Source organism: Pleurodeles waltl, chromosome 7 (assembly GCF_031143425.1).
Source record: "Pleurodeles waltl isolate 20211129_DDA chromosome 7, aPleWal1.hap1.20221129, whole genome shotgun sequence".
NCBI lineage: Eukaryota > Metazoa > Chordata > Amphibia > Caudata > Salamandridae > Pleurodeles > Pleurodeles waltl.
Window position 1 is genome coordinate 1,015,366,516 of NC_090446.1, and position 72,089 is coordinate 1,015,438,604.

General features: G+C 44.6%; 1 protein-coding gene across 1 annotated transcript; it reads right to left on the reverse strand.

Moving 5' to 3' along the window:
- Window positions 1-13,724: 13,724 nt before the first annotated feature.
- On the reverse strand, window positions 13,725-30,132 carry KCNJ2 (potassium inwardly rectifying channel subfamily J member 2). Its single transcript, XM_069199833.1, has 2 exons — window positions 29,997-30,132; window positions 13,725-19,846 (listed from the first exon to the last, which is right to left on the reverse strand). The coding sequence occupies exon 2, from the start codon at window positions 19,629-19,631 to the stop codon at window positions 18,342-18,344; it is 1,290 nt and encodes a 429-aa protein (XP_069055934.1). The 5' UTR covers window positions 19,632-19,846; window positions 29,997-30,132; the 3' UTR covers window positions 13,725-18,341.
- Window positions 30,133-72,089: the final 41,957 nt, after the last annotated feature.

Genomic DNA, 72,089 nt, shown 5'->3' on the forward strand with positions numbered 1-72,089 from the left:
TACCGCACCCTCGCACTCACTCTCTAGCAATTTCACTTTATCCACCATTTGCCAATCAAGAGCCAAATGAGAAAGGCAATCAGCTTGTACATTCTTCCAACCAGGAATGAACTCAACATTGTAATCATATTCTTGTAGACGTGAAGCTAATCTTGCCAGTCTCGCTGACCCCTTACCAGTCCCACCAGGTGACAAAATTTTAAGCAAAGGCTTATGATCAGTATGCAACATGATGTTCCTACCCCATACATATGTGCAAAAGTATTCCACACCCCATGCTGCAGCTAAAGTCTCTCGTTCAATAACTGCATAACGTCTCTCTGCAGTCGTTAACGTGCGAGAAGCAAAGGCAACAGTTTTCTCAACAGATCCGTGCAACTGTGACAAGATGGCACCAATGCCCAGTGCGCTTGCATCAACAGTGACAATCGTTTTTTTCCTTGTGTCGAATGACACTAAAACACCCGCACCACACACCTCATCTTTGATCATTTGGAAACATTGACTCTGTGCCACTCCCACTCAAAACTTGCTCCCTTGCGCAAGAGCACCTTTAAACATTCAGTTTTGCTGGCAAAGTCTTTGACAAACTTGGAGTAATATTCAACAAGCCCCAAAAATTATCGTAATTGGTCTTTGTCCTTAGGAGCTGTCGCCGACCTAATAGCATTTAGTAAGTCTTTCTTTGGTTTAACACTCTCCTGTGATATTGAATGTCCGAGATACTCCACCTCCTTCATCAAGAACTGACACTTTTCCTGACGTAATGTCAAACCAGACTCCAAAAGTCTGTCCAACACCCTCTTCAATGTGATATTATGATTTTCAATAGTGTTGCCAAAAACAAGAATGTCATATTGAAAAAAGAGTACATTTTCCAAACCTTTAAAAATATGACTCATCATCCTCTGAAATACATTGGCAGCAGATGCCAATCCAAAAGGCATCCGGGTAAACTGGTACGTGCCCTCCATGGTGATAAAAGCTGTGAGAGCCTTAGGCAAAGGATGAAGTCTTATTTGATGGTAAGCGTGCTTGAGATCTAACTCAGAAAAGTATTTGGCATCTTTCATAAGTAAGATCAACTCATTGATGTTAGGCAAAGGAAAGTTGTCAGTTTTAATGTTCTGGTTCAAACCTCTCAAGTCCACACAGAGTCTCAAATTTCCATCTCTTTTTTTCGAAATGACAACAGGCAACAACCATTCTGAGGCCTCTACAGGTTCGATGACACCGCTGTGAGCATTTCATTTAGAAGTTCCTTAACTCCTCCCCTTACTGACACTGGCACCTTTCTGACTTTGTGCTGAACAGGAAGAACACTAGGTTTCAGTTTAATTTCATGCATATAGTCTCTTAACTCCCCCATTTCATCTCTAAATACCTCCCTGGCACCTTCCAGGATATCAGCTACCGAAACATCATCAATAACAGTAACGGGACTAGGAGCACATGGATTGATGACAATGCACAGATCATATTGATGTTGCCAACCCAAAATTGGTGGTCCAGATTCTGCCACATAGACTTTGCCTACTACTTTCCTTCCCTTAAATCCTATTTCTGTGAGCATGTATCCAATTATATCTATTTATTCACCCTGATAACCCCCAGGATTGATGTCTTTCGGCAACAATCTGGTTGACTGCCACTTCTGAAGGAACAAATCCTTAGGAACAATGGCATAAAGTGAACCAGAATCTATCATCAAATTTACGGGCACATTCTTTACAATAAATTCAGCTTTAGGCCTCTGTATCCTCTTCACTCGTACTGCAGCATTATCAAACTCAGACACACATAGTACCCTCTCTAGCTTGTCATTCATGAATATGCTACCACTTGCATCTGCGACAGTGGCCACTTTCCCTTTAACATGTTTCTTCTCTCTACACATTCTTGCAAAGTGCCCTTTGCGTCCACACCTCCGACACACTTTTCCTTGTGCAAAACAATTTTTGAAATTCAGAAGTGTGAAATTTACTACCACACTTGCCACATACCCTGCTGTTAATCTTGCTGGAATTGAAGGATGTGTTAACAACCTTGTCACGCAGCGATTTATTCAAAACAGCAACATCACCCTTAACCAATGATACCTCCTCAATTTCCTTGACCCCTCTCCTGTCCATCTGCTTCATACACAGCTCCGACTCTTCTACAACTTTTGCAATTTCTATGGCATCTTTCAATTTTGGATCTTTCGCTGCCCACAAACTTTCTTGCATATTCTTGCTCCTACACTGTACTATGAGTTGGTCTCTAATTAGTTCCTCAGTCATCGCTCCACACCTACATTTAACAGAAAGCTCTCTTAAACGAGCAACAAATTCATCAATAGACTCGCCCTCTCTCTGAGGTTGCGTGTAAAATGTATACCTTTGCATGACCACATTTTCCACTTTAGCGAACCTTACTTCCAATCTCTGCCTAGCCTCCAAAAAAACATTGTCTATAGACTGCCCATCCTGATCAACCGACTTTGGCAAGTATATGAAAACATGTTGTCCCTCATTACCCAAGGGACTAAGTAAAATGGCTTTCTTCCTGTTGGAAGAGAACCCCAAACCATCTAAAGCTTCTAGGTAATTATCAAAAATATCAATCCACTCTTCCCACGGTATTGGTGGATTCCCAGGTTGGGCTAAGAACAGAGGTGGCAAATGTATTGCAGAGGTTGTGATCTCCATAGTCTTGATGTAAACACAAACACAAGAAATGAATCAAATATACAGAGTGTCCATTAGAATAATAAATACACAAAATACCAAGGTAAACAATATTTCTAAAAAAACAGATGCATCCATCACCGTCAAAAAGAAGAAGAAACTGAATAATGTCATTTTCAGCGACCATAGAAAGATCCAGGTGTGCCCATCACCGTAATAGGCACCTTCATTAGAATCCTGTTGATTCATTAGCCATCCACGCAGCAGACGTGCGCTGAACTCGATTTTTGATGAGCGTTTTCCTGCACTTGAAAATGGCCACAGTAGACATTCACCAAATGTTACTTGTGTGCCATTAGTCTTAATGGGAATTCTTCCAACTTTCCAAGATGGCCGCCGGAAACATGAATCACGTACACTTGACGTTGACACAGCAACGCTTGCACCAAGGCGTTGCTAAGAAACCGGACCCAGAGGCAACTGCGCAGATGGTCGTAAACAAAACGCGGTACACCAGACAACGTACACCAATAAAGTGTAGCGATCAAATCATGACCAGCGATAAAGTTTAAACGAGCGTCATGCAGATAATGTCCTTAAACGCCTCTACAGACTGCTCTTACTGTGGGTCCCATGCGTCTGCGTTGGAAGAGCTGAGTCGCTTTCTGACCCTCGTCGCCATAAAAATGTTGTGAAGATGGTTCGCCAACACAAAGCTTCAAGGAATGAACGTAGTTTATTGGTGAGCTCTTCCAAGCGCGATGCTCTCTCTTTCCCGATCAGCAAGCCAACTGCCGGGAAAGCGAACACTGCACCCGTGCTCTAGAAGCTTGGCTTGAGGCTGAACAAGAAAGCAGCCACGAGCCACATCACAACACAATACAGGTTGACATATCATGTACTGTACATGGCAGCCTTGCATATCCTACAATGGCTTGATAAAAAGTGTAGACTGAACTCTTCCATCCTAGAAGAGGCAGCAGAAAAAATATGAAAAATAAGTGCTAAAAACAGGCTTTGCTAAAATGAGGCATAAAGCACTTTTATAAAAGGCACAAACCAGGGAACTAAGCTAATGTTGCTCAACCCAGGTACAAAGGATCCCAATGACAGAACCACTGCCAAGGGATAGGGTGGAGAAATCTTTACAAATATATACAAAAAGCACAGCAAGACCATCATTTTAAAATGGGCCACTCACCCCAGGGCATTCAAGGGCAGATGGCAAAACTGCTGCAGAACCTTGTTCATCCTGTTAGGCAGTTTGGTTATGTTAAGGCTCCAGGCCAAATCTGCGAGGTGTGAAATATAGACACCTAAATATTTGAAGAACAGGCAGTACATCAAGATTACAGATCACCAGGAACAGCTGCCCTCATCCCCAGCAATAGGTATCAATAAGGATTTAGATTCACTGGCCCAGAGGCCTCCATATAAACATTAGAGTTACAGACAGCGTGGACCTGAGGTCTGCAGGTTTTCAGAGAACAGGAAGATGTCATCAGCATATAGCGCTATATGCTCCTCGGATCCCCCCTGTCCCCGGACCATTCCCAAACCCATGTGTCACACCAAATGAGGAGTGCCAAGGGCTCAATTGCCAAGGCAAATAAAAGAGGGGAGAGGGGGCAACCCTGGCGAGTGCCTCTACCAGTCAGGAAGGTAAGAGGGTAGTTGAGTTGGCATAGCGGAGACCCTCAAGCCTATGAAAGTGAGGCCACAGTCCTACCCTCCACAGCACCGCTTCCAAGAAGGACCAATCAAAGGTATCAAAGGCCTATTCAAAATCTATGAGGAGCACTGCTGCAGGGCATCAGAGGCAGTGGGCCTGGAAGAGAGCCACCTGAATCCTTCCGATACAGTGTTGAGTGTTCTTGTTTGGCATAAATCCTCACTGATTTGGGTGAACCAAGTACGGTAGGTTGTGGTAGAGCCAATTAGCTAAAACTTTTGCAAACACCTTAACATCTTCATTAATAGGAGAGATAAGCCTGTATGAGTATCACCTATCCAATGGCTGACCCGGTTTAGGGATTACAACAGTAGTTTCCATGTCCAACTCCAGGGGAAACAACCCGTTCCACCATCTCAGTGTACAGTGCTAGCTGGTGGAGGAGCAGGAAAGGCCTAATTCACTGGACATACTCAATCAGAAATAAGTCAGGGTCCGAGGTTTCCCTGGAGCCATGGCAGAGAGCATCTCACCAATCTCCTCATCTGTGATTGGCTGATCAGGATTCCTTAGTCGGTGGTGGGGGGGATCAAGGGCAGTGGAATATCCTACAACACCTGGTGTGCAAACCCCTAAGGTGCCGGGATGCCCTTGTGTATAGCACACAATAGTAGTCTACAAAGACCTATACCATCTCTGAGGCATCCCACGGCATCACAAATCGAGGGCACCACTATGGAAGTAATTTTTTTAGTGCCAGCCACTACAAGGGCTTCCTGGATTTAGCCCCTTGCTCTTATACATGCTGCTTTGATGCCCTCCAGCACTGTCTGACCCATTCTAGTGAAGTCTGCCATAAGCTAGACCTCCCAAGCATCAACCAGCAGTTTAGGTCAGCAGCGTGTCGTTGATGCAGCCCTCACTCCAAGGAAAGGATGTTAGCTTCCAGACCCATTGTCTGTGACAGTTTGTGCACCTCCTTACCCTGGACATACCCCTTGATCAGCACCGTAAGTTTGGGCTTGCTGGCCACCCAGAGAGTGTCACCAGAGGCCACTGTGTTCTGGTTCACCTCAAAATAAGAGCAGATCTCTGTTTCAACAAAGTCAGAGCAATCTTTATCAGTGAGGTACCAGACAATAATACATTACGTGGGTCACCGCAGGGGCCCAACCAGAGACCGAGGGAGGGCATGGTCCGATATATCACTGGGAAGGATCCCATTCTCCATAAGTTAGAGGGCATCCGTTGTTGAAAGTCAAATCTGATTGATGCGTGGCACGGTCCTGTGTGCTACTGAAGTGTAGGCACTTCATCGCGGTGCCACTTTCTCCATGTATCACAAAGCCCCATAGAGTCCACCCAGGAGGAAAGCAGCAGGGAGAACACTTGCCAGCACAGCCAGAGAGGGTCAGAGATGTCTTGTATGGAATCAGGAACTGCATTGAAGTCACCCACTGACAGCATGACACCCTGAGGAAAGGGTCAGCAGAATTTTGATAAAACAAAAACGATGCCTGCCAGAAAATGAAAATATTAAGTTGGTGTATTGCTGCTCAACCTCTAGAGACTGTATCTACCTACAAGTATTTAGGTGTTATTTTTGATAAACAAAAAGGATCATTCAAACCGCAGAGCGATGTCCTGAACAGAAAGGGCCTCACCCTAGCTCTGTCTTTAAAGAATCTTAAAAGGAAAGTTTCCAGCCCTAGATTAGCACCATTGCATCTTGTCATTTAGGCAAAGTTGATTCCAACAATACCTTTTGGCAGTGAAGCGCTAGGAGGAAGGGATGTACCACCGCTTGAGGGGGTTGTGTCTAGGGCCAATAAAATAATTTTCTGCCTCCCTAAATATACCTCTCCTGCTCAGATTAGGCTGGATTTTGGCCTCCAAAGACAATACTTCACCAGAAAAGGCGTGTATATCAACAGTTGCTATAAAATAAAGAATGCTGATTCTAATGCAATATGGTCTTAACTGGCAACTCGAAGAGGCTCGCTTGCTCGAGCCTATCTTAATGAGTCTCTAATGCAGCTCGGCTTACATGACTTTTGGGTGACATCGGCAACTTACTCCAGGTTCAAAAAGGCAGTAAATAAAACTATCAAATATGTTTCTCTGTTGAAGGACAAGGCAGCAGTGGCAAACAGAACCCATGGCTGGGTCGTGCTGCAAGGTTACAACAAAGCCGAACCACAACCCTATTTCTTCATAGGCCGTTCCAACTTAATAAAAGAAAATTTCTTGAGGTATCAACTGGGCATTCTACCCTCACTCCCACACCTACCCCCATGGAAACGCACTTTGCACATAACAAACTGTTGGTTATGTGAAAAAGGAAAAGAAGACTTACTGCACCTCATATGTATTTGTAAGGAATTACTGGCAGATAGGAAAGTAATGCCGTGACCCCTCTTTAATCAAAGAGGAATCCAATCATATATGTAGGCAGTTCTGTCTTGTTGCTTACCTATGGACATCCAACTGAACTGCTGCTTCGTGAGATACTTTATCAAGGTCGAAAAGAAACTAATGGCACTGCAAAACTGCAATCGATAAGCATATATTAGGAATGGGTGTATACCTGGACACTCAAGTTTGAAACAGGAAACATCATGAATACCCACCCCGATCCAATAATTAAGTATATCTTTTAAAAAGGTCGTTTTAAGTGTTGTGCTGATAGCTTTGCATTTAAGCATCTCTGAACAGTTCTCCTATAAGGCAATCTGTAAAGCTACTGTTCTTACACCCGTGGAGTATTCCCACTCCAGCATCTATAAGAATGCTCCTTTAATTATTTGCAGTGGCACTACCAACTTTGATTTTGAGAATATTGCTCTGTGGTTTCAGTTCATATGTTGATGCAAATACACGGTCTATTGACATAAAAAAATGAAATAATGCATGTAAAAAAAATAATGTGAATACCTTGTGGTAAGGTGTATGGATCAGCGTCCTCCATCTTGATCATCTAGGCCATTCAAGCTTGGGAATTAGTGCTAATTTTACGGCCTTACAAGCTTGGAAGGGTCTGGCTTGGTAGTAAAGTAGGCGTGGCTTTATGTTTATATATCGTAGCCTCTGCACGCTTAGTTGTGCTTTGCTTTGCACATAATGCTTGCACATTGCACTTTCCATACTGGGTTGTGTGCCCGATAGACTGTAAATGGTTGGAACCATCTATTTCTGTATTTTAAACCGCTCTGTTGCTGCAGTGTTTGCCTTATTTTAGCCTTTTGAATGCATGATTTTAAGATTATTGATTTGTGTCTGTTTATGGTTTTAATTAACTAATAAACTAAACTTGAACCACATACCACCCCTGGGGTCTTCATGGGAAGCAGACACCACCAACGGGAACCCCCTGTATAGTAAGATGGCCACTCCTTAGGAGGCCTGAGAAAATCCGGCATGGTACAATCTATCATAACTGAAGCAATCCAGAAAGGGGCAATGCATGCACAACAGTTGAGTTTCTTGAAGCATGAGAACTGCTGGTTGGAATTGCTTCACATATCTGAGAATGGTTGATTGCTTAATACAATCTAGCAGGCAGTTAACATTCCAAGATAAGACCTTAACTGGCATCAACAAGAAGAAAAAACAAGTAGGGGGTCTCAGCCCCCAAATAGGAATGCTTGGGGGGCCCTTTGAGACTCAACCACATGTACCCACAATCAAACAGAGTCTAGAGCTACCCTAATGCTCCTAACAGCCCCAATATAGACGATCCTAGTGCCTGTCAGCAAGTATTGGCATATCATACAGTATGTCTACAACAAGATTTCTATAAGAAAACCTGAAACATTATAGAGAAAAGATCTATATAGAGGAAGGCTAAACTATCTATGTCTCAGTGCCTTGTCCAGTCACAGAGCCAGGATCACCCAGTTGGATCGTCAGATCTTCATGGGGCTATGTATGTGCCTCTAACCTTGGACCAGAAAAGGTCTGGAGTGTCCAATAGCAGGGTATCCTGGACAGCGGTGTCACTCTCAGCATCTCCAAAATTGGGGCTCAGCGAGGTCTTTCTCCCACAAGGGTGGGATTGAGTCTTCAGAGATGAAAGCATTCTTCTTTCTGGAGGGCTTAGGAGAGAGAAGACGGGTGCCTCACCCTGTCAGAGATATGACCCCTCAGGCTGCTGAAGTGCATGCCTTTCCATCACCCACTCCCAAGCCTCTTACAGGGAATTAAAAAAAATAGTAGAGTTGAATACCAGTTTCAACTGTGCAGGGAAAAGGAGCATGTATTGCAAATTGAGAGCCCAGAGTTTTCGATTCACATCCTTGAAAGAGAGACTACACTGCTGGACTGCCCAGGTATGATAAGGGAAGATCATAATCCTCACATTTGAAAGCTTAGGTCCTGGTGCTCCCTGGCTTCTCAGAGGATAGCATACCATTCGTGATGGATGAAGAGGGGCTCAGGGAGGGGCAAAGAGCCAGAGACTGCTGTGCCCTCTCACTACAAACCATGGGGACAGTGTATCAGCAGGAATCCTTGACCTCAGCCAGTCCTCCAACAACCAGTTCCATGCCAGAAATCTCCACATCTTCCAGAAATCCAACAAACGGAGGTTGTTCCTCCTTGACCAGTTTTCTGCATCTTCAGCTCGCTTTTCAAGTGATGCCATGGTGGAAAGCAATTTGGAGACCTGGAGCTTGAATGTAGCTACCTCAGCCTCCATTGAGGATACTCAGGTTTCAGCCTCAGTCACCCAACCAGCAACATTCCGGAGGTCCTGGCACAGCCTCACCCTCTGGACCTCACCCTCTATAGTTTCAACTGCCCCTCAGGTTTTATATACTGGTCGCTCTTCGTCAGGGCCGGCATCAGCAGAGGTGGCTTGTCCCATCCCATCTTTGACTGAATGATCATGGATGTAGCAAGGAAGTATGCATGTCACCACCCATGGCACGCTTACCTCAGTGGGACAGCATGAGCAGCCAGAGCAGCCAAAGGTCTGCTTGTGTAGCAAATCAAGCGGTCAGAGGAATATCACTGAGGGCAGGTGTTATGACTGCTGCCAATGGAGCATCATCCACCGGAAGCTTCTACATCGCAGGCAGGCAGGGTCTTGGTGGAGTCAGAGTGCCTCCAAGGCAGATGTTAAGCCACCCCAGAAAAAGCAGTCCAAGGGAGGAGGGGCCCCACAGCAGTGCAGCCCCACTTGGGAAGTTGAGCCAGACCCCAGCAGCAATCGCGTCCTTCTCAGCTGGTCAAAAGGCAACTCCAGCAACAGCTCTGATGTTAGGGAAGGAAGGTGGGCCCTCAAACACAATCCCCGGTACCCAGTCCAAACAGAATCTACAGCAGCACACAACCAGTTGGGCTTCAGAAGAACCCCCCTCGAATCAGTTACTTGCACCCATAGTTATTAGTCCTCCAACTACAGCACAAGTAGACAACAATGGCAGCTGGAGTCTCCGGTAATGGGGTTGGGGCCTCAAGCAGGCCCTTTCATGGACGGAGAGTGGGCAGGAAGAGGGGAGCCCAAGCACAGTCTGTCCAAGGCCCACTGCCCCTACCTCATGGGTGCTGGTTTAGTTCTCCGGGTCCTAGCATCTCCATCTGATCCAAATCTTGTGCAGATGGCACATGCCCTTATGCACTGTAGTGTCTTACTTGACTCTGGGCCTATCAGGCCCCAGGTCCCACCCACACCACAATAGAGAGAGTCAGCAGCACTTCTTCACACCATCTCCAACTCCTGCCAAACCCGGACTGGGCCTCTGGTCTTGGAACAGTACCACTTTAGAGCTTCGGATGAAGGATCGTCACAGGCCTGCTGCTCTTTTTGGTTCAAGTCTACAGCACTGCAGGACTTGGGAGAGGAGAGAACAAAAACCTGCTCTCAGGAAAGGGATGCAGGAGGATTCTTGTGGGGGCTGCTGGAGCAGCTCTAGAACACAGCCACCTTCTTGGCGACTGAAGCCATGCTCATTTTACACTTGGAGGACCCTACCTCTCACTGACTCCAGGCCACACACTTTACAGAGTCCCAGCCACTCCACTGCTGCTTCTGCAAGACATATTTCAAAAATAGAGCCCATGAAGGCTCTTTGTCCCTTTTGCTAGATTCTGCTTCTGCCACCTGGTCACCAGTCTTTAACGCACTAACACATGCAAACCCAGGAATGAACAAATGCAACTTACATCTGGTTGCTCATTAAACTCGGGCTTACTGGCTTTTCCAGTGCTACATCAATAATTCTCGAGGATCTATCAGGCTGTGTCTATTTTGGCAGATTAACCAATTGCTTTGAATATTGACTTTATTTGTAGAAGTCGCCCCTCTTGACAAGCGTTTACTCCCACCTACATCCTAAGGTTTGTAGTAATTTACATTACCACACTAAACACTTGCCTACCTGGGCAGAGTACTTCCTTCTCAGTGCAAGTTACTAATGGGTAGATGAGTCACCCAGTTTAAACTTTCATGAACTAGTGAGTTCATATGCTGAATAGTAGATTTGTAAATTGAACATTATGTCCTCTCATTTCATTTATATCACAGCTAGTACCTGAACAACTAGGCCAGGGAGTTGGCTCTGGTGTCCCCACTTATCTAAAAGAAATTTATGAACTGTTCAATGATTCAGACTATCTATCTTTCAGGCATGGATTGTGACAGGAAAGTGGGTTTTCTGTTTTGTGGTACATTTTTTATTGTAGAGACCACTCTCATCCTAAAGCAATGTCAACTATGCAAAGGCTGGTCTTGAGCGGGTATTGGCTATATATTGAAGGCTAAAGGGCTCCTCTCCAAGCCTAGAAGGGATGTTTTGAGTTGTCCATGCATCAATTGTTTGGTTAATACAATATTGAACCTCTGCTAGCTACAGGCACCAGGTAAACAAACCATTGCATTGCTGTCTATATCCTATATTGTCTTTCAGCACCCTTGCTGTTGTAGCTGTGGCATTCTCACTCAGATCTTTCATTATGACTCCATTCTACCCAGCTACCCAGCAGCAGCCTCTTTAGTATAGGTTGTTGACTGTTCTTAGGAGCACCAGTATGCTGCATGCAAGTAGTAGGACTATATTAAATGAGTGCCAGTATCTGGAAGGCCAAACTAAAGTGGTAATAATTAACAAACCCTTCAAGTGTAAACATGGGACAAATTGAAATCACTGCTGGTTGCTGCAGTATATGGAGATTTACTGTGGCACTTGGCACTCGTGTTATAGGCTCCACCCTCATTTAAAGAAGCCAACTCTCAAAATTCTCAATCACAAAACAATATGTCACATAAAAATAGGGTTGTGTGGTTCAAATGATTAGGCCATTCTCAGAATTCATTTTTACTCTGTGGGTGACATAAAATGAGTGTTCCTGTCCATGATTTTACGTTTACACTCAGAGGCATAAATTCCTATTCTCGTGCAGTGGAGCAATCTAAGTAATCCAAAAGTATGCAAACCATGTTGCCAATACAAGTGCAAAATGAAGCAAAATCTTAAACTTTTCAGACGCAATCTGCTCAATCCCACTTTTGATATCTGTGAAATTTCAAAAATTATGGGGAACTATGTTTTCATAGTAGCCACCATTACAGTGTATTGGTCCTTGGCAAATGATTAGGATCACAGAGGAAAGTTCATCTGTCATAACACCTGAATTTTGTTGCATCGTTTAACAAAGTTAAATATGAATTTAAATTCCATTGAGGGTAGAGCACAAAGGCTTATGCCACAATTCTCACCCATTCTTCATCGTGGCAAAGTCAAACATGTGTCTAGGAACAGTGTAATACAGGACTTGAGTCATAATAACTATTACGCATTTCCTATATCATGCACAGTGTGCTCTGGAGGTTCAGGCTAAATGTGTCATCTGTAATCCTGGTGGCTCAATTTAAGAACAATTGGTTCTAGTATGGAAGTCTACAATTATGTTTAGCTCTCCCAATTAACATACCAGTTTACTTGGCCTTTTCGTTGATGATTGGAAAGTGGTGTGTTTGTACATCAACCAACAATCGTTCTTCAATTTGCGAAACAGACTTGTGACAATTTATCACATGGAGAACTTGATCTCTTCAGTGATACCTGATGTCATAAATGTAGGGAAATACGTAAACAATATGTTAGACAATGTATGAGCTCTTAGATTAGTGAGCTTTGTTTGTTCATTAATATTGAATGCTTCTTAATTTGCCATTAATTTTAACACAGTGACGATTCCTTAGAGGTTGGTATTCTAGCTTTACTGCTCTTTGTTGAAAGGATTACTCCTAAGGCCTTCGAATTTGTTGATGGTGCTTTGAAATAAAGCCTTTGTACATTTGGAAATTGGTTATTTTCCAAACTGCATTGTTCTCAGATTGCCTGTGTAAAGTTTGCACAAGAACGAATTGTAACTGACAATTAATCCTTTGGCAAGTTCATACTTTCCAGGGTTTTCTCCTAGATATTATACTTCTAATAAAGATTGGATGTATCACAAACTAACTGTAAAAGAGCTTCCAGTTCCTCCTGTGAAGTAGCTTAATTTTTACTGACCACAAATTTACTTTTTGCTGTGCATCAAGGTAAAGCGAAGCAAACATTGATTGGACGTGAGGCCAATTCTGTACAGATTTTACATCATGCAAATTATTTTAAAAATGTGTCAATTGAGTTTTGCATGAATGTATCAAGTTACACCTTGGAATTTAAGCATTTTGTGGATATCTCTTACCAGGGTTATTGCACAAAGCAATACTACTAGATATGCGGGGCAATCATAGATTTGGTTTTGTGTTGCAGTGGCAATCGTGCATTGAGTTTGGTTGAATTAATGTGGCCCATTAACACTGAAACACAGTGTTGTGATGTTGCTATTGTTGTTACTTATTCATATCAAGAAAATGAATCGTAAAATATAGTGACTATCAAATAATTGCAAGTACCCATGCTTCTTCCCTTTCGTGGTTTGGAACCTATCTACCATTAATAGCATCTAAGAGGGTCCAAACTGAGATGTAATGCTGGCTTGAACTGAATAGGTGTGTAGTCTCCATCAAGAGCCTTCGTTATGCCCATTTGTAACTAAACCATGTGGATGAGACTTTCCTTGTGTTGTCTTGTGTCAATTGCGGCATTTATGATGTACCCTGCACTCAATCCTGTAGCAAATAAACTAGTGTTCACATGTTATTTGCTGTATCATTGTTTTTATCATTGATTGGTACCACAAGCAGATGTGACACTGAACCACACTGGCAAATTGTTTCACTCTATTTCTTCACAACATATTACAGTACTCTTACTTATTTTATCTCAAGTGTTTTGAACTTTAAGACCTCAGATATTAAAGGAGGTATTTATTCATGCGGTTTATGTAACCAATTTGAACACATTCCTGTTTTTATGACAAACGACAGAGCATCAGTGTGATAATTTTTCATTTTATTTAGAAATAATAAAATAAGACATCATATATATATATTTATATATAAAAATCTGTACAATCCTTGATTTGTGCAGTACATTTAGGAAGACTTCGATACAAAAGACTGCAAACAGAAAAAAATAGAAATTTACAACAATTGCCAAAAGCCACGATTGTTCACGGTGCCAGACCTGCAAGCCAACATTGTAAGACTGATTTTGACTGGCTGTGAGATGTGGATGCTGTCCTATCCTACCATAAATGGTCAAAAGCAGCCATAGCTTCAAGACATTACAGTACATGTCGTTTTGTCAAATTATAAACGAACCTAACCAAGCAAAATACCGTACAAACCCTTTGTCTTTACATTAGATATGTGATAGAAAAATATCCAGAAACACAGGATAGGCGGAGTTTGTCACTTTACCACAAGGCGACAGCCACACACTGGAGTCATTATATATTATATAATCTATCTGACCATTGCATGTGCTGTACTTCATGCTCCAAACTTGTTGATTATCAGAAGCAAGTGCAATAAACTTGTGATAGTCACAAAACTGACTTCACAAAAACTAGACTGTGATATCACAGAATATCAGTGGGTGGTAGAGGGTCATTCCAATGAAAATGAATAGGTTTCGTTTAAGATTAATGCTTAGCAACAAACTAAACTGCATACTACACAAGTATGTTTTCGGCTGGTGGCGTGATGAAATGTAATGAACACACCTAAACAGAAGTAACTTCCACTGCAAAAATGAATATATTACTTGGCTGGGTAAAGTTCTTCCCTCTATTTCCATTAATATGTCAACTTTGCCCAGGCTCCTCTCCACCCACAGTTGTGCTAAGCATGGGTCTCACTTGATAAGTCTCACTTACTGGTAGACAAAATGTGTGTATGAACCTCAAAGGCAATAAAGAACCTGTCTCAGAGTGATACAATAGACCAATTTTAAAGGATTACAGAGAATCCGAAAAAGAGGTGGAGAGTAGGCACTAAGGATCTGTTGGCCACAGCTACCTGAGAGTCACTGCCAAAAAAAGCAACAGTAAAAGGAAATTAGAAAAAAAGAAGACTTCTGTTGCAGAAAAGGGAGAATGGTGGGTCATGTGGAAACAGAAGTTTGAAAAGTTCTAAGTGCAGTGTTTTATTGTTCTGTCTAAGACACCATTAGAATGCCCTATTCAAGTATTTTCAGGAAGGACTGAATAATTTATGTAGCCAGCACCCTCTGCAATTACCATTCTGTTCGTTTTAACACGTTTTTTCTAGAATAGCAGGCCCCTAAATTAATTGTTGTCATAGGAGGAAAGCTTCCCGGCTTCTTGTGCTTCACAAAATCATTATTTAAAAAAATCATGTAGGGAGCTAAGCAGGTACCATTAATCTGTTCACCACACTGTAGGCCTCTTTCTTACTCAGAGGCTTTACTTCCTCATTTAGTAAGTGTACATCTGCAAATTTAAGATGTGTTCAGTGAAGACAAAGGGGTTGTGAAAAGTCCTTCCGGCAGAGGACAAGAAATCTGTTGGTTAGATTCCAACAGTCCGAAAGCCGGTAACCTAACATGCCAAGAGCTACACAAAAATAAAATAAAAATAAACACAAAGACCATGCTCCAAATAAATAACCTACCTTTGTAGCGGTGAGAGCCTTGCAAGGCTTGTTAATAGTTGCTAAAACCCTGCTATCCAGTAGCATCTAGGCGCTAGCCAAACTGCTGCAATGAATTTATACTTTGTATGGCATTTTTGTCTTTACATAATTATATTTACATTTGGCATTAAATATGAAAATATTTGTGCTGTATAAAAATGTACACTCGAAAAACAGAGTTCTATAAACAGGTTGATTGTCTGGAAAAGAGGTGTGCACCACAAAATGTAGCTTGTTTTCTTCCCTTTAAAATGTCTTCCCTGCAACCACCCCTCCTATCATCCCATAGCAATGTACTCAAGTGGTTAACAATGTGCATTCTAGACAGTTTGAGAATCTCCTCCCGTTCGCTCGCCCCTGCACACATAATATTACTTTTTGCATGCCACTCGCTAAATACTCTTTGGTGTTCAATTATTATTCTTTTTTTTAAAATGAACGTTAGCAGCACATGTACTACCACACAGTTTAACCTTCGCATAGACGGAGAGGCTGTGTCCCATTTTCAGTTCATCACGCTTAATTGTAAACCAGGCTCTCTCAAGCTTTTGATTGGCCGAAGGCCATTTTCTTTTTGTACCCCAACTTTGAAAGTGCCAAGATAGCCATTTTCCAACATTACTAAATTGGTTGTGATTTCTAATTGACAAAGCAGGCCCTCCATGTGACTTCATTACAGCATTGCTGATTCTCAACAGTATCCAGACCTCGGGGTTTAAGAAACGTTGTTTGAAGCTGGGCCATACCAGTTGGTTTGCAATGGAAAGGTACAAACTGCACTGCTGGGCCTCAGCCACATTGTCTGAGGTTCACTGAATTAGATAAAGCATGCACACATTGAAATCCACATTTTGAGTTACCCAGATCTCAGGGTGCCACGAGAAGTATTCCCTTCTAAGAGGGCGCAGGCACTTAATTTACCCCAGCAGGACTCACCAACACAAAGGTCTTGCTGATATAGGGGAGGCCAACGTTGGTCCATGAGCACACTGCCATGCCAGGTTTTGAAAATATACACTAAACATGTAACCCATTCCCATTTACATCCAAAGTGTGAACATCAATATCAGTTGAATACTCCAAAAAATTGCCATGGCTCTGGCACTGATCAACCAACACTGGACACTCCTGAATGCAATGTGCTGGAAAACAGCCTCCACTAAGGAACAAAAAACAGAGCATAGCGAACCTAGAGTTATTTTTAAGTAGAGAGGGCCATTGCACTTCTGCATTCAGTCACCCTATGTGTATTTTGCGGTGTCAAAGAGAAACTCCAGAACAGACTGTAGTGTGATTCCTGTTATTGTCAGACAGCTCAGTTATATTAAAACACCCTCTAAATGCAGGCATTTCCCACCATCGAGGCAGTTAGATGGCCATGCGCCTTCACATGTTCCAATTCCAAATGGCATTTGATTCGAACAAGCTGTTTTTTTAATGGCATATAGTGACCTAATACTGTTATAGAATTGTGGCTATATTGCTCTTTTAACAGAACAAGGGGGTTCTCAGGTAAAGAATCTGCAATGCAGTAAGGGTCACTTCACTACCTAAGAAAAAAGGGCACTTTCTTTGTCTTACCAAGAAAAAATATATTTATCCCCCCAAATTCAGTTATATGCGACTGAGGTGGTGAGCCAGTTCATAAAGATTTTTTTTATTTTTTATTTCCTGGATTTTGGAATAAGAATATATATTTCAGCCTTTCAACAAATACGGATTTGGGTTTTAAGAACAAATAATTTGTTATCTAAAGTGCAAACTCGTTTACAGTGTCACCTGCTACAAAAGACTTTTGTTTTAAAACAATGTCTGGATCCAAAAATACTGCATGTCCCTCATAATGAAGATAGAGGGTGCAGAGTAATTGCCCGTGGACTGCTTCCTCTTGGCAGTGCATGATCACCGAGACGCCCTTAAGCATGATACACAGTATCAGAGTGGGGTCTCCTGGGCACCAGGACAGTGGTGAAGGGTGAGGTCACAGAATGGTACACCCTTATTGGCTCAGTTTTCAGAGTGCTTACTTGGCTACACAAAGGCACAAGTATTTTTTTTAGAGAGCAGACCCGTGTCTTTTTTTTCTCAATGCGGCTAAACTTGATACTTCCTGTTGACAGGACACATTCAGAATAATTCCTATTTTTAAAGCTTTTATGAGTAAGGTGCAAGTAAGGGCATGCAGGTCCATAGTCTGTTTTCAGCAGCCCCTTTCAGTGAGTAAAGCTTTTAGGTGCAAATGTGTGCATCTTCTTTGGTATCTAGAACGGTAGTTACAGTTAAACATTTCTCGATCAAATACAGCGCTACAGGAACAAATGTTTTCAAGGCTGCCGTTTGGCCTATATTTGCATAATGCCACTTACAGTAAGTAACCAAAAGAGGAATTAAGTTTAGCTGACAAACCACTACCCTGATGCATGCTGATATCGCTGCCTTTGGCCACTGAATGTGCACTGCTCTGCCACTTTTAGTAATTAGCTGAATACGGCAGATATAAGTGCAACACTGACTTTTAAATATTTTACGTACAAATACACCACAGCCAAAATACAAAGTTCACCCACTTAGCAGCAACTAGAGATTGAAGGCAATGCTTGTTGCCTTTGGTTATGCCATTAAAAAAAGCATCCTTGTTCCCTTCATAAAGTAATATTATGAACATAATTAACCCAATCTTGCCTGCAAGTTCAAGTTTTGTCATTAAAATAGCAATGTTTATATGTATTGAATTGTACATCACGCAATATGCCTTCTGAGGTGCTTAGTTCATTGCCTTCATTCTATGGTATCGGCCCATTCACAACTCCCGGGACTCTGTCCAGGTAGTTCACAACTTCTTCCTGGGACACTTTTGGTACCACTGTCTGCAAACAGCGTTGGGCCCTATTTGACTTCAAAGTGCCGTTTACCAACATAATTTCAACAGTAACAAATGGCAATAAGTCAGTCATATTTCAGACTCTCGTCGGAGAGGTCTGGAGGCCGGTTCGAGCGGAACTACTGCTTGATTATGCGGGTCCATGTCAAGATGCATGTGCGTACTGAGGCTCTCGGGGACATGTTGAGCATTGTTCTCCTCCTCTTTGCTCGTGAGTGCCACCTCGTTCTCGTAGCAAAATGAGTTTGCATTGGAGAGAATATATTTCTTCTCAGCTAAGTCTCTTGCACTGCAGAGGGGCGTGTTGGGCACTTCATAGGTTTTATGAAACCGGGAATAGTCTACTTTGTAATAGCTTTTTTCTTCAAAGAGTACAGGCTCGTACCGATGACCCCAAAGAATTTCATTTGCTAGATATGAGCTCCGGCACTGGGTAGTCATTGCAGTGGCTTCTACCATCCCTTCCAATATAACCACAATTTCAAAGTCAGAGTTATCTAAGTCTTGCTTGCTTAAGTCATACAGTGGACTCTCTTCATCAATTTCATGGACTATTGTGATAGGTGAAACAAGAAATATTCTATCAAAGCCACTGTCAAAACCTACGTTGATGTCAATTTGATCCAAGGGGATGTATTCTCCTTCAGATGTAATTCTAGATTTGAGGAGCTGAGCCCGGACATGGGCTTCCACCAGATGGCTTTTTCTCAGGTTTCCCACGCGCCACATCAAGCAAAGCTTGCCATCTCTCATGGCTATCACAGCATTGTCACTGAAAATTAGAGTTTCATTTCTCTTCTTTGGCTTTGCCATCTTAGCCATGACAGCACCAATGATGAAGGCATCGATGATGCATCCCACTATGGACTGGAACACCACCATGAAAACAGCTATGGGGCACTCGTCAGTGACGCATCTGAAGCCATACCCAATTGTTGTTTGTGTCTCAATGGAAAAGAGGAAAGCTGCTGTGAAGCTGGTGACTTGAGAAACACATGGTTTGTTGCTTTCTGAAGAATCCAGGTCCCCGTGTAATAAAGCAATAAGCCAAAATACACAGCCAAAAAAGAGCCAAGAAAGGATAAAAGCAAGACAAAAGATGAGCAGCATCCATCTCCAGCGAATGTCCACACATGTGGTGAAGATGTCTGACAAGTAACGTTGACCTTTTTCACTCACGTTGACAAAATGGACATTGCAGTGTCCATCCTTCTTCACAAAGCGGCTCCTACACTGCTGTCTAGTATGTACCTTAGTCTTCCCATTCCCATAGCCATTGGCAACAGCCATGGTTGCCAGCTTCATGCCGTCCTCCTCAGATGATACAATACTGTAGCGGTTGGTTCGCACGCTGCCCATCACTACTGTTGTGGACTGCGGTGCTTCTGCTTTAGAAAACAGTCTGAGTTTCTGCCAAACCCGTAGGAGAAACAGTTTTGAAAGTTCAGGAGTAACAATCAGACAAAAAAAATGGAGATGGCAATCTCCAACGGCCCTTGGATTTTACCAAGGGAGGTCCTCTGCTACACACCACAGGGTTAGTGTGGTGTCATCTGTCATGGGTAAGACATGACCTGCAATAAAACAAAAAGTATACATCAGTTACAAGGTTAGACATTAAGTCATGCACATTACAAGGTTTTCTTGTCCCTTTCCCAAAAGTAATAAACCAGTGTGATATTTATTTTTAAAAAAATCCAAATACAACTATGTACCAATAAATTTACAGGTAAAGTAAATTGAACACAACTGAGTGGATCCACTTATGCTAATATGTTTTGATGAGTAATTTGCTTGAAAATAAGAACATTGAGAAGCAGGTGCAACCACACTGAACTCATGAAACACTTGAACAGTCCGATGCCTAAAATGAAACAAAAACACATTTTATAATATTCTGGCCATGATTTCAAGGATGTGAGAACTTTAAATTTGCTGATAGTGTATATTAGCTTTTGTGAGAACACTTGCACTGTTTTAGAAACTAACACCTGATACTGTTGGTACTTTGGTGACAAAAGACTAGGCTATCATCAAATAGCAGGGTTTTATAGATCTATGTTGATATCAATCATAGCTAAACACTGATTCCTAATAAATGCATTTCAGAATCCAAATTAGTTCAGAATTTGTAATGCACGGTTGCAAACTAATAAACTGAACACATACAGATTTGCAACAAAAATCACAAAATCTGCATGTGTATGGTGTATGTTTTTTTGTGGAGTCTTGCAATGATGTTGCTACCGTCAAAAGTATTCCATGGATTTCTGAAGTGAGGGCATACTCAAACACGCAGCACTATTTTTGTGTCTGGAATTCATCCTGATGGGGTAGGTGATCTTTTGATTAATCGTGAAACAACCTGAACCCACAACATACAAAAACTATTTGCATAGGTTATGCATTTTATGCAGTTTGACAATTAATTATGTACATGCATTTTCTCCTTCTACTGTAAGGGGCAGCATATTTTTGCTTTCCATTTGTAATCCCTCGTTAATTGAATTAACTACACTGACCTTTTAGTTTTTTATCCATCCAATCAGACAGTCAGTAACACTGAACAAAATATCATGTATACATTTTAAAGGTTAGGAGTGTGTCTATAGGCTTGTTTGGCCTGCCAGGTTTGGAATGCGCAGTATTCTGGCCATATAAATTCAGCTAAGTTAAATATTACCTTCTAGTCGTTAAACCTGATCCTTTTAATAAAAATAAAAAATAAAAAAGAGTAGTACAAGCATCCCCCACGATTAAAGCCCCACTTTTTTTTTAATTCCACCAAACGTTTACAGTCCAAAATCAAGACAAATCAAAAATAGGCAGATTTATACTGAGGAATGTTTCTTTTTCACTTCAATGACTCCAAGCAGAAACTCCGACATATCATGATCTAAGGCGGGGCCACACCAAGGATTGCCTTGCCTGCCACTGGAGGATATCAGAAGAGGTATTCATCAATGCCATGTGTATCGTCCTACAAGGGCTTCGTTGGTGTGATGCAGTTGACATGCTTGGAATGTATGGAAGTCCGATGGTGGATTCTCACCAGACCATTACAATGTAAAAAGTAAACCACTGCAGTATTCAGTACAATGGTAGCAATGCCTGTGATCTGTCTCCACTACATACAAACCTGTCCCGTGAAAATGTAAAGGGTCTTTTTTTATATTAAGGGTTTCATTTTACCAGTGTTCTTGGATAAACCCATTCACTGTAGATTGCCTGCTGCAAGAGGTTTTACAAAGTGTTCAATAAACAGCCTGGTCCTTCCAAAGCCTACAGTGCGCGCAGATGCTCAATGTCCTTGAGGTATAATCCATGTCATAATTTCAGTATAATCAAAGAATCTACAAATAACCCCACCTAGATCCACTGCATACAAATCTAAAACAAATACTCAAAGTTATAAATGGAATTCCTAAGTGAATTAGGCCTTTCACAACCTCTAGAGAGCACTCACGAAGTACAGCATCAGCTGTGGCACCCCACTAGTGACCTGAATGTGGTCTGGAAGGTTTCTGTAACAAAATATACAAACTTCTATGGTTTCTGATGGGTGATGGAATAAGCCCTATTAGGTTGCTGATGAACCAGAAAAGATAATCTCCAATGACTAGCACTCACTAAGACCCTTTTCACCTGAGTATATCACTGCTCTAAACTTTCTTTCTGTACACTCAGTTTATTACCAATGTACGGCTTCAGCTACCCTTACTACAAGCTTCAGCGAGACACCAAAGTATGTCCACACCATGAAAACTCCATAATAAAACAGTGATGACATCAGATGCTAAATTTACAAGTGAAATTTAAATTAATTCCGCTACTTCGTTCATGGGAGTGTAAACTGTATGTCATCTTTAACTGCCTCCCTTTGACACCCTCTCTGCCACAAGAAGTCAACATTTAAAGAAAGAGTAGTTAATTAAACTACGTGATGAATGCTAAAAGAGGTGCATAGCCCATTGCTCGGCACCACCAGTATAACAAATTTCAGTCTATTGAAGAGTGTCCTTATCAACTTCACTAGCTCACTATGTCTGAAACTATCTGCCCCTTGATATTTCCTCCTTCCACAAACACCGACCATCCCTCACACATCTGCGGGGAAAAAGTGATCATTACAGGAACGCGTGCAGTAGTATCAGGTGTATGAGGGGACCACTGCATCCCATTTATGGATGTCTTTTACCACCCAACCTCGGAACAGAGAGGTCTTGCTTGTTTTGGGGGTCCATTGCCCGAAGAGGACAAAATTGTGCAATATGGCGACATGTTGCAAAAGATACACATATTTGGTGAATTACATTTGGCGGTTATCTGTTTGAAAACTGTTTGTGAGGTATTCCACTTAGACAATATTCACAACAGGCACCTGCTCAATTAACTTTCCGTACAAGTTCTCAGTTTGCGCAGCTCGTGTAGCCGTGGCCCTCATCCTGTTTCACAGGTTCTCCACGAATATTTTCTGCTCAAACAAGTCTACTGCGAGTGAAAAATATGAACAAGGAGTGCATTTGGCAGAAAGATGACATTGTATTAAATACACGTATCCCAATAATCTGCAAGTGTGCGTTCCTATTTTTTTTAAACAGGGGTGTTTACTGCACCCTTGTTCGGCCGCTGCACACCCTCAAACGCAAGTGCTTGTTTGCCCCTTTTTCAGTTGGCAGTTTGATGCCATGCCTAAATGACGCCCGCCTACTCCCCTCTACGCTTTGTCACCACCCACGAGGGTCACTGGTGCACGTGGAAACTGCAGTAACGTAATATAACGTCGAACTTAAATTGAAATGCACCTCAAACATGTGTGCCAGTGAGCAACAGCGGCTGACTAAAAATAGTCTGACAGCTGTGTAGGAAAAATGGCATTAACTAAATGAGTCTGAACTCGTGCCAGAAACGCAGTACACATTGCTAATGAAGGCTGCGAATAACACACCTCGTGTTTGAAACAAAGTGCAGTAGCGCATATGTCGATGGAGCCGAATAAACTACTGATCTCTAAGTGATCTACATTTCAGAATCCTGAGAGAGTTCTCTCAGATAAGGCGTTTATTTATTTATTTAGTTTTTAAAGAAGAGATCCATGAAGGAGGAGGATTAAACCTGTTTCGTACCAGTGGGAGATGCCTTCCCCGCCCCGCGAAAAGCTTTCAGTAATTATGTAAGAGTGCGTTCTAACACATATTTTCTGGGATTAGTCATCTGTAAAAACTCGAATGCACGAGAGGGTTTTGGCAGCGCCTGACAGCTCCGTAATAGCCAGTTTAAATATGGCTCCCAAATGACTCCAAAAAGAAATGCTGCAGTCCTTCTACGTTTACACCCGTTTGAGTGTGTTGTCTCCATTTTTGGAAATAGTATTTTTTTCCACTTACGCTGGCCCTTAATTTCACATTATTGCCAGAATGCTACACTCTCAAGAAAAGGAACGCAGTTGAGGCTTTTTTTATTTTTTAAATCCTCATTAATACCCTGCTAACGTGTGGGCTACAGTTGGTAGCTCAGCGGATTGAGCCCCTGCTGCAAAGTGGTATGGGTACCCTACTAGTCACAAGCTCAAATTTGGTCAGAGTTGACTCCAGCTCCCACCTCTGTAAATTCGATGCAACGTGAGTCACTTACCTGTGGATGCATAAGCCCTTTAATCGGGAGCCTACCATTTCTCTTCATTGGATGTCAAATACGTTACAAAAAAATTGAGGGGCCTTTTTACCTCCTACAAGAGATACGTGTGTCCCATCCAACCAGATCAGAAAGACACCTGAAAACTCAAAACATTCATGTTTCCAAAAAGTCTATAGTGTAATATGGTGCATGCCTCCCATGGGACACGGGCAGCCACATTTCCCCCAAGATAATTACTTTTATGTTTCGCATAGCATGAAATACTTGATAAGGCACAAAGCTTTAAAGTTTTCATAAGTGGTGTTTGCCTCCTGAAGCACAATCGTTTACAAATGTCAGACCTGCTTACTAGGCCTCAGCTACTCTAGATTTGTTTTTTCTGTGCCTCCTTCCTCTTTCTCTACTCAGGTTAAGGACACGTCCGCGAGTAGGTACATCAGATACATATAGTCAGTCCCCTGGTACGAAACTGAGCTCGTTCCCGGACAAAACGTGTAAATTTGTTTCAGGGATCATAGAGACGGTTCCCCAGCTATGAGCACTTTTAACTTCCACACCCCGAATTCTTTTATCAGAAAATGTTTTTCCATAATTAACAATATTTTTCAGATCTGAAGGGAAAGATGTCATGACCTGAGCTTACAAATCAGATGGTGAACAAAGATTTTCTCTTCTACTCAGTCACCCACTGCTTTCTTGAAAATGTGTCTTGTTTCCTAAGACACAGGTGCTCACTGCATGATACTAGCAAGACATGTTCTAGATAGTACCAGGCATATGTGTTAAAGCCAATGATGGAAAGTTTGGGTGTCTTGCATGTGATCAGAGAATGTGGACGGCAGTTCTGGATAGCTCATGTTTGTATCTCAGGTTGCCAGTATCACAGACTGCGAAATGTGTAATGATATTTGAAAGAAGAGTACCAATCCGTAAACACTAAAACCATTAAATAGGAGAATAGATGTCACAACATGGAAAACAAAGCAAAGTAAAGGCAACTAAGTGGTGAATATAGGAACTGGAGGAACAAGTAGAGAAATGTTTAACACAAATACAACGTGACAGGTGGCTTTGGTGACAACAAAAATAACCAGGCATGTGCTGTTCATGACCTCCATGCAGTCAATATGTTGTCAACACTGAACAATGCTGTTGGAATACACCTTTGTTCCTGTTCTGCAAGCTGTGGTTATCTCGGTCGTTATATTTACCAGATAGCTCATTAATGGTGTTCGAGGTATGAACTAATTGAGCATTTCCTTTACATCTGTGATTTGCAGCATCAATTTCCTGTTGGAAGTGTGTGTGTACACACATGCTCTTGATTACATGCGAATTCCATGGTATTGTTTACTCTAAAATTTTCCACAGATAATAGGGAAATGTCTGGCAAACTCATATGTGTGGTTTGGTTGCAGTAGTGTGTTTCGGTGAAGCATGGCCCTGCACCATGTTTCCTATACGTTTGTTTGTGGAACACGATTAGCAGAAATCTTAATGGCTTCCACCGAAAATAAAGCCACACAAGATATAATAATATAAAGCCACATTTTTTCCATGGTAAGCAATTGCTACTTAGGTTTGTAGGGGTACTCCTTATTTTGTGATGTTCAACGGCATGCCTCGTAATGAGTTTGTCTGTCTATGTATCTATTTTTCTTTTGATTTCTCATCATTTTCTATCTCTGTCAAGGTTTCACTTTTCCTCTCTTAAGGATTTATTAGATGTTTTTCAAACAGTACATTTAGGTCACAGGCACCACAAAACTTTTCTTCTTTGTGTGAAGTACTGAGATACTTAATGTTCTCTTTTTACATCAAAACACGAAGGAAAACCTAGAACACAATATGTGGAATAACTCCAATTTCTCCTATAACTATAAAAATTAGTTGGCTCAAGCTTGTTTGAGGACTTTGGTGCCTCAGAACCAATCGTGTTCTGCAGGTTCTCCAGCTTAGAAGATTTTTGTATGAACATTATAGGCTAGGATGCATGTATGCAAATCGTGCTGTATGTGTGTGTTGATAAAACAGTATGCATGGTTAGGAGTCAGATCTGTAAATATCTCAGCACAGGAAACGTGGTCTTGGTATTAAAGACTTTATAAATGCTGCGTGCTGATTCAAAATCGTTCTCACATCTTTGTTAGAAGAGATAGAGAAGTCACAGAAGAACTAAGAAGAAGCTCTAACAGCTGTCAAAAGTTGCCTGTTGCTCGAATGTGAAAAATAATATGGGACTATGAGCCTTGTCAGGGTGAGACAATTTGAAAAATAACTACTGTGGGTGCTCTGTGCCCCATTTGACCTTCGGATACAAAAATTGCATACAATACTGTTCCATCACCTCTTTGGCCAGCAACCACCTACTTGAGCATTATTGTATACTGCTGATATTCCTTAGTCCACCACACATACTGTGCCGATTCAAATGCATATACCAATAAAATAAATATCATTAAAAAAAGTTAGTGTTGGTGAGAACTTTGATGTAGGTTTACTATTTCATATGTAAGCCAGGCAAGAAATGGGTTAACTTACAGGCGATCCAAGGCCGGACAATGAAGTTGCAACCTAAACTGACAGCCCACCTAATTAGCCAATGAGCGCCTATGCTCCCCCACAATCAGGCACTATTCCCTTTGGGGATTCTCCAAACTCTGGATCCCACAGTCTTGGAATCAGAACTCGGGATGGAGCTACGTGGCACCAGGTATTTAAAATCCCTCCTCCCGCTCTCCAAGTGCCTACCACACCCGGCAGGGGATGGGGGTGGTAGAGACAGACCTTCGTCCTCTACTGTACTCCGCCTCAACCCTGCGGTCATGGGGGGAGCGATGCAGCATGGTAGGGGAATGGAATACAAAGCCTCTGTCTGCCAAAATGTTGCATTGGGTGTGACGTGGGCAGCTTTAGTTTTGCGTTAAATGTCTTCTCGTTTCCTCAACCTGTTACATTGTTACATCAGTCATGACTGACCTATGTAAACACTTTCTTCAGCGCTCCATAAACCACAAATGATGGGCACTGTACTTCCCAAGCTTCAACCAGACAAGTCAGTGTGGGGCAAGATATGCCACAATGGAGTGTGGAAATTAACTTCACACTGCAGATAATCTATTGTCTTGCATGAGTATTACTTTTTGAAAATAGAATAAAACTAATTCTTCAAATAATAAACAATATACGTTCAACGAGTTAACAGTAGACCGGACTACAATCACGTTACATTCTTCGTACAAGAAAATAAGAATAGCACCAAAACTCTCAAAATCCTACATAATTAGCTTATCCTCTGTCAGCAAGGTTCATGGCCAAGCAAAGGCACGAGAGCACAGGTGGTATGTCTCTGTAACGTCACAGAAACCTATGACAACTCTAACGCGACTTTCTCGCTCTCCAAACTCTAGATAAAAGATTGGGGGTACTCTATCGCTTATAATACAAAATGTCCTGCCTCCGACCCCCCTCAATTTAAAACATACTAGTGTGCTCTCTTTTTCACCTGATTAAAGCTACATTCCACAGAGACAGTATTGGGAGGATTAACAAACCTGTTCAGAATGGGTCACGGGTCCTTATTTCCTAAATAGACCACTTTGCTTGCTCAGTTTTCTTTTACTAGGGCCACCACTTCATGTCTGTGTACTTCACTCACTCATTTCTCTCATTTGTTAAAACTGCTAACGCAATGACCGGTGCTAAATAAAAGCTGTGGTTAAGCGCTATACCAATACCTCATCTCCTAATCTGAAAGACCGCCAGGGCTGAACTTTTTTAGAGGGAAACGTACCACCCGAGCTCTGCTTCAGTGAACTACTGTGCAGTGCGGTCTTGGTGTCATATGCTTATTACAGACTGGTTGTGATGTCATGACCAGGCCGCTTAGGTAATTCTATATATGTACCGGCTCACACTGTGTGTTTTATTATAGGTAGGGTGTGAATATGTATAAAATGGAAAGAGAGTCCGAGACGCGTCTACAACTAATTGAAAACCCCTCCGACTGAGCCCCCATCACGGTATACATCTCAAGGCCGCAGAGGGAGGAATTCTAAACATTAGAATGACGGCCCGGCTGGACGAGCAAGACTTCACAAGCCCAGCACGGGCTCGGAGAAGGGCAGATGCTGCAAGCGAGCCCCGGGGGCCCCAAGAGCGGCGCATGGGGACTGCTAACGAGCGCACTGTGCTCCCCGGCTGACGCCACCGCGCCCGGGCACATGTTGCTATGAGAGCACAACTGCTACTGTAATGTGCCTCGGCGAGGCGGCCTCTGCTGCCCTCTGTAAACACACAGACGGCGCTCTGCGCAGCCACAAGACATCAGAGCAGCAGCTAATGCTTTTTATATGACCGCCGCAAGCTGCTCATGGAAAAAAGGCGAAGCTCAATTTTCCCATGGAGGCTTACAATGTGTACCACCCTACCTACCTCCCTCCAAAACTATCTCATCTTCAGTTTTCCATTTGAAGCCTTATCTGGGTTCCGCAGGCGCACACTTAGGAAACTGCGCGGTTAATGCCTGACGTTCTCATGGATGCGTAAAGGTTTCTCTGTCTTCGTTCCCCCGGGCATGTCCCAGGTCTTATTCCCTGTTCCATCTTTCTCTATACTCCTCGCGCAGTTAGTACCCGATAAGGTTACCCAATGGGCTACATCATTTGCCGTTGAAATTAATGTGAAACTCGCAGCACAAAGGTTTTACATTTGCATTGCCAGAGATTCCACTGGTGCAGCAGGTGCAGTGTTACCAGGGCTCAGAGGCTTGAGGGGACCCCTCAGCCATGGTTATTGCTGTATATACGACCCAAACAGCAGCTGAGGGTAGAATTCCCTTCCGCGCACTGGAGCCCATGACACACGGGCTGTGTTACTAGTTTGCCCCCGAGCTGGATAAAAGTAGCACGTTATGTAGTGTTATAAAGCAGCAAGACATGAGCAAGTAGCGCTATAAAGATGTTTTTTCTTATTATCATGTTGACATGGAAATATTGTATAGTGAACACCCTGGTACGACATCCTAACATATAACAATACTCTATCCTTCCTAGCAAATAAAGCTGGCCCATGTGCTAGTGAAATTCTGACAGCCGAATGAATATCAAGAATGTTCTCATTGTGCTTAAAGACAGAATTCAAAATAGTGATATTTAACGGTTATCGTATCAGTGGAGAGAACGTAGACGGGGGGTGAGGTTCTGCTGCCAGCCAGTTTGACAAGTAGAATAGAAAAAGTGAATGAAAGGATGCACGTTGCACATAATGAAATATATAACAACACACGGAATGTAGAGCGCTGAGAACGCCGCACCGCTCCTGCTGAAAGTCAATGTGCGGCGGCAGCACCGGAGCGCACCTGCTGCTCTGCTTGGCGAGCACGGAGCTCGCACTGGCTCGCATTCTAGGCTGATGAATAAGCCAGCTATTTCCTATCTCTTTTTTTCCTGTAACTGTCAAGAATGATGCAATCTTTCCAGAGCACAAAGTCAGAGCCTGGTAGCCGGACGCATCGCTTTCGCCAGATCCAGGGACACTTGTTAGCGCGTCCTGTGTTATGTGTTGGTGTCCATTCGCTGCCTTAACATGTCTGCGTGCGCCCTTTGATTCTGCCAGGAGGCAGTATTATACACACACTGCCCGAGTATCTAAACCCACATATACAGCACAATTCGAAACATTACACCGGGCCTTTCTGCTTGCCTTTCAATGCATACACTCGGAGTGCTTAAGATGTCAAGTGCCGCCATAGGGCGGGGGCGGCATACATTTCTTCTTGCTGCAGCTGGTGCATGGAAAGTTGTGAGCACAAACAGATGCTGCAGAGAGACTCTCATATTGCTCAACTGTTCCATGCTTCTATATTTTTAGCTATGGCATTTAGGAGCCACGAGAAAACGAGCTGCTGCTGCTGGCTTCCCTCAGACAGCCGGCTCAGATTCCCAAATGCAAACTGAAACCAGCACTAGCACCAACGTCAAACTCCTCGCTAACATGTTCTACGCCAAAAAAGTGCTAAATTATAAAGTCCAAGTTTTAAATGTCAACGATCCATCAGAAAATGTTTAAAGTCGAGATAGTCCTTACCTCTTTTGAAGGGAAGAAAGGATGCAGAAGCGCAAGATCCAATAGCGATGAGATGACCCCACAAATCCACGGCGTATTCCAATCCACCAGTACATTTGTTCTCTGAAACGCTCTTTGAGAGTCTCCAGCGCTTTTGCTGCTGCCATGTGATTTTAAATGCCTGCCGGCTACCTCCGCCCATTGGTCTCTCCTTCAGCCAATCACAGGCAGGAGGTTGGCTCGCATGGCAGTCAGTCCTACTGAGCTGCAGGCAGAGTGGGCATTCCTTTCAGGAGAGAGTGAGGAACCGTGATCTCAGGCGGGCTATATTTACATGAAGGGGACGTGCCAGACCACCCCGCCCATCGCCCCCCACAAATACCACCCCCCCACAGGGTACCACCTCATCCTCAGTCATTAGCAGTACAAGGTGCACGGAAGTCCACATACAGAGAGGACAGGATTAGAATTGCATCGTCAAAACAAGGAAAAGCTGCCACCCCACCGATTTTGTGGAATTTGGGATTGGATACGTTTCCAGGATGGAAACTTGTTTTTTCGTTTTTTTGCTTCAGTGTGTATTTTTCATATTTAATATAACAATATTCTATTGCAGCATCTCAGAAGACAAATGTAGTATCTATGCTGATAATTTTGAATCCAAAAGGCTCGCACGTTTTCCCCATTATCTATACTTTGTTATCTAGAGCAAGCCACTTGAACTCCCCATGCACCAATTGCTGTTTCACCTCCAAAGAGAGTATCCTTAAAATCATGCTAAACACCTCTACCCACTAGACCTTAACATTTCTATATTTGTATAGACTTAGACCCAGTTTATGCCCCCTTCAAAAAGCCACCGTCTCCCCTTTCTAAGTCAACTTTCTCTACCCTTCATTCTTTTTGCTTCTCTCATATATTACTAAATACCAACCCCTGTGCGTCACTTTCTGGCTTTGCAGGTAAGTTTGCACTCTATAAACAGCTACACATACACTCCTCAATAGAATGTTTTGAGAAAAAACAGTTGCACGAAACCTGCACTGAAGGTGGTTTCATTTAACAAAAGTGAAGGTCCGGGATGAGGATGAATGAAACAGTAGTTAATGATACACTTCAACTGTGTGTGTCTCATGGGGCGATGGGACAAGGAGGTGTTACAACTGGTGGCCATGGCATTGGAAGTTGTACTCTTGATGTTGGAGTAGTTCAGCTGTATGTGGCCAGTGGGCTGATGGGACAAGGAGGTGTTATGACTGGTAGCTGACACTGGAAGTGGTACTCTTGATTTAGGAATGGTTCTTGATGGATGTTATTAAGTCATTCTTTGAAGCTACCCTTCAAGTGCAGTGCTACCACAGAGAAAATGTCCTGCATCGGGTCTGTGAATTAGTAGCTGGCCATCAAATGTGGCTTAGATAAATATTGGATAAATGTTGCCTTCTGTGTTTATACATTGCTTCATAAGTGTGGCAGATAAGGAATAAAGAGCGCTTGCAGGGAGTTGATAAGTATAGAAGCAAGGTCCACTGTTTTTCCATAGTGTCAAAAGCAGGACTGAGTGTCACTGTGCATAAGAATAGCGCTTTGTCCTAAACTGCTCCCAAGGGAGGACTGAGAATTCTCCTGTGGGTCCATATGTATGTCTGTCATTAGACATGCATACATCACACATGACTGTGCAGTGGCGTGTCTGAGGAGCTAGTGTTTACCATTGAGGTAAAATGTGAGGGAGGATCTGAAGCCATAAAGGTGTGTGACTGAGCATATGAGATGCTAATAAGAAGGAATGTGAACACATAGAGTGGAGCAGCCTAAATCGGTAGGAGAGAAGACCCAAGCATTAACTCAACTCAGCCCACCAAAGCAACTTAACAGCATTTCTACTCCATCTCCACCCACCTCTCTCCCAACACAAGCATGCTTTATACAGTACTGCTTCTTCTTGCAGGGAGTCTAAATGATGAATCTGCATTAAATGTTCTACACGCTTAGAGATGTTTCTAAGGAAGTGTGTCACCACCCCACTGAATCTGTCTGGGGAGCTTTGGCGCTCAGCGTTTACTAAATTTTATGTTTTTCAATATGCCTAGCAATTTTTGCAGATAAAATGTTCCCCACAGTCTAATATTTGGAGTGGCAGAAAAGAAATAACTCAAGGAGTGTGAAGTACACTCATTCCATCACAGAAAGAACACGGGGACCTTCTGCCAATGACCGCGTGTCACTGTGTTTTACATCTCATACTGTAGAACCCATTTTCAGAGAAAAAAATGGTGCTGTACGTAAATGCTTGAGGTAATCTGGACAGTTGTTAATTTCCGTGGGCAGCATTACTTTCTCTTTGTTTGTGCAATGTGCCATTACAAATAGGGACCAACTATACACAAGTCAGTTTTAACCCTAACCCAAAAGGGACAGGCGAGCCCGAATTCCCCTCCAAGCGAGAACAAAAAAGCAATTATCTGCCAAAACATGAACACTCATCTTTTACAGCTATGCAGGAGCCAAAATACATTTAAATATTAGGGGTCCACAAAGGGCACTAAAAGCTAGGGGGCACCAGACAGTCCCTAGAAGCATTATTAGAGCCAGGAAGGTGGATAGCAAAATGTATGTTTCCTTAGTGCCCCAAAAACCCTGACTCCATCCCTGTGTCTAAGATCAAGCCTGGCATCAGTGCACTTCATCATTTTTAAATGAAAGGGGCCTGGTTCCATGGGCTCTGTTCACCTCCTAAAGATTAAAGCCACTCACAGCCTGAGGCTCTAGACACAGGCAGGTGGGTAGCATTCAGAGTAAGCTATGTTCAGGCACTAAACTGTACTTAGAATTAATATTGTTATTACCTATTTTTGTATTATATTACACTATCTTATTTGTAAATGCAAGGGGCAAGCCTGCCATTGGACCGCTGAACCGGGGAAAGCGGGAATTCGAGCCCTCTTTCATAGTCGGCCCCGTCTGTGGGTGCTTTTCACCCATTTTACCACACGTCGCTCTCTGGTAACATGACTCTTACACTGCGTCGAGATCGCCAAAAAGGGCAGCACAATAAAACGCCAGCAGCTACGCTGCTTCGACAAAGCACAAATCTGGATATTATCAAAATTCCCAGGGTTTTGTGAATGACAGGGCTCTGTGCAATAAGTGGCCTTACTCAGACCAGCGAATTATAACCATAAGCGAGCATCAGGGGTGTGCAGGCTGCGCAGCCACGAAGAGGGCTGGGGAATCATCCGAATGACCGACGGGGGCAACCAAGGAAGGGGTAGAGCTGCCATCCGTGACTGACTCCCGTCCCTCTGGACTTTCAAAGGCACAGCGTCCTCGTGTTGGTCGATAGTTTCGGCCCCATCAAATGTCTGCGTAGCTCTCGTTGGCAGGTTGTGCAGCCCACAGGAGATGACGTTTCAGCTGCTCGTAGGACGCGCGAGGGAGTGCAGCAGGCTGGGAAGCCACCCTGTGGGGAATACTCGGAGGCTGCTAAGTCCAAGCGAGTGCACGATTAATGTAGCCGCGGGCGGTGACTGTGTGTGCGTCGGGGGCGGGTGGAGACACACTCAAACATCCAAACCATGAAAGTATTAAAAGGACTACTTGTCGCCTCGTCCCCCGTTGTGGTTAGGGGGCGACTGAAAATCCTGACGGTGCAGTGTAGTAAATAGTTGTGCAGTTTTTGTTGGAGAACGCTGCATGTTCTTTAGGCGGCCAGAACGACTGACAGCTGCTGGTGAGAGCCCTGCTCCAGCTCTGAACTCGTGGCTCCTCCCATTCACCGAAATGTGGAACGCAGGCAGCACTCAACTCACTTTTCATTGGCCCTCTTTTGCCCAACTCTTTGAAGAATATTTGTTAAGCCCCACCCTTTTGTACATCTGATTGAGCAGGGTGGCCACGGCCTGCGACACAGGCAGGGGCTGCTCCCGCTCACAGTTCGGAAGCTTCGACTTTGCGAACTGATCGAGGAGGCCTTAAATACAGGACTAGCAGGAAATAGAAATGCCGCCATAGGGCTAGGAAATGATAGTTTAAGGAGTGAGCAGCACTGTAAATTGAAGCAGTCCTGGAAAAAGAAATACCATCAGCGTCCTTGATGAACGACCAAGTTTAGGACGTCTACATCCTGAAGAGGGTAACGAGCTGTCCCGGTTCCAGGAATTTATATCCGGATGGGCCAAGCGTGTATTTGGGTGGCCAATGTGTGCCCAATTTTCGACAATCATGGAGGTAGCCTACAACCTGGGCTCTGGTGCCTCTTCACCTGCTGCATCATTGGCAGGTAAACCCCTGTACCCTCTTCACCAACATACACATCCCCACTTCAGCTTGCCTCAGACATGAGCTAAGGTTGCCACCAGGCTGTTTTCTTTTCGCAAGCATGCCCAGCGTTTTGTCTCAGACAGTAGAAAAATAGGCAAAATCATCTAAAGGTGGTATTTTTCTCCCTATCAGTACAGAAGTAAAACAGCTATTATTAAAACAATGCACTATAAAATGTATTCTAGAGATTTCTGGTTGAGCCCTGACTGATAATTAAAGTAAACAAATGTGAAAAAATATCACATTTGCCAACCTGGAGGAAGTACTTAATAGGTGCTTTCTCTGTGGCCTCTTTTGTTGTAACTGGAAGGGCCAAAGGTCATGTTTAGGTGGGCCTGGCCCACCTGGCCCACCCGCAAGAACCGGGCCTGGTAACGAGGGGTAGATACAGGGCCTAGCCTAACTTGTCTATAAACAGTTTGTATACTGCATAAGTTTGACCCCTTCTACTTGGGTATGACAATACAATGAGCCTTCAGCATCACTGTGTGTGGGACCAATATTCTGCCTTCTTTTTTTCGGTTAATGGGGAGGGTTTTCTTTCAAAAGCATTTAAACATAAAGGGGCAAAATGATTAACGTTACAACACAAATGTACAGACATATTGTCTAAAAATGCAATGGAAATTAAAAATATAAAATTGTTAAATATTCTAACAGTTCATAGTTTGGCACATTTCCAAGGAGTGTTATTGCTCTAATGTGGGCTTCTACCTGGGGCAGCACTTTATGCCATCTTAACCTGAGAACCCATTCCGTCCATCCAGCCACGAAAGCTGCCACTCCAGTGCACAGTGATATCTTCTTGTATCTCTATGGCCATTGCATTCCTGGGTGTGAGGGTCACTCTCCCTTATGAAGTTGGGAACAAACAGGTAGTAGGGATAGGGAACTCTTCCCAGATATTACAAAAGAGGAGAAGAGGATGGTCTTTGCAGAAAGATGTAACAAACAGGTATGAGGCCTCTCAGGGAAGTAATTAGCAAATCGGTCACGTAGAAGAATATACCGTGCCCCCTGTAGAACGTTTAATGTTACATTATGCTCCAGAATAAGTCCAGCTAGTTATTTTCCCCCGCGGCCAAGTGTGTAACTACCAGGAAAACAACAGGTGCTGTGGGACTGCTAACGGATGTGGAAGACCCATTGCAACCCAAACTTGGCTGTCTCCTACCAAACATTTTTTTGGGGCAGGAGCATTTTCCTTGCTTCTATTAGGGTCAATGCAACATGCCACACCACTGCTTGCCACTCTTCTGGTTCTGTTCTGTAGGGGTACCGCTCTCATTGCTGCAGTGGCAGCATTTTTGACCAGTGTTCTAAATGGATATGGAAAATGGTGGGCATCTGCACTTTTGTTTTTTCATTTTAGGTGGGCACACTAGTAAATTAATCGAACCAAGCTGACCCAGCGGTCTGGCTTGGCGCAAGAGCTATTTTTCGAAAGGAGCCATCAACATATTTAACTTGTAGATCATAATGTTTAAATGTGATAAAGACTTTTAAATTCTAAAAGTGTACTTTGCTAAATGTAGAAGCCTTTCACTTTAGTGCATTAGATTGTATCACCGGATTAAGTGAAATTTATCAAAACTGATAATTTCATTGCATGAATTTGGAAATATTCATGCCTCTTTCTCTACTGCACTAACTATAATGCCACTAGTGAACCAAGATTCAAGTCCGTTGTCATACATACCCTGCATGCATGCTTGGACACGGTCTCCTGCCACACACTCATTACCAGACTCCACGAAGCAGGAATTCGGGGGGGCCAGCACTCCAATGGATGCGCTCCTTCTTGACCCAAAGAATGCAATGGGTCAAGCTGCCTTCTTTCACCACTGAACCCAAAGATGTTATCTGTGGAATCCCACAGGGGTCATCCCTCAGCCCCACCCTCTTCAACATTTACATGGCCCCCCTTGCAAAGATCACCCATTCCCAGGGATTCAGCATCATCTTGTACACCAATGACACCCAATTCATCCTGTCTCTCTCAGGAGACCCCATATAACCAAAAACAACTTCAAAAGTTGTATTTCGGAAGTCGCCGTATGGATGTGCACCAAGTACCTGAAAATTGACACCAAGAAAACCTAAGTCCTGATTTTTGGACACAACAATTCCACGTAGAATGCCTCTTGGCGAGCCACCAAATTGGCACCCACCCCAACACACACTGATGGGGCACAAAACCTGGGCCTCATCCTAAACACCAAACTCTTCATGAGACCCCAAGTCAAAGCTGTCACATCTGCCTGCTGCAGCATCCTCCACATGCTCAGAAAGATCTTCAAATACCTCCCCAGGGACACCAGGGAGACCGTCGCTCAGGCTCTGATCACACGTAGGTTAGACTTTGGCAAAGCCCTCTGCTACAGAATACCCGCCCACCTCACACATACGTTCTAAACCATCCAAAACACCATCACAAGATTAGTCCTGAACCCTCCCAACCACTCCCCCATCACTCCTCACCTCCAGGAACTCCACTGGCTGCTTGTCCAGAAATGTTGCCAGTTCAACATACTCACCCTTGCCTACACAGTGCTGCATCAGAAGGGACCCGCCAACCTAAACCACCGACTACACTTCCACCAGTGAACCTGGAACCTCTGATCTACCATGCAATCACTTGCACATATCCCCTGCATTTGCAGAAGCAGGTCAGGAGGCCGCTCCTTTGCCTAACTAGCAGCTAAGACCTGGAAAGTCCCCCCCGGACATCAAAGCAGCCACCACGCTCACAACAGTCCCTAAGAAACTGAAGTCCAGGCTCTTCAACAGATGCTCCTGACTTTCAGAACGTAAAGACCCTCGCAGGTGATTAGTTTGCACTCTACAAATCCTTTTACATTTACATTATAGGTGGTAGAGCAACATTATAGACTATTATAACATACAAGAGGGTTTTTTGTTCAGCGCTCATCTTAAATTGGTGTATTTTTTGGTGATAATGGTGAGGAGGGAAAAGAAGGCACAGTGAAATAAAGTACTCATCTAGGCTCACACAGTTTGTTCAAACAGGGAAGCAGGGACTAATCCCAGGTTACCGTGTGTCACATTGTTTAATGGTAATTGAGATAGATGGAGTGCGGCAGAAGCCAAATGACGGCTCTGCTCGAGTTTGGCCCGGGGTTCCAAAATGATGTAACGCTGAGTCAGAGCCATGTATCCGGTTCTGCAAAACAAAGGCCATTTATCTGGCTCGAAGTTGGGTCGAGACTTCAATTGCTCCCTCACCTTTATTTTCCATGCAAGAGTTGATTAAACAACATCAGCAAAATTGTTAAATTAATATAATTATGCAAATGTTTTTAATAACACTGCTCCCCAGGCTCCTGCGTCATCTTCACTCAACGTTAGGACCCCCAATATCCCTCCCTTAAGGCGAGCTGAGGAGTCGTGTAAATCATGCAGTTTTAGATATATTTAAGCGTGCCTCTTCGTCATTCCGTGGACCTATCACGCCCTAAGGCACCTACAGGTCCCAAACCGTGACATATCATGTCTGTGCTTTATAGTCAGCAACAAACCAGAACTTCAACTTCTTGAATAACGCATTATGTATTTTGGAATGCGCGGTCGGGCATTGTGTATTAAAAAGAGAATAAGGATTGGTTCCGCCAAACCACCTCTACATTTCCGTTTAAAGTTTAAAAGGAGACGCTGGTTGCCTGCAAGAGCCTCGGCTGACGGTGAGATTAGCGCTGTTTTACCGTTTCCTATATAACAGGTTTCTGTGACTTGGAAGGGAGACGAGCATACAATGCAGATATTTTTGCAGGAGATGTGTCCGTGGCGGTAGGTTTTCACAGTAAAGAGGCTAGCATTGCAATATTGCTTTCTTGGAAACTGCGTTCTCACCTCACAATTCACAACAGAGCCAACGATACTCCCTGGAAAGCGAGAATGTAACGCAATCTTATGAACACGCTTCTTTCGAACTTTTTATTTACCTCGCGGAGCCTTGTACCTGGTGCCACCATCATAAGCGCATGCGCAGACAAGGTACACAAGCCAGGAGCTAACTGATACCTAAGAGCTGACTGCCCTCTTCTGACAGAGACTTAGAGTGATGCCAGTCAAATAGAGTTTGCTGTCGTAGCCCAATATACCGAAAGTGCTTAATTTGTAAATAAATAAATACAGTTGACATTTTTTTTATTAGGAGCTTTCCTCCCTCTTCAAATTCTGTCTCTTCCAAGATCTACCAATCCCTTGCCCCACTGACATCGCCTAAACTCTGGACTGAAGCGATCGAACAGACATGCCTGTCTTCCTCAAAAGAGTCTGGGTGGAGGTCTTCCCCGAGGTTATTTTGTCTGAATTGGAGAAATGGTGCATTTTACCTCACAACGTTCACCTACATTTGTTAAAAGCAACAAACTTTGAAAGGGTTCTCATGAAAGATTCAGGTACTTTCGTGGTCTATTTTGAGCATTAAAGATTCTTGAACAGATTTATATGAATTAGATGTTCTTTGGCTATGGGGAATCAAGCAGCAGTTCAATGAATCAATTATTAGTTATCAGACGTTTTGCACTAGCAACATACTTTGAGAATAAAGTCCTCATTTAGTAGAAAATGTCTCACCGTGATGCCGCAAGCATTATTGCTGCCCGAGCTGCATCATTTCCAAAATACAGGGATGTACCATATTTACAAGAATACAGCGCATCCCTGTGTTTTTCCTTTGTGCCAGCGCTAAATCAGCTTCACAGCGCCAATGCAGAAACAATTGTGCCATGGCGCAAAGATGCCTGTGTTGCAGGGGTGATTGTTTATGTGCAGGAAGGGACACCTTCCTGCACGTAAACAATCATTAATCACAATTTGCTCCTTCTATGTGTGCTGTAGAATGCAGCATGCAGCACACATAGAAAGAGCAAAAAACAAGGACAAATAAAAGTATTTCTCCTCGTTGCGGCGCTCTAACGCCACCCACAGGATGGCATTAGTTTTTGCCGCTGCCTCAGGTTTACGATTTCTTGTAAATCTGGGGCAGTGTCAAAAAGCAATTGGTGTTGTGTGGATACACCCACAGCAACATCCATTGCACGCCCTTTTACAGCAGAAAACTGCGTCAGGGTGGCCCATATTTACAAGGCTGTGCTAAGCCACATAAAGTGGCTTAACACTGCCTTGTAGATATGGAGCAGGACACAGCACCACCAGAGTGTTGCTAAAAATAATGCTCCGGTGAAGCAAGGGCCTGATAAATGAGGCCCTAAGTGACCCAAATTTCTAAAAACTGGTTTTTAGCAATAAAAGTAAGCTATCAAAGGTTTTCACAATCAGCTGTAAATCACAAAAACGCCATACACTGGCAACATTTTGAACAAGTGCAGCTCCTTACTTGAGATTGGTGATGCATGCACGTACAAAACTTTGAGGAAGAGGATGTCACCTGTGTGCCTTTCTGGAGCTTAGTTACTTAGGCTGCAGCCGAGGTGCACCAAGTAACAATGACCTGCTAGGTAATCTGTCTGTATCCTACATTTCACTGATGTAATAACTTCACATTTTATGGAAGGAAAAGACGCTTGCACTAATCTGCTCTACTGAATATGTTCTGCAGGTGATGGAAGATTGTACTTGCTGCCTTCTGTAAGAGAGGGAAGTTTGCATTGCTACGGCCTTGCTGTACCTGTTCTGTGAAGAAGTAAGGCTTGCATTCCTACTGACTGATTTTTACATATCGTGCAACGGGTAAAGGTTGTGCTACTGCCCAGCTGTACCTGTTCTCTGATGGGAGGACGCTTACATTGTTTCTGCCCACGGTGGAAATGTTCTCTGAAGAAGGGTTGTTTCTAATGATGTTGTCCCATCTTATGCAAAAACAGTAGATTTATTGAATGTACTTGCATAAAATGACCAATTCATCAGGGACTGTTTCACAATATTTAATGTGAGAAATCCAGACCTGTAGTGCTGAGAAAGCTGAGAAAGTCCTATAGAAACAAAATTCAAAAAACAAAACATTTAGACAGAAAGCAAATGCAGGGCCCATTACTCAACCCACCTGTTTTTAATCATGTGGTAGGGAGACAGCAGATACCTTTTAGCTCATTGACATAAATGTTATAATAGGTCTTACAGTTTAACAAATAGAGAGCATAAATGTTGATACAAGCAACATAATCGCACCAATACTATGGAACCCAGAACTATGAGACTGTACGACCATTGAGCAGTAGTATTCTTTGATGCTTCTCAGTGCTAGGTATGGAAAGCACTGTGAAGAATACCACACTAGGTAGATGAGGGTATATCATCATAGGTAAATACATGAATGTATTGAAATTCTGTGAGGGGTTTGGCTGTTTCTTTCAAGAGTAATATACACCGCACATGTTTATATCTGTTTACAGAGATCGTCCAACAGTCCTTTAAAGGATCTCCCTCCCTCTTTAGTGTGTTGGCTACCTGTGTTGCATCTGTCCTGTATGAGTAACAGAATCATGTGATGTTCCTCCTGGTACTTCCATTTGTCATTTATTCTTTGCTTTAGGGGAGATTGTGCTGCTGGTGTACCCTTGTTGTGCCTTTGTTGTGTTGTAAAGCTTGGTATAAAACTTTCCACTACCGAAAATAGAAAACGATTCACATTGTCAATGCTTGCTTTGATGCATGAAGTGAGTGAACGACTGAATCTTCATAAAATATGTGTGCAGAATTTACTTTTGGTTATGTCTGTGAAACAAGAAGTTTTTTTTAAATGGGCTAGTCAGCCTTGTAAAATTTTAAAACAGACCTGAAAGGCTGTCAAGAGTGCTTACTTGATCCCATCTTTACCTTTAGTTATTTTCTTTCAAAAAACCCTCTTCTCCAAGTTCCACGACTAGACCACTTTGTGATTCCTTTTGTATTAATATTTCCCCATGTTTCACCTACTTCCAATAAACATCCTACTAATCTTTTTCATAGCTGGACCAAAATCCTATGCACAGACTTGACTAATTTCCTTTTCAAAACTCTTGTCACCCAGTCCTCTTTTACTTTGGCCACTTATCATTCAGGTGATTACCATTGCTGACAAACTGAAACAGGGTCTTATCTGGAGCCTATTAATGAAGTTACTACTGTGCATGAAAAACCTGTAGTAAGTCAGTTTCACGTTTGAAGTAACCTCAGTTAAGTGTAAGTGCATAACACCTGAATGCACCCGGAGATCTTTATACAGCGCTTTCTTCAAAATAGTAAAAAAAAAACGTATTAACCCCACCACATTGTCCCTTGTTATCTCCCCATCTCAAGATCTATGTGATACTATATTCAATTTCTTTTAATCCAAAATGCAAAAAAAAAAAAAACAGTCCTTTTTATCTTCAGCTTCCATCCTCACTACTGCCATTCTTACCTGTGATTCCCCATCACTTCTTAAATACTTTGTTTCTCTTGTACTTGGCAGGACTATCTGTATTCTGAACTTAATATCGTCCAGGTCTACATTCATGACTGGCAATCTTTGTCCACTTCCCCATCCCTGGATGTTTGTTCTGAATTAAGAGTGGTCCATGTGATTACAATGGTGATTAATTCATCATATAATCTCTCCTTTCACAATGGAGTTGTATGTTACAGCTAGGAGAAGGCACAGGTTACCTCTCTGCTGAAAAAGACTTTGGCATGCCACCTTCAGCAACTTCTGAACTATTTCACTACTACCTCGCCTGACAAAAAATTATTGAGAAACAAGTTAACCGCCAACATAATACATTTATTGAAGACAATGTCCTCCTGAACACAATCCAGGCTGGCTTTTGCTCTTTGCACAGCACAGAGGTTGTTCTTTTCAATGTAATTGATGATCTTCACCTACTAAATCGAGGTGGTCATGAGCTCTCATTCTGCTATTCTTATGTGCTGCTTTTGACAAGGTTATTGACCCTAAACTTATTCACAGGCTTAACATGCTAGCGATCTGTGGCCTGTGTTCAAACTGGTCACATTGGTTCTAACCAACAGGATCAAAGTAATTTCCTTTCCTCTCCTAAATAAATCATTTGCAGGGTCCAACAAGGTTTTGTCACGAAGCCCTTCTCTTTTTAAAGTTCATGTTTCTCCTCTTGCTTTCATCATACAGGATCATGGTTTTTCCGAAAGGCCTTATGTCAATGGCACACAAATGATAATATCTTTTAATAATTATCTTGGTACTCCTAAGTCAATCTTTAAAGCTTGTTTTGCAGCAGTGGCTTCCTGGATGGAACGCAATTGTCTCAAACTCAATTGCGCCAAAACCAAAGTCATCATCTTCAGTGGTCCTTCTATCATCTGCACCCATGACAGGTGGCATCAAGATCTTGATGTTACTCCAGCATCAGCTAGTGTCATAAAAACTCTTAGCATTTTCATTGATATCTTACTTTTGTTCAATCAACGCCTCATAAAAAAACACTTCAACTTACTGGAACTATCTTTAGCTTCTCCACAAGAATATCCCGTTCTTTCCAGCCTAACCGCAGCAAAAATTAGAAAACCATTAGTTCGAACCCTTATTCTTTCCAGAATTGACCACTGTAATTGACCACTGTAGTTCCTTATACTTGCTTGCACCAACTCTAACTTATCCAGCTCGATTCTGCTTGGCTTCTGCTCGGCCTTCCCGTCTATTCATCTCTCTGGCCATCATTTCCTGCTTGACTGGCTTTTTTTAGTCATACATAGTGCTTCTGAAGCTCGCTGAGTTGTCACGCAGCCCTCTTTGTCTCAGATCCAATGTTTCACCTACCAAAGCTGTGCTTATATGTTACGGGTATTGTTTTGCTATGATATAGATTCGTGTTTTGCTATAGTAAACAGATTTCACAAGTATTGCACAGGTGGTCGGTCTTTTTCTTACTCGGCCTCCAAACACTGGATCTCTCTTCCAGTTTCTCTTCCCATCCAGACTAATTAAAATCTTCTCAGAAATGTGTTAACGACCAGTCTCTTTTCCCTGCCAGATATTCGCCTCACTGCACTATTGTCAGCCTGATCCTAGAACCAATATACCGTTCAGGATAACAGTGTGCTTCACAATGCTTGTAGTTCTGTGTCATGGGTAATGCCCATGCTAGTATTTTAGCCAACAACAATTAAATGCTAGGGTTTTTGAGCCTGTAATGATAGTGTCAAAAGAAAGACTACAAACCTTGCAATGCAGCGTTCTTTGGCTAAAAAAAACCCATGAATGGCTGATGGTATCATATGTCACATGGTTACTGAGAAGACTTGTAAACATCTTACTGATAATGGGTTAACATTAACAATGCTTGGAAAACAAACCACCATTCTACAAAGTAGGTATTTACCAGAACAATGCAAGCTTGAAGACACACTGAGTAAGGAAAAATAATGTGTAGGCAACCCGCTTTCCCAGTTCATATGCAGACTAAAGGTTATTGTGATTTAAACAGAACATTAGCAAACCATTGGGCTGCTCACTGCCTTGAACAGGTGCAATACGTGCTGCCTCATAAGGCCCACCCATGATCTTTCCAGAAATTATACTTTCAGTCTACATCCGCAGAGGACATTACCAAGTTCCACACAAACCACCCCACTCTCCTGCATCTTCATATCTCTCACACACGTGTTTAGAGCTTCTGTACTATTTGCACACCCTCAAAGCAGTTCAGGTAGTAAAAAAACGCATACATGATTTATTAGTGCACTGGTGCACATTGCTCAATGGTAACACATGTATTTATCAAACTAGTGCTTATTTCATTAACTGATTCTATTTTTGACCCTTGAAATGAGTCCATTTATAATGATCAACGATTGATCAGCAATTTTGTTTTGCCTTGATGGATATACATTGGTGACATATTTCTAGCCTACATGTCATGAAATAAAAGAAAAAGATAATGCCCTTGTTCTATGATGAAAGGACATTAGACTCATTAATGAAGGAGTATCCCATCCCCAAACTATAACTAAGGTCCAAATAATGTTTTTAACTTTCACTGTTATGTTTAAATAGACTTATACCCACAAAGGCAGCTACCTGAGCATCACTGTTCTCCTGAGCTTAAATGCTTTAGTTTGCCTCATCATTATGGATTTTTCTGTACAGCAATAAACAGGCAACAGACACCTACAGCATTTCTGATCCGTGGTTTTTTCTTCTGCTGCTTCTTTTTATTCTTCTTCCATGGAGTGCCTCGTAAGACGAGATAAACACAAGAAAAGGCAAACCTACTGGAATGGAATCGAGTTGCAGCGAAGTCCCACCTGCTGCGCCCATAAACCACGTAGAAAGACACCACTATTTTTTGCTGTTGAGCACTCCAAGGACTCTGCCTCATAGGGTTCGTAACAAGCAGTTGTCTCTTGCCACAACGGCAAAAAAAGCTGATTATGTTGAAATAACACATATTTGATGGGTTATTGACATACTCACAGGCAGCTCTCTTTGACATCGTAGTCTTCTGTGAAGCTGGGATCCATTCCCAATCTGGTAAGGTATCACAGGCAAAACCCAAAACCAAAGTCCAAAAAAATATCAACAATATATCCAGGAGGACATCAGAGAACCAAAAGCAAAAAGATGAAAAATCAAGTTGACCTTCAACTGTGGGTAGGTAGTGAAATACTTAGCTACTCTATGTCACTGCACAAATACAAGTCCTATCCTCACCGCTGATCACCAATGTTAGAAATGGGGTCTTTGGTTGGCAGTCAGGTTACCCCCTGTCCAAGCAAGGACCCTCACTCTAGTCAGGGTAAATCACACACTATCCAAATTATCCTATGCCCACCCTCTGGTAGCTTGGCACTGAGCAGTCAGGCTTAACTTAGAAGGCAATGTGTAAAGTGTTTGTGCAATAAATCATACAATAACAAAATATAGCACCACAAAAATACACCACAAAGTGTTTAGAAAAATATATAATATTTATCTGGCTATTTGCAGGTCAAAACGATAAAAGATGCAATAAGGAAATGTAGAGATATCACTGAAAAGTGATATTAAGTGTCTTAAGACTTTTAAAAGCAAACAAAGTCTCTTTCAAGCACAAAGTACCTGGTTCGTGTGAAGAATCTCGGCAAAGGGCTGCAGAGGAGGAGAAGCGGGGAAACAAAGGGGTGTGCGTCGATTTCACAGGCCGCATACGGTCGATGCATCATTTAGTTTCCACGCAAGGATGGCTGTGCGTCAATTTCTGGCGCTCGGTCATGGATCCACTTCGGGTTGCCGGGTTTTCAGACGCCCTGGGGTCAGTGTGTGGAATCCTGGGCTTGTGACAAGCTCTGCGTCGTTCCGGTGGGCGGTGCGGGGAAATTTCTCTAGTACGGCTGGCGCCACATCGATTTCTCCTCTGGAAGTCCGGCTGTGTCATCCCAGGTAGGCTGTGCGTCGATCTGGTGGGGCGTGCGTCAAAGTTCCGGTTGCACCGTAGGCGCCGCGTCGATCTTTTCCTTGCAAAGTTGAGCGGCGGCGTTCCGGTTTGGTGTCCGGTTTGGTGTGCGTCGTTTTTAGGAAGCTGTGCGTCGAATTTTCGCCGCACAAGGAGTCCAGTTGCAAGAGAGAAGTCTTTTTGGTCCTGAGACTTCAGGAGGCAAGCCCTATCCAAGCCCTTGGAGAGCACTTCTTCACCACAGCCAGAGAGCAGCAAGGCAGCAGTCCTTCACAGAAAGCAGTCAGGGGAGTCCTTTGGGTAGCCAGGCAGTTCTTCTTGGCATGATGCAGGTTCTGGTTAAAATTTTCTTCTCCAGGAAGTGTCTGTGAGGTAGAGTCTCTACCCCAAGAAGTGTCTAAAGTCTGTGGTTTTGGGTCCTCTTCTTATACTCATTTTGGCCCTTAAAGTAGGCTTACTTCAAAGGAAAGTCTCGCTTGATTGTGAAATCCTGCCTTGCCCAGGCAAGGCCCCAGACACACACTAGGGGGTTGGAGTCTGCATTGTGTGAGGGCAGGCACAGCCCTTTCAGGTGCGAGTAACTTCCCCTCCCCTCCCTCCTAGCACAGATGGCTCATTGGAATATGCAGGCTACACCCCAGACCCCTTTGTGTCACTGTCTGGAGAGAGGTGCAAACAGCCCTACTGTCAAATTAACCCAGACAGGGAATCCACAAACAGGCAGAGTCACAAAAATGGTTCAAGCAAGAAAATGCCCACTTTAACACACAATCTTAAAACCAACTTTACTAAAAGATGTATTTTTAAATTGTGAGTTCAGAGGTCCCAAACTCCACATGTCTATCTACTCTCAAAGGGAAACTACGCTTTAATCATGTTTAAAGGCAGCCCCCAGGTTAACCTATGAGAGGGATAGGCCTTGCAACAGTGAAAACCAAATTTGGCAGTATTTCACTGTCAGGACATGTAAAACACATTATTATATGTCCTACCTTAACCATACACTGCACCCTGCTCATGGGGCTACCTAGGGCCTACCTTAGGGGTGACTTACATGTAGGAAAAGGGAAGGGTTAGGCCTGGCAAGTGGTGACACTTGCCAAGTCAAATTTACAGTTTAAAACTGCATACACAGACACTGCAGTGGCAGGTCTGAGACATGGTTACAGTGCTACTTATGTGGGTGGCATAATCAGTGCTGCAGGCCCACTAGTAGCATTTGATTTACAGGCCCTGTGTACCTCTAGTGCACTTTACTAGATACTTAATAGTAAATCAAATATGCCAATCATGGATAAACCAATCACCAGTACAATTTACACAGAAAGCATATGCACTTTAGCACGGGTTAGCAGTGGTAAAGTGCTCAGAGTTCAAAAGCCAACAGCAGGAGGTCAGGAAAAGAGGAGGAAGGAGGCAAAAAGTTTGGGGATGACCCTGTAAAAAAAAGGCCAGGTTCAACAACGAATCATTGGAATGTGATGTAAAACCTAAAATAATGGTAATCCATTGATGCAAACTGTGACTATCAGACAAATAATGGAAATCTCCATTAAACAGAATTAAGCAAATGGGAAGCCACCCCTCTATAGAACTACACTGATATAAAGATAGTGACCAGGAGCTTACGCATTTCAAACGATTCCCTTTTGGAAAATCCAAACTTTGACATCTTGGAGAACTGAGCACAGCATTTTGGTGACTGCTAGAAGGGCATGTTCCAAATGTAGTTAGATCAGTATGAAAAGATTGCAAAACAACACTTACAGAGCATGAATCATTTAATAAGGTTTTGGAAGATAGCAGCGAATAGTACACTGTAAGAGCCATAAGAAAAGCCATGGAAAAGCGAAACGGCTAGAAACATTTGAGGAAGACATAAATTTTAGAAAACAGAAAGAATATTTGTTTGGCAAAACCGCTATGCTACTAGACATAGATTAAATTATTCTGAAAGATTTGATCAACAGAGAAAATAATTTGTAAAAGATGCAAACCGACGAATACAGGAAACTCCAACAATAGGTTCAGGTTCATAAAAATGAGCTCAGAAATTGATTGAGAAGATTGCCTGGAGGGCGGCCTTATGAAATAGACCAAGAAGGGTGTGTTTTTAAACTAATTCAAATGTATAGAAAAATATAGTCTATCAGGAGAAGAAAATGTGACCAAAAGGCGGCAAAGCTGTAAAAAGCAGTAACAATCCAGATGTGGTAGTCGGAAAAAAGGCGAGTTTCAAAAGGAAGGGAAAAGCTCAGCCCAAGAGACAAACAAAGGGACATTCAGGGCCTCATTATGACCCTGGAGGTCACCAGACCGCTAGGGTCGCGGTCAGACTGCCGCCATATCGGCGATCCCTCCACAACATTATACAGTAAACGTGGCAAAAGCGCCACGGTCAGACCGCCGGCACCGCCACATTTTGGCTGCCAGATGGCCTGGTGGTCCCAATCCTTGGCATGGGCGGTGCGTGGGCCCACCTGGCCAGCCCAATTGTGCAAATCACTGTCTGGTTTGGCATGGGGCAGTGCAGTGTTTCCCCTGCCCTGCACTCTTGAAATGCGCACTGTCTTCTGTGCTGACAGTGTGCATTTCAAGGGTGTGGGTGCCCCCTGCATGAAGCAGCATTGCCTCCGGGTCTATTATGAGTCGGCGTCAATTCTACTGCACCATAATGGGGCCGGCGGGGAGATTGCCAGCACCCCGGCAACCTTCTCTTTGGCAGTTTGTTGGATGGATGTTTCTGTCCACCAAACTCGTAATCAGCCCCTAAACTGATCCTGTGTTATTTAACAAACGGCACCTTTATACTGGCCTCAAATCTTAAAATGGAGCCCATAGGTAAACAGTTATGACCAATTCATTCAATAGTTCCACAAAGTATTCAATAAAAGAAAAAACATGAATGCTGTCTGTAGGCAATCTGCTGTTTCTGCTTGATCTTCTTGGATTTTTCACCTTTTGCTGGACCCTATAATTGTGCTGGCTGTAAAACTCTATGCATGTTGTCCCTGTTTAGCAGTGATAAAGTGGTTATGTTCTTTCTTTCAACATGGTAAAATTGGGGAGTTTTAATTGTCATGTTTAACTTACATATACGTCCCTAGTATATAGTATGAAGGGTACCAGGGGCCTATATGTTAAATAGCACTAGTGAACTATAGCACCTATCAGGTCATCTACTACAGAGACAGTGCAAGCATTACTGCAGGCCTACCATTTGTAGCCTGGCTGTTGTGTTTTTAAAGTGCAAATTCAACCCATAAAACTAAAAATACCCCGGTAGACAGGGCTTAACCTTCCTTTTATATATGTATACATGAACCCTAAGTAGGACTTATTGCCCATAAAGCATGGTGCATGGTATTTAAAAGCTAAGATATGTAAAAATGTAATGTTAGACATGCTTTTACAGTAAAAAGTACTCAAAGGTTATTTTAACTGTACTAAGGTTGGCTGAAGCAATATTAAATACTAAAACTGTACCTGGGGAATGGGACTAATTAGAAAAATAAGTAAACCCCTATTTTTAATAATTATTAAAAATCCAACTTCATTTTGAAGTAGCATGTTTACTAAACATTAAGGAAAAGTAACTTTTAGAAATTTATCTTTTCCCTGACTGAAATTCCTGGAGGCTAATTTGAATTTTACTCACCCACTTCTTCCAGCTAGTAATTCGCATTTGAATGGCTGCCTTGATGACGGGTGAAATTTCTCCCGGATTTTAGACAAAGGACATAGGTGTGGAGAAATGTTGTATCCTTGGCAGGATGGCCTGTGTGCTGGGCCCAGGAATTTAATTAACTTCAAAGAGTCCTAACTTGTCACAAGCAGATGTAGCTAACACCCAGACCTGCCGCCTTCTGTTCTCTCCTCCCTACAGCCAAGCAGGCTCCAATCACAGTGGATCTTTTTTTACATTGCAATGTCAAATCCTACTGGAGTGTTAAAACTTGTTTGACAGGCCTACTGGTGTTTTACATATAACACTTGGGCACACTTCAAAGAATGAGAAAAGGATGCCAAAACAATTCTTGCGTACTGCCTGGTTGTTAAAAAAAAAAAAAAAATCAGGTTTTCTACTACCAAACTTCTGTCTCTGAGTTTGTTGTGGTTACAGGACTTGCTTCAAACTGGATTTTAGTGTTAGAAGTGGGCAGACACTAGGATTACTACAGTACACTCTCCATACACACCCTTAGATGTCAGAGCCCCACATTTAGTAGGACTGAAGACCTTTGCCATCTTATAAATGCATACAGTGGGTCGGGTGTGCCCCAGGAACTTTAACCCCATATGTTAGAGCTTGCCTAGGGGTCATTCCTGTGTCCAAGATAATTGTGGCATTTCCAGGCACTTATTCAGAACACTTCTGGAAATGTGGAGGATCAGGAGAAGACTAAACCTACTTTCTGAGACCTGAAAAGACCCCTGAACAATTGGACCTGCGCTTCTGCTTGAACCGAGGACAAAGTAATGGACTTCAAGGGTCATAAGGCTGGCCTCCTGTTCAAGTTACAAGAAAACAACAAGCTGCAAGAGGCCTTTCCTGCAAATACCCCGCTGATCTGTGGCAAATGGATTTGGACTAGAACCTGATGTTGGCTTCTGCCTGATACCCAGAGAGTCTCTAAAAGCCTCCTCCATGATCCTGGGGTGGGGGGCTGTAGAATTATACTCCTGTGGTAGATTGAGAATTAAAGGACTAAGAGCCTGATTTAGCTGTTGGAAGTAATGGTCCCGCCATTGACTTTTCAACTGAAAATCCATCAACCACAGTGACAGTCTACCTACATATTTAGATGTCGTAGGTCCCATAGATGAAAGCCTGCCAAGAAACACCACCTGCATCGATGGGGGGAAAGGAAAAAGTGGATGCTGGGGGGACACCAGCCACACTTTTTGCTGTGCCAATTTGGATGTGGCTAATCGCCAAGAAAAATGTGGAGGTTTGACCTCCACTTCTGAGTGCGCGGATTGGGGGTAAGGGGTGAAAACTCACTTTTTTCCTGAATCAACCTTTGTTATCGACTGAACACAACTGGGCAAAACCTGTCACCACTACTGCCACTGACCCATGGAGAAAACATTCACCGGATTTGAAGGTAGGGACTCCGCATTGCCAGGGTACGTAGGGTGGGCACTGCAAGGGAGGTCGGGACCACTGCAGGAATATACATGGCACCATTTGTTTTCAATCACTGTGACATGCATATGTCGGGGAGACAATTGCGTCACACATGGATGGTAACACACTGGCACAACACGCATATCGCATACATACACAACTGCCATTGTGGTGTCATCATTCATTATAGTTAGACCTGAGGGCAGGGTGCTATATAGGTAAAAGGCAGGACTTGAACATTTGTGTTTTATATGTCCTGGTAGTGGAAAACTCCTAAATTTGTTTTCCACTACTGTGAGGCTTGCTCCTTTCATAGGATAGCATTAGGGCTACCCTCATATACTGTCTGAGTGATAAATTCTGATCAGAAAGGGGTAACCAGATCATATTTAGTATGGCCAGAATGGTAATAGAAAATCCTGCTTATTGGTGAGGCTGGATTTTATATTACTATGTTAGCAATGCCACTTATAGAAAGTGAGCATTTCTCTGCATTTAAAATCCATCTGTGCCTTACAGCTTGTCTCCAATCAACGCCTGAGCAGGGTTGGTTGACAGCTTCCTTGTGCATTTCACCCAGACAACCACAAACACAGGACACTGAGTCACACCTGCACTTATCTGCATACTGAATGGGTCTTTCTGGGCTGGAAGGGTGGAGGGCCTGACACTTACATTTCAAATACTACTGGCCTGCTCTCACAGGGGGCAGATCGGCCTATTTTAATAATCCTCCAACTTTGCTTGAAATCACACATTTTTCCTACATCTTTGTGATGGAACCTTCCGGAATCTGCAGGAATCCACAAAATTCCTACCACCCAGCATTGTCGCATGTATACCGATAAAAATTCTGCCCTTTTTTTCAAACTGACCTTTTGTACCCGCTTTGGCTCTCACTCATTTTTTACATGCTTTTGGCTCCCTGTCACAGGCACTTGGCCCACCTACACAAGTGAGGTATCATTTTTACCGGGAGACTGAGTGGAATATTGGGTGTTAGGAAATTTGTGCTGGTGCGGTGATCCGACACAGTAATGTGGGAAAAATTTGATTTTCTTGCTAAATTTGACGTTTGCTGAGGATTCTGGGTAAGAAAACACTGAGGGATCCAGTCAAGTCACAACGCCCTGGGCTCCCTTAGGTGTCTTGTTATCAGAAATGTTTGGGTTTGGTAGGTTTCCCTTGATGGCTGCTGAGTCTAGGACCAAAAACGCAGGTGCCCCCCGCAAAAACAGGCAGTTTTGTATTTGATAATTTTGATGCGTCCACATAGTGTTTTGGGGCATTTCCTGCCGCGGCCACTAGGCCTACCCATGGAAGTGGGTTACCAGTTTTATTAGGAGACCTGGGGGAACGCTGGGTAGATGGAAGTTTGTGGCTCCCCTAAGATTCCAGAACTTTGAAGCACCGAAATATGAGAAAAAAGCATTTTTTTGCCACATTTTGAGGTTTGCTAAGGACTCAAGGTAACAGAACCTGGTGAGAGCACCACAAGCTACCCCATCCTGGGTTCCCCTTGGTGTCTAGTTTTCAGAAATGTCCTGGTTTGCTAGGTTTTCCCAGGTGCTGGATGAGCTAGAGGCCAAAATCGACAGCTGGGCACTTTGCAAAAAATGCATAAGCTTTCCTTGGGAAAATCTGATGTGTCCACATTATGTTTTGGGGCATTTCCTGTTGCTGACGCTAGGCCTTCCCACACATGTGAGGTACCATTTTTATCAGGAGTCTTGGGGGAATGCTGGTTTGAAGGAAATTTGTGGATCCTCTCAGATTCCAGAACTTTCTGTCACCAAAATGAAATGCCAAATGTTGAGGTTTGCAAAGGATTCTGGGTAACAGAACCTGCGGAGAGCCCCACAAGTCACCTTATCTTGGATTCCCCTAGGTATCTAGTTTTAAAAAACGCACAGGTTTGGTAGGTTTTCCTAGGTGCCGGCTGAGCTAGAGGCCAATATCCACAGCTATGCACTTAGCAAAAAACAGGCCTATTTTCTTTGGGAAAATGTGATGTGTCCATGTTGTGTTTTGGGGCATTTCTTGTAGCGGGCGCTAGGCCTACCCACACAAGTGAGGTACCATTTGTATCTAAAGACTTGGGGGAATGCTAGGCGGAAGGAAATTTGTGACTCCTCTCAGATTCCAGAACTTTGTCACCGAAATGTGAGGGAAAAGTGTTTTGTTTGCCAAACTTTGAAGTTTGCAAAGGATTCTGGGTAACAGAACCTGGTGATAGCCCCACAAGTCACCCCATTTTGAATTTTCTTAGGTGTCTAGTTTTCAAAAATGTATAGGTTTGCTAGGTTTCCCTAGGTGCCAGCTGAGCTAAAGGCCAAAATCCACAGCTAGGCACTGTCCAAAAGAACACGTCAGATTTCAATGTAAAAAGATGTGCCCATGTTGTGTTTCCTGTCGCAGACATTATGCCTACCCACACAAGTGAGGTACAATTTTTTTCGGGAGATGGGGGAACACGAAATAGAAGAACCAATGTTATTGCTCCTTGTTTTTCTCTACATTTTCTTCTTCCAAATCTAAGACAGTGTCTTAAAAAAGACGAGTATTTGAGAAATGCCCTGTAATTCACATGCTATTATGCATACCCCAGAGATGTGCAAATAACCACTGCTTCTCAACACCTTATCTTCTGCCATTTTGGAAATACAAACATTTGCTTGCTATCTATTTTTCACTCTTTATATTTCACCAAATGAATTGCTGAATACTTGGTATACAATGAAAACCCATTACAAAGTGCAGCTCCTTTATTGGCTCTGGGTAACTAGGGGGTCTTGATGAATGAAGGACCTGGCCCTTTTTGCAGGGGCATCCCCAAACTTTTTGCCTCCTTCCTCCTATTTTTCCTGACCTGTTTTTGTTGGCTTTAGAGCTCTGAGCACATTACCACTTCCAACCAGTGCTAACATGCATATGCTCTCTGTATTAATTGTACTGTTGATTGGTTTATTTATGATTGGTATATTTGATTTACCGGTAAGTCCCTAGTAAAGTGCACTAGAGGTGCTCAGGGCTAATAAATCAAATGCTAGTAGTGTGCCTGCAGCACTGGTTGCGCCACCCACATAAGTAGTCCTGTAATCATGTCTCAGACCTGCCACTGCAGTGTCTGTGTGTGCAGTTTTAAACTGTAAATTTGACTTGGCAAGTGTCCCCACTTTCCAAGCTTAACCCTTCCCTTTTCCTACATATAAGACACCCCTAAGGTAGGCCCTAGGTAGCCCCATGGGCAAAGTGCAGTGTATGGTTAAGAAAGGACATATACTAATGTGTTTTATATGTCCTGACAGTGAAATACTGCTAAATTCGTTTTTCACTGTTGCAATGCCTATCTCTCTCATAGGTTAACCTGGGGGCTGCCTTTAAACATGATAAAAGCATAGATTCCCTTTGGGAGCAGATAAACATGTGGAGTTTGGGACCTCTGAACTCACAATTAAAAAGTACATCTGTTGTAAATTTGATTTTAAGATTGTGTGTTTGAAAATGCCACTTTTCAAAGGTGGGCATTTTCTTGCTTAAACCATTCTTGTGACTCTGCCTGTTTGTGGATCCCCTGTCTGGGTTAGTTTGACAGTTGGGCTGTTTGCACCTCTCTCCAGACAGTGACACAAAGGGGGCTGGGGTGTAGCCTGCATAGTCTGATGAGCTATCAGTGCTAGGAGGGAGAAGAGGAGTGGTCACTAGCACCTGAAAGGGCTGTGCCTGCCCTCACACAATGTACATTCCAACCCCCTGGTGCGTGTCTGAGGTCTTGCCTGGGCAAGTTAGGATTTCACAAACAAGTGAGACTTTCCTTTGAAGTAAGCCTACTTCAAAGGCCAACATGGGTATAAGAATAGGACCCAAAACCACAGACTTTAGACACTTCTTGGGGTAGACACTCTACCTCACAGACAATTCTGGTGGACAAGGAACCTGCTGGTGAAGAATCCCTGAACCAGACCTGACAAGAGAAACTGCCTGGCTGCCCAAAGGACTCACTGGAACTACTTTTCTGAGAAGGACTGCTGCCTTGCTGTTGCCCTGCTGCCTTACTGCTCTCTGGCTGTGCTGAAAAGTGCTCTCCAAGGGCTTGGATAGAGCTTGACTCTTGTTCCCTGAAGTCTCAGGACCAAAAAGACTTCACTCCTGCAGCTGGACTCCTTTTGCGGCGAAAATTAAACGCACAGCCTGCTAAAAACGACTCCACCGCCTGCCCCGCAGTGAGAAATTCACAGCACGCCAAACCGGAACGATGCAGCCCGACTTCGCAAGGAGAAGATCGACGCAGTGCCTGCGTAGCGACCGTAACTTCGACGCACGGCCCACTGGATCGACGCATAGCTGACCCGGGACGACGCAGCCCGACTTCCAGAGAGGAATCGACGCAGCACCTGCCGTGCGGAAGAAATTTCCATGCAACGCCCACTGGATCGATGCAGCGCTTGTGATTTCGCTCTGCAAGCCCAGGATTCCACACACCATCCCTGGGGTGCCAGAAAACCCCACAAACCAAAGAGGAACCAAGTCAGCGCACCGGAAAACGATGCAAAGCATTCCCCTGCATGGAAAATAACGACGAAAGTCAGTGTGCGAAGGGGCGAAACCGACGCACACCTCCCCGTTTTCCACGCATCCCCTCCTCTGCAGTCCCTTGCGGAGATTTTGAACGCCAACCAGTTACTTTGTGCTTCCAAGAGACCTTTATTGTTTTTAAGAGACATTTAACTGTTTTTCAAAGACTTGAGACACTTTATATCACTTTTACAGTGATATCTCAACATTTACTTATTGCATTTTAATCGTTTTGACCTGCATCTTATCAGATAAATATTATATATTTTTCGAAACACTGTGTGGCGTATTTTTGTGGTGCTATACTGTGTTATTGTATGATTTATTGCACAAATACTTTGCACATTGTTTTCTAAGTTAAGCCTGACTGCTCAGTGCAAAGCTACCAGAGGGTGGGCACAGGATAATTTGGATTGTGTGTGACTTACCCTGACTAGAGTGAGGGTCCTTGCTTGGACAGGGGGTAACCTGATTGCCAACCAAAGACCCCATTTTTAACAATGAACCTACAAGCCCTATATATCCCCGCAACCAGAAGAGTCCAGGAGACGTAACAGTATATTGCTTTTGAAAATCTATCATTGCAGGAAAAAGTTACAGAGTAAAACGTGGAATGAAATGGCAGTTTTTTTCACTTCAATTTCATTATTTGCTTTTTTCAGATGTTATTTTCTGTAGGAAAACCTTGTAGGATTTACACAAATGACCCCTTGCTGAATTCAGAATTGTATTTATTTTTCAGAAATGTTTAGCTGTCTGGGATCCAGCATTGGTTTAACACCCGTTTCTGTCACTAACTGTAAGGAGGCTAAAACACAAAAAATAGTAAAAGTGGGGTATGTCCCAGTAAAATGCCAAAAGTTTGTTGAAAAATTTGGTTTTATGATTCAAGTCTGCTTGTTCCTGAAAGCTGGGAAGATGGTGATTCTAGCACTGCAAACCCTTTGTCGATGCCATTTTCAGGGGAAAAAACATAAGCCTGCTTCTGCAACCATTTTTTCTCATTTAAAAAAAAACAAAAAAACATTTTCACTGTATTTTGGCTAATTCCTTGGTGTCCTCCAGGGGAACGCTCAAACTCTGGATACCTCTAAAATCTCTAGGATATTGGAAAAAAAGGACACAAATTTGGCATGGGTAGCTTATGTGGACAAAAAGTTATGAGGGCCTAAGCACGAACTGCCCCAAATAGCCAAAAAAAAGGCCTGGCAGCTGTGGGGGGAAAGGCCTGGCAACGAAGAGTTTAAAAGATGGCAGTCCTAGGCATACTGGACCAGGCCCAGGACAGTGGCCTACAACACACAGACAATAATTTGTATTTTAACATATCTGTTTTTTAATTGATTTTTCTTAGGATAACGGTGCCATTTTATTGAAAATGTCATTTTAAGTTTTGAACAACGATTTTAAGATTGTTTTTATTTAATTCATGCTCTTTAAGTTGGGAAAGAAATTGTGATTTTAGGCTTATTTTTGTTTAATTCATGTACTTTGTGGTTGGAAACAACTGATTTAGGCCCTCATGATGACCCTGGTGGTGAGTGATAAAGTGGTGGTAATACAGGCTGGTGGCAATTACTGTCATATTATGACCATGGCAGAGAAAACTCCAATAGACAGCCAATGTACCACACCAACCGCCAGGGCATTAACAATACTGACCACGGTGGTAGCCAACAACAGCCAGGTGGAAGACAAAGTACCGCCCACCATATTTTGACCCTTCAACCCGCCACGATTTCCGGGGCAGTACCAACACCATCAAAAGCCTGGCAGAAACACATCACCGAAGAGCAAAGACTCACCATTGGAGACACAGGGAAGAACAATGCCTCCATGGAACTGGAACTGCAAGTCTTCCCAAAGCTCATCTACGTCATGCTCCACCTGGAACACAAATGCCAACGAAGACAGTGAGTACAGCTGCCTAGCACATAAGGGAGGGAGGGAGGAAAACGAGAGTGACACACACAAGCACAACACACACAATACACACACACACCACACACACAACCAGCTGCAGATGAAAAATAATGGCACACGATACACAGGAGAATAATGCAAGGACAATGAGAATGCAGTAATGAGAATGTATTAATGTAAACAGCTAACAATTGAACCAATTGTACGAAAAACAGATATGTACAAATGTGCACAAAGTGCCAATGCCCAGTCCAATGTACTAAGGGCCCCTATGGCCACTGGGCACAGTGGCCAAGGCCCAACTCGAATCCTGACTTCATCGAGATAGAACTCTGCAGGGGCATATGTTTGCAAGTGGGCAGTCAGCTCAAGGGGGTGGGTGGGGGTACCTCAGCCAAATACGGGAAAAAGACCGCTGGTTCTGGAGGGGGCTCCATGCCCACATCTCTGTGCTGGGGAGTGCAAGGCCACAGTCTCTCAGGTGGGTGACTTTCCCACTGGTTCTGGAGGGGGCTGCATGGCCATTACTCTTTCCTGGGTAGTGCAAGGCCACAGTCTCTCAGGTGGGTGACTTTCCCACTGGTTCTGGAGGGGGCTCCATGCCCATTACTCTGTGCTGGGGAGTGCAAGGCCACAGCCTCTCAGGTGGATGACTTTCCCACTGGTTCTGGAGGGGGCTCCATGCCCGTTACTCTGTGCTGGGGAGTGCAAGGCCACAGCCTCTCAGGTGGATGACTTTCCCACTGGTTCTGGAGGGGGCTCCATGCCCGTTACTCTGTCCTGGGGAGTGCAAGGCTACAGTCTCTCAGGTGGATGACTTGCCCTCTGGTTCTGGAGGGTGCTTCATGCCCATTACTCTGTCCTGGGGAGTGCAAGGCCACAGTCTCTCAGGTGGGTGACTTTCCCACTGGTTCTGGAGGGGGCTGCATGCCCATTACTCTGTCCTGGGGAGTGCAAGGCCACAGTCTCTGGAGTGGGTGACTTTCCCACTGGTTCTGGAGTGGGCTCCAGGCACATTTCTCTGTCCTGGGGAGTGCAAGGTCACAATCTCTCAGGTGTTGAACATGCCCACTGCTCCCAGAGGGGGCCCATTGTACAGCAGTCCCTAGAGGGTGGCCATATATTGCTTCTGCTGGCGGTGATGGCTGCACTATGTCATCTGGAGATAAGGGCTGCACAGTGTGTGTCAGTAGGTGAAGGTGCCTCCTGGGCAGCCTCTGCTTGAGGTGAGGTTTGCATTTCCTCAGCTGGCATTGAGGCCCCGTGACCACTGGTCGTGGCGGTGGTGGTGTCACCCTGACAGCCTCCGCTGGAGGTGAGGGCTGAACTGTGTTGGCAGGTGGATGTGCCTCCTGGGCAGCCTCTGCTGGAGGTGAGAGATGCACCGTGTTGGCAGGTGGAGGTGCCTCCTGGACAGCCTCTGCTGGAGGTGAGGGATGCACCTCCTCAGCTGGCGGTGGGGGCCCCGTGACTACTAGTGGTGGTGGTGTCAATCTGACAGCCTCTGCTGTAGTCGAGGGCTTCTTCCCCTTCATGACAGGAGGCGTTGGATCCTTACCCTTCCTGGCTGGGGTTGAGGGCTTCTTCCCCTTCATTGCAGGATGTCAGGGTTCCTTAGCCTTCTGGGCAGGAATCAAGGGCTTCTTCCCGTTCATGGCAGGAGGTGCGGGCTCCTTTCCCTTCATGGCAGGAGGTGTGGGATCCCTAACCTTCCTAACTGGTGGAGTTGGATGCTTCACTGACTTACTACCATGACTAGGTGGTGTCACCACTGTCCACGTGGACTCTTTGGCTGAGGTGCTGTGCTGGGTTGTTGGGACCCTGCTCTTACAGGCAGGACGGAGGGGAGAGGGAGAGGGAAGAGGTAAAGTTGAGCAAGGAAAAGCTTCTTAGGGATGGTGGGGTGGGATGAGGGAGGAGGGATGGGAGTGGAGGTTGAGGGAGTGGTTGTAAGTGGTGTATGTCTGCTGGACTTGGGTGCAGGTGCATGGGCAGTGTGCTGATGTGAGATGGATGACTGTTGGGTGTGTGAGTGCTTGCGTTTGTGTCCATTAGGAGGGGTGGACAGAGAGGGTGGGAGAGGACACAGGGGACTGGTGGGTCCTGTGGCAGGGCCTCCTGCCCACTAGCTGCAGCGGAAGTGGAGGGCTGGTCAATGGATTGGCTAGTGGTAGGGACCCACTGGTGTGCTTCCCTCATGATATTGGCCATGTCTGCCAGCACCACTGGTGTTCTTCCCTCATGATATTGGCCATGTCTGCCAGCACCCCTGTTATGGAGATTAAGGTAGTGTTAATGGCCTACAAGTCCTCCCTGATCCCCTGGTACTGTTCCTCCTGCAGTCGCCTGTTCTCCTGCACGTTGTCAAGGATCTGGCCCATCGTGTCCTGGGAATGTTGGTAGGCTCCCAAGATCTTGGTGTGTGCCTCCTGGAGAGTCGGTTCCCTGGGCCTGTCCTCCCCCTGGCGCACAGCAGTCCTCCCAGTGTCCCTTTTGGCCTGGGCCTCTGTCCCCTGAACGGTGTGCCCACTGCCACTGACCCCAGGTCCCTGATTGTCTTGAGTATGAGGTGTGGACTTGGGACCCTGTACAGTTGGGCACCCTGCTGATTGACGTGTCCTGGGGACAGAGATGTGAGTACGCTAGGTGGGTGCTGTGGTGTTCAATACTGATGCGGGAGGCTCTGTGGTGGATTGTGAGTGGGCTTGGGTGACTTTAGGAGGCTGGCCTGGCTTATAGTGGGTACCAATGGTACTTACACCTTGTGCCAGGTGCAAAATCAATACCACCATCAGTGACTTAAACAGTCTCTGTGGTCTCCCAAACAAGACCAACCCCAACTACATTACCAATAGTGAGCCCAGCTACACCCTTTGATTGGCTATTTGTAGTGTCCTTCCCACCACCACTGCTATTACTAGGGGCACTAGAGGATGCAGTTGGGGTTGTGTTAGTTGGAGCCTTGGTGTTTTTCTTTGGACAAGTGGAATCACTTGCCCAATGGCCTTTACTTTTACATAAATAGCACCATGGCTTCTTTTAGTTGTTTGAAGAGGATTTGTACCCACCTCCCCCAGAGGATTTTTGTGGGCCTGCTGAAGACTCAGAATAATTTTTATCTTTCTCCCCACCCTTGTCAGAAGACTTACCATTCTTCTTCTTGCCATCCTTGTCACTACCTGTCTCATTTGTCTGCCTTCTTTCCCAATTCCTGTAGAGAGGTCCGATCTGAGTCTACCAAGTACTGATGTAACAAATCAGACACACAATTATTCAAAATGTGCTCTCTCAAAATAAGATTATATAGGCTTTCATAGTCAATCACCTTACTGCCATATAACCATCCCTCCAAGGCCTTCACCGAACAGGCTACAAAGTCTGTCCAGTCTTCAGAGGACTCTTTTCTGGTATCTCTCAACTTTATCCTATATTGTTCAGTGGTTAAGCCAAATCCATCTAAGAGTGCATCTTTCAAAACTTTGTAGTCAATTTCTACATGAGCCCCCTCGCCGACATCGTACGCAAACACAACATCAACATCACATCCTACGCCGACAACACTCAGCTGATACTTTCCCTCACCAAGGACCCCACCAGCACCAAGACCAACCTGCAAGATGGAATGAAAGACGTGGCAGAATGGATGAAACTCAGCCGTCTTAAACTGAACTCAGACAAAACGGAAGTCCTCATCCTCGGAAACACCCCGTCCGCCTGGGACGACTCCTGGTGGCCCACGGCCCTTGGCACCGCACCAACCCCCTCAGACCACGCACGCAACCTCGGATTCATCCTGGACCCACTTCTCACCATGACCAAACAAGTCAACGCCGTATCATCCTCCTGCTTCCTCACCCTCCGCATGCTCCGAAAGATCTTCCGTTGGATCCCCGCCGACACCAGAAAGACCATGACCCACGCCCTCGTCACGAGCCGCCTGGACTACGGCAACACCCTATACGCAGGAACCACCTCTAAACTCCAGAAACGTCTGCAGCTAATTTAAAACGCCTCCGCCCGCCTCGTCCTCGACATACCCCGCAACAGCCACATCTCCGCCCACCTGAGACACCTGCACTGGCTTCCCGTCAACAAAAGGATCACCTTCCGACTCCTCACCCACGCACACAAAGCCCTCCTCAACAAGGGACCCGAAATACCTCAACCGTCGCCTCAGTTTCTACACGCCCACCCGTCAACTTCGCTCCGCCAACCTCGCTCTCGCCGCCGTCCCTCGCATCCGCCGCACCACGGCAGGTGGGAAATCCTTCTCCTACCTGGCGGCCAAGACATGGAATTCCCTCCCTTTTAACCTCAGGACCACCCAGGACCACCTCGCATTCCGGAGGCAACTCAAGACCTGGCTCTTCGAGCAGCAGTAACCCCATCCCCCTAGCGCCTTGAGACCCGCACGGGTGAAGAGCGCGCTTTATAAATGTTTGTGATTTGATTTGATTTGATTTGTAGTTGTTGGCATCACTCTCCCTGACAGTTAGGAGTCTGTCCCTACCTTTGCCAGTGAAAGATAGCCACAAGATAGCAGCCTTTGAGGGACCAACTGTACCATGCAGGCCCTCTCAAGTGCAGAAACCCACTTGTTTATGTCATCCCCCTCCTTGTAAGGGGGACAATCTTATGCAGGTTTCTTGAATCTGTTTCTCTAACAGGATGACTATGAAGAATACTGCTGATGCCACCATGGGGAACTAACCCCAACTTCTGTATTTCCCTCTCTACATCAAGAGACTCCCTATCTAAGGCCAAGTGCTGCTGTCTCAGCTTCAGTCTGGCCTCTTCCAACCTCAGCTTTCTAAGTACCCTGTCTAGGGTGTTGTCCTCAGAGTGGGAGACTTGGGAATTCTCTGATACAGAGGTAATGTGGGAATGGGCAGAAGTGGACATTTCTCTAACTACCTGAACTCTAGTTACCTGGCCTTTTGGAGTCCAAGGTGGCCTACTAGTGTGTGACCCCCTCCCACTATCAGCTTCACTAGATGGCCTGTTAACTGAAAGGTCTTTGGAAGTACCCTCCCCAGAGTCCTCAGGGACCTCCCCTGGAACTATCTGGGTACCCCCCTCCTCTACCTCCTGATCCTGGGTTTGACCAGTCTGGTTCTGGTCACTTTCAAGGAGAAGGCTAAGAAGGAGATCTTTGGTAGGGTTCTTACCAATCCCTAAACTCCTTTATATACAGAGACCCCTCAAACCTTTAAAGTTTAAATTGTCATACGTTGTCTGCACAACTTTGGGAGTGGCCTCTACTACAGACATAGTTGAAAGAAAAAGTTTAGGGGAGAGAGAAAAAGTTTAGAAAACTTTTTAAGAAAAGAGGAAAACTTTTTCAAACTTTTGTGAAACGTTTTAGAAAGTTTTTAGAAAGAAAGTTAGACTGTTTAGGTTAACTGTGTATATTTCTAAGTATTTAGAATATGGTTTTCTTATGAAAAGCACCAATGTCAAAGTGGTAAAGCAGTTACAGGTACTTATCCCACCTCTGCACCACCAATGTAGGAGGCTGGCCTGGCTTATAGTGGGTACCTGACGGTACTTACACCTTGTGCCAGGTCCAGTTATCCCTTATTAGTAGAGTAGCAGTGTTCTAGCAGCTTAGGCTGATAGAGGTAGCTATAGCAGAGCAGTTTAGGCTGAACTAGGTGACATGCAAAGCTCCTACTATACCACTTATATCATATAGGCACTATATCATAAGAAACACAATACTCAGGGTTACTAAAAATAAAGGTACTTTATTTTAGTGACAATCTGCCAAAAATATCTCTGAGGATATACTCCCTTAGGAGGTAAGTAAAATACACAAAATATACACACAAACCAGAATCAGGTAAGTAAAATAGGCAGAACGTAGTGCAAGCACTATAGAATACAATAGGATGCAATAGGCCTAGGGGCAACACAAACCATATACTAAGAAAGTGGAATGCAAACCACAAATGGACCCCTAGGCTAGTGTAGTGTTTAGCGGGTCTCTGGGAGTGTAAGAAAACACTAAGGGGAATATCAGAGGCCCCCAGAGTGCCCTCACACCTCTGGAAACAAGATGGCAGAGGTCTGGGACACACTGGAGGAGCTCTGGGCACCACCCCTTGGGTGGTGATGGACAGGGGAATGGTCACTCCCCTTTCCTTTGTCCAGTTTCATGCCAGAGCAGGGCCTGGGGTTCCCTAAAGCAGTGTAGACTGGCTTGTGCAAGGAGTGCACCATCTGTGCCATTCAAAGCATTTCCAGAGGCTGGGAGAGGCTACCCCTCCCCAGCCTTTAACACCTATTTTCCAAAGAGAGAGGGTGTAACACCCTGCTCTCAGAGGAACTGCTTTGTTCTGCCTTCCTGGGACTGGGCTGCCCAGATCCCAGACGGGCAGAACCCTGTCTGTGGGGTGGCAGCAACAGTAGCTGCAGAGAAAACCCCAGAGAGCTGGTTTGGCAGTACTGGTGGTCCATAGTGGAGCCCCGGGGATGCATGGATTTGGCTCCCCAATACCAGATTTGGCATGGGGGGACAATTCCATGATCTTAGACATGTTACATGGCCATGTTCGGAGTTACCATTGTGAAGCTACATATAGGTATTGACCTATATGTGGTGCACGGATGTAATGGTGTCCCCGCACTCACAAAGTCTGGGGAAATGGCCCTGAACTATGTGGGGGCACCTTTGGTAGTGCAAGGGTGCCCTCACACTTAGTAACTTTGCGCCTAACCTTCAGCAAGTGAAGGTTAGACATATAGGTGACTTATAAGTTACTTAAGTGCAGTGGAAATGGCTGTGAAATAACGTGTGCGTTATTTCACTCAGGCTACAATGGCAGCCCTGTGTAAAGGTTTGTCTGAGCTCCCTATGGGTGGCAAAACAAAAACCTGCAGCCCACAGGGATCTCCTGGAACCCCAATACCCTGGGTACCTAGGTACCATATACTAGAGAATTATAAGGGTGTTATAGTATGCCAATTGAAATTGGTTAAAGTAGTCACTAGCCTATAGGGACAAATTTAAAGGCAGAGAGGGCATGAGCACTGAGGTTCTGATTAGCAGAGCTTCAGTGACACAGTTAGGCACTACACAGCAGGTATACACATTCAGGCCACAAACTATGATCACTGGGGTCCTGGCTAGCAGTGTCCCTTTGAGACAGGTAAAACACACTGACAAATAGTGTTTTCACTATGAGCACTGGGGTCCTGGCTAGCAGGATCCCAGTAAGACAGTAAAAACACACTGAAATATACTCACAAACAGCCCAAAAGTGGGGGTAACAATGCTAGAAAGAGGCTACCTTCTCACAGTGACTGACTGTCCAGTGGTCCCTGATGGGCCAGGTTGTTGGTCCAGATCCAGAAGTCTAGAGTTACTGTCATCACTGGGGGCATCTTCTGTTGGGGGACTGGATAGTCGTGGCACCTCCTCACCGCTGACATTGGCTGGGATACCTGTGGGGATGCAAGTAATGTATTATGCTTCATGTCTGTGACATATTGTACATCCCTGGCTTCCCCTCTATCGTTGCTGTTGCTCTGCCACCTTTGTTTGTGTATGGTGATGTATTGTGTGATTGTTAGTTTCTCTACGCTGTGCATGCTTTGGTGATGGGTGTCCATGCAGGGCTGGTAGGGCTGCCCATGAATTGGTATGGCATGAAGGCCTTGGCACTGGGGTTAGTCATCTGCGTTGGTGCAGTGTGTTGGGTGGAGTGGAGTGATGGGAGTGAGGGTGAGAGTTGCATGCAGGTATGGGGGTGATAAGTGGTAAATGTTGACTTACCAGTGTCCAGTCCTCTGGCTACTCCTGTGAGTCCTTCAGGATGCAGTAATGCCAAGACTTGCTCCTCCCATGCTGTGAGCTGTGTGGGAGGAGTTGGGGGTCCACCGCCAGTCCTCTGTATGGCCAGCTGATGCCTTGCTTCCACCAAATGTTCGTTCCCCAGTAGGTTGTTCCACTACTACCTGATGTCATCCCATGTTCTTGGGTGCTGTCCCACGGTGTTCACACTGTCCACGAATCTCCGCCTTAGCTCCATCTTCCTGCCAATGGATATCTGCTGTACCTGTGCTCCATACAGCTGTGGCTCTATCCTTACTATTTCCTCCACCATGACCCTTAACGCCTCATCAGTGAAATGGGGGTATCTTTGTGGGGACATGGGTGTTGTGTGGTGTGTGTTGGTGAGAGTGTGTTGAGTAATGTTGTGGGGTGTGTGATGTGGGGTGCATGAGGGATGTATGGGTGTATGTGGTGTGTGTGTCTAGTTGTATCTGTGCTGTTTGTTTCAATCTCCTGTCAGTAATTGTTGTATGTAAAGGGTTGTGGATAATGTGGGTGTGTGTTTTATAGTGTTGTGGGTGGGTCGGTGTGGTGTGTGTATGAGTGTTAGGTGTGTGTTTTTAGTATTGGCCAATGTAGTGTTGTTTTGTATGTGGGTGTCCATTCTGAGTGCAGCGGTATGTACCACCAATGGTTTACTGCCATTGAATGTCCACCGTGGTGATTCGTGGGTCATAATGTGGTGGGCTTTGTTCTGCTGGTGTAATGGTATGGGTGTTGGTACCGCCACTTTAGCACTGACCTTTGGGCTGGTAGATTTGTGTATGTGGCTATATTCTGTCAGATTGGTGTGTGTGTGTTATAATATGGCGAACAGATATTCGCCACCGCAGCGGTATATTGGCGGCCATCACCGTAGCGGTAAGCAGGATTTACCACCAATGTCATAATGAGGATCTTATGGCCATATGTAGGAAGTTCTGATTTTGCGAATCGGAAAATGCAAGTCGGTGCGACTCGCAATTTCCGATTCGCAAAATCGGATGCAGAACGGTGTCTCAGACACCGTCTGCGATTCGCTATGGGGTCGCAAAGACCCACCTCATTAATATTAATGAGGTGGGTCGCATTTTGCGACCCCACAGCGAGTCCCTGCACTCACAGGGATGGTGGCCTGCTTAAGCCAGCAGACCTCCATGTCTGTGACTGCTTTTTAAATAAAGCAGTTTTTTATTTATTTTGCAGCCTGTTTTCCTTAAAGGAAAACGAGTTGCAAAATAAAAAAAATTACGAAACCATTTGGTCCATTGGACCACTGCCTGCTCTGAAAAAAACGTTTTAGCAACATTCACAACCCCTTCCCTTTTGCGAATACTGCGAATTGCTTTGCGACCGCATCCGCCGTCACAAAGCAATTTAACATTGCTATGTGAGTCGCAAATAGGAAGGGGGCACCCCTTCCTATTTGCGAGTCACATTCTCAATTTGCGAGTAGGTACCGACTCGCAAATTGTGAATGACCATCACGATGAGCATTTTGCATGGCGCAAACTGAGATTTTCGCAGTTTGCACCATGCAAAATGCTTCCTACATCTGGCCCTTAATGTCTTAAATGGCGATTTCCTAAGCCGTTCTAGTTAAATTAATTCACTTTATGGTAGGAAACACATGGGGATTTTTTTTTTTTTTTTTTTACTTTATAGTTGGTGTTAGACCTGACAGGCTTAGGGTGGTCACCCCTAACTTTCTGCCTGCCTCCCTCCACTTTTTGGACACTGTTTTTGCTGGGTTTTAGGCTCTGCGCACTTTACCACTGCTAACCAGTGCTAAAGTGCATATGCTCTCTCCCTTTAAACATGGTAACATTGGATCATACCCAATTGGACTATTTAATTTACTCATAAGTTCTTAGTACTGTGCACTGTCTGTGCCCAGGGCTTGTAGATTAAATGCTACTAGTGGTCCTGTAGCAATGATTGTGCCACCCACTTAAGTGACCCCTTAACCTTGTCTCAGGCCTGCCATTGCAAGGCCTGTGTGTGCAGTTTCACTGCCACTTCCACTTGGAATTTAAAAGTACTTGCCAAGCCTAACACACCCCTTTTTCTACATATAAGGCACCCCTAAGGTGTGCCCTAGGTAACCCTCAGGGCAGGGTGCTGTGTGGGTAAAAGGCAGGACATGTACCTGTGTAGTTTACATGTCCTGGTAGTGTAAAACTCCGAAATGTGTTTTTACACTACTGTGAGGCCTGCTCCCTTCATAGGCTAACATTGGGGCCCTCACACATTGTTGGAATGGTAGCGGCTGATCTGAAAGGAGTTGAAATGTCATATTTAGTATGGCCAGAATGGTAATACAAAATCCTGGTGACTGGTGAAGTTGGATTTAATATTACTATTTTAGAAATGCCACTTTTAGAAAGTGAGCATTTCTCTGCACTTAAATATTTCTGTGCCTTACAATCCACGTCTGGCTGGGTTTATTTGACAGCTCCTTGTGCATACACTCAGACACACCCCAAATACTCAGCCTCACTTGCATAATCTGCATTTTGAATGGGTCTTCCTGGGCTGGGAGGGTGGAGGGCCTGCTCTCACACAAGGGACTGCCACACCCCCTACTGGGACCCTGGCAGACAGGATTGAACTGAAAGGGGACCTGGTGCACTTCTAAGCCACTCTTTGAAGTCTCCCCCACTTCAAAGGCACATTTGGGTATAAAAACAGGGCCTCTGGCCTACCACCACAGACACTTCCTGGAGAAGAAACTTGTAACCAGAACCTGCATCCTGCCAAGAAGAACTGCCTGGCTGCCCAAAGGACTCACCTGACTGCTTGCTGTGAAAGACTGCTGCCTTGCTGTTGCCCTGCTGCCTTGCTGCTCCATGGCTCTAGTGAAGAAGTGCTCTCCAAAGGCTTGGATAGAGATTGCCTCCTGTTCCCTGAAGTCTCAGGACCAAAAAGACTTCTCTCTTGCAACTGGACTTCTTGTGCGGCGAAAATTCGACGCACAGCTTGCTAAAACGACGCACAGCCTGCCCCGCGGTGAAAAATTCACCACACGCCGAACCGGGATGCCGCCGCTTGACTTCTCAAGGAAAATATCGACGCGACGCCTGCGGTGCAACCGGAACTTCAACGCACAGCCCATCAGATCGACGCACAGCCGACCTGGGACGACGATGCCCGTCTTCCAGAGGGGAAATCGATGCAGTGCCTGCCATGAGGGAGAAATTTCCCCACACCGCCCACCTGAACAACGCAGAGCTTGTCACAAGCCCAGGATTCCATGCACAGACCCCGGGGCGTCTGAAAACTCTGCAACCTGAAGAGGATCCACGACTGAGTGCCGGAAATCGACGCCCAGCCGTCTCTGCATGGAAACTGCACAACGCATCGACCGTGTGCAGACCAAGAAATCGACGCACACCCCTTTGTTCTACGCTTCTCCTCCTCTGTGGCCCTTGCGGAGATTTTTCACTCAAACCAGGTACTTTGTGCTTGAAAGAGACTTTGTTTGCTTTTAAAAGACTCAAGACACTTTATATCCCTTTTCAGTGATATCTTTACATTTTCTTATTGCATCTTTGACCGTTTTGACCTGCAAATATTCAGATAAATATTACATATTTCTAAACACTGTGTGGTGTATTTTTGTGGTACTATATGGTGTTATTGTATGATTTATTGCACAAATGCTTTACACATTGCCTTCTAAATTAATCCTGACTCCTCAGTGCCAAGCTACCAGAGGGTGGGCACAGGATAATTTGGATTGTGTGTGACTTACCCTGACTAGAGTGAGGGTCCTTGCTTGGACAGAGGGTAACCTGACTGCCAACCAAAGACCCCATTTCTAACATTGGTGATCAGCGGTGAGGATAGGACTTGTATTGGTGCAGTGACATACAGTAGCTAAGTATTTCGCTACCTACCCACATTTGAAGGTGAACTTGATTTTTATATTTCTTCTGCAATTTCGTTTTTGCTGTCAATTTCTTTAACCAAAATCCTCACTCAACATGTCTCAGGCTGGGTCTCAAGCAGGAGATTTTGGCCTAGCCCTGTTGGAGACATACACTGTCAAACAGCTGAAAGGGTTCTGCAGGGATATGGGAGTACCCACCCAAGGTGCCTCCTCAAAGGAGGAATTTCAAAAGGTGCTGAGGGCCTGGGCAGAAGCCCACTCAGAGGAGGGTGCTGAGGAGGAGGAGCCAGAAGATGGCTCCCCAGAGGATGTTTTGCCACCAGTGGATGTTACCACTGCAACTGTGCCCCCTGCAAAACCAGGGAGCAGTGTCTCTGATCAAAGCCTGACCGCAGAGGAAAGGAGAGAGGAGAGAGAGTTTCAGTTGCAAATGGCAAGGCTAAAAATTGAGGCTCAACAGGAAGAAAGGAGGACAGAGAGAGAAGCCAAGCAAGCTGAGGCTGGAGAGCAGCCAAACAGATTGAACCTGAAAGAGCTGAAGCTGAGAGAGCCTTGACTGAGAAAAAACTATTGTTGGCTCATGAACTGAGTCTCAAGGAGCTGGAGATCAAGGCAAGACAGTCTGAGTCCAGCAGTAATGGTGGCATCACACAAGCAGGACCTGCTGGAGAAAAGAAGGTTTGTATACCCAAAAATGTGGTGCCCAGTTTTGTGGTGGGAGATGACATAGATAAGTGGCTAGCTGCTTGTGAAGTTGCACTAGGGGCTCATGAGGTTCCTGAAGGGCAATGGGGTGCAGCTATGTGGAGTTATGTTCCAGCACTGGGGAGGAACGCACTTCTCACACTGGATCCAAAGGATCGCAACACATACCCACTTCAGAAAGCCATTTTACTTGCCAAGTTTGGGCTGACCCCTGAGGGATACCGTCAGATGTTCAGGGCCAGCACCAAACAGTCTACACAAACATGGGTAGATTGCTTTGACTTTTCCAGTAAGGCACTGAATGGATGGGTGTGGGCAGCAAAGTAGATGGTTACAAAGGGTTATATGACTTGATTCAGAGAGAGCATATGCTCAGTATTTCTTTTACAGAGTTGCACCAGCACTTGGTAGATAGTAAGCTGACTGATCCCAGGAAGCTTGCTGAGGAGGCGGACTTCTGGGTTAGCACCAGAGTGTCCAAAAAGGCATCTGGGGGGGACTCCCACAAAGGTGGTCAGGGTTCCCAACAGAAGAAAGAGGGGGCAGAAAAACTTAAAGATAAGGAGTTCTCAAAAGGTCCCCAAAAGAATTCCCAAGGGAGGTCAAAGAAACCAGGGTATTTTGATAAAGCATTAGGGAAGTTCATCCCCAAATGTTTAGAGTGCTACCAGTTTGGAGACACTAAGGGCGACTCCCAGTGCCTCAAGAGGGCACCGTCCACCCCTGGACAGACACCTGGGTTGGCTAGTGTAGTGCTTGGGGGGGGGGAGACAGTCCCAGTTAGCTTTGGGGAGCAGGCAGAGGTTTCCCTAGTATCCTTGGGAGAAAGAGAGATGGTGCCTAAAGCCCACATGCCAGAAAATACTTCAAAGTATAGGCGGTGGGTCACCATTGATGGGCAAAGGGTAGAGGCTCTGCGTCACACAGGAGCCAGTATGACTACTGTCAAGAGTCAGCTGGTGTCATCAGAGCAGATAGTCCCAAATACATTCCACCAGGCCATAGTCGCTGACAATCGTGAGAGCCATCTACCGGTGGCTCTTGTTCCCTTTGAGTGGGGGGGGTCTCTGGTACTCTGAAAGTAGCTGTGAGTCCTGCCATGCCTGTAGATTGTCTGTTAGGCAACGATCTTGAGCATACTGCCTGGAAAGAGGTAGAGCTCAGATCCCATCTGGAGATGTTAGGTTTGCCTAAGTGGGTCTACATGACCACACGGTCCATGGCTGCCCGGGAAGGGAGTCAAGGGCGTGGGAGCCTGGAACAATGGCCCAGACAGCTGCAAAAAGGAAGGGCATGAGGTGTGGGAAACCCGCTTCAAATGTTCTCACGGTGGTGGACGGGGCACCTGAAGAGGAGGAGGCCCCTGAGCTAACTGGGGAGGACATAGCTGACCTGGGTAACCTACCTGAACTTGCTGGCTGGCAAGGAGAGGGTGGGCCAACCAGGGCAGAATTCTGCAAAGTGCAGAAGGAATGCCCCACCCTTGAGGGTCTGAGGCGACATGCCACAGCCCAAGCAGCAGGTGACTCCTCTAGCACTCACCATAGTCACTGGGAGAATGATCTCCTTTACAGTGAACCTAAGGTTCCAGGTCCTGGGGCAGCATGTGTGCTGGTGGTCCCCCAGTGTTACAGGGCTTTCCTACTGGGTCTGGCTCACGGCATTCCCCTGGCAGGACACCTGGGCCAAGACAAGACCTTTAACAGGCTTGTCACCCACTTCCATTGGCCCAGAATGAGGATAGCCTCATATAAATTCTGCAGAGCTTGCCCCACCTGCCAGGCTAGTGGGAAGACAGGGAAACAGCTTAAGGCTCCCCTGCTCCCACTCCCCGTCATTGGTACTCCCTTTGAAAGGGTGGGTGTCAACATTGTTGGTCCTTTGGACCCCAAAACTGCCTTGGGCAACAGGTTTATCCTGGTTTTGGTGGACCATGCCACCCGCTATCCAGAGGCAATCCCTCTGAGAACAGTGACTGCACCGGTGGTGACCAGAGCCCTGTTGGGAATATTTACCCGTGTGGGATTCCCTAAGGAGGTTGTGCCTGACAGAGGCACAAACTTCATGTCTGCGTACATGAAGTCCATGTGGGATGAGTGTGGGGTGACCTACCGGTTCACCACCCCTTACCATCCTGAATCCAATGGGCTTGTTGAGAGATTCAACAAGACCCTGAAGGGCATGATTAGTGGCCTGACTGAAGCCATGAGGCGTAAGTGGGACGTCCTCTTACCATGCCTGTTGTTTGCTTACAGAGAGGTGCCCCAGAAAGGGGTGGGGTTCAGCCCCTTTGAGCTTTTCTATGGTCACCCTGTCAGGGGACCTCCAAGCATTGATAAAGAGGGCTGGGAGAAATCTCCCAAGACACCTCCCCAGGATGTGGTCAGCTACATGC

What these genes read in the sequence shown, in the direction of transcription:
- KCNJ2 (XM_069199833.1), bottom strand. Translation starts at nt 19,631, where the DNA reads ATGGGCAGCGTGCGAACCAACCGCTACAGTATTGTATCATCTGAGGAG.